The sequence below is a fragment of the Moschus berezovskii genome, chromosome 22 (assembly GCF_049115385.1).
Source record: "Moschus berezovskii isolate FMDL1 chromosome 22, NW_MosBer_1.0, whole genome shotgun sequence".
NCBI classification, from domain to species: domain Eukaryota; kingdom Metazoa; phylum Chordata; class Mammalia; order Artiodactyla; family Moschidae; genus Moschus; species Moschus berezovskii.
Window position 1 is genome coordinate 40,518,493 of NC_142481.1, and position 72,089 is coordinate 40,590,581.

The 72,089-nt window shown below is 42.6% G+C and overlaps 1 pseudogene; it reads right to left on the bottom strand.

Moving 5' to 3' along the window:
- Nucleotides 1-8,832: 8,832 nt before the first annotated feature.
- Nucleotides 8,833-42,701, bottom strand: LOC129547350 (mitochondrial import inner membrane translocase subunit Tim29-like; annotated as a pseudogene).
- Nucleotides 42,702-72,089: the final 29,388 nt, after the last annotated feature.

The window sequence follows — 72,089 nt, forward strand, 5'->3', positions numbered from 1 at the left end:
AGAATATTTTAGAAGGATTTTGACCCAGTTTGGGTCACAGGTCCAACACTGAATAACCCCCTGTGGCTGAAGCAAAGTTTCTTTCTCTTTCGCTCCTGTCTCTCTCTTGTTCTGAGATTCTAGTGTGTTACCCACTGAGGTTTCTGGCCAGGCATGGATCATGTGCTGCCCGTGTGGTAGGGAAAGGGGTAGGTCAGAGACACACCAACTACCTGGAATGCATTCTTCTTAATACAGAGTGATTCTGCTATCAGAAGACGGGAAAAGGAATGCTAAGGGGCAAAAGCAGCAGATTTTCACTAACATATAAAGAGTTCTTACAAATCAATAAGAAAGTATTTTCAAAAATCCATGAGAAGCCATAACGATTCACCATCAATTAAAATTCACTTTTGCTGAGTCCTATTCTTTTATATCTCTGCTGAATGCTTTCTGAGGTTGTAGTTGGCTAATTTGACAAATTAAGCAGTTATAATTTATCACAAGATGCTAATATGTTACAAGAAGTTTTCTCTCCTCTTAGGTAACATGTAGAGTATGGGGGCTTTCTGCAGACAACATTTTAATTCAAAGGACTGTCTCCGTTGTGAGAATTTTAGGCATGAAAACTAAGAAACGGTCCCTCAGGCAGAATGAATGCTCAAATCTTTATTTCACTAGGGTTCAATAAATCTTTTTTCTTTTATCTTTGATAAGCAAGGGAAGGCCTTGTTCTTAAGGTTTTTCTTGAATAACCTATGATTTTGCAGTTACTTTATGTGTGTATTTCTTAAATGAATTCAGGGGCCTAAACTTTACTGATTTTGTTTCAGATTTAGTTTGTCACATTGCAAGAAAGATTTGATTATTACTTTTATATAATTAATACTTTTTATAAATTTTTATCTATTAGATTCCAAGTTGCTGCCCTTTTAAAAATATAGGCTGTGTGTTTTAGACTCAAATGAGAGTATTCATAGAAGATAAAAAGTGCAAGTTTTGAGAAAACAGAAAGCTTCTATTAAATTTAGAACACTGAAACTCAAGAAGCCCATTTATTTTGGTTGCTTTTAAATTTTGCACATTTTTAAAAGAATTTTTTTTAATGTGGACCATTTTAAAGTCTTTATTGAATTTATTACAATATTGCTTCTGTTTTATGTTTTGCTTTTTTTTTTTTTGGCCACGAGACATGTGGAATCTTAGCTCCCCAACCAGGGATTGAACACACAACCCCCCTACACTGGAAGGTAAACTCTTAACAACTGGACTGCCAGGGAAGTCCCTTGCACATGATTTTTATGAGAGAAGGAGATAGAGAGGGAACCTATGGCAGGAAGCTAATTCAAGAGAAGCTCTCAAGGTTACATTCCACTGAGTAAATAAAAGTATATGCTCAATACTTTATAAACTGTGTGCTCAGAGGCATTGCTCACCTTCTCTGTGGCTTGGATGCATCATTTATGAACAAGGATTACAAAAGAACCAACCTCCCAGGGTGCTTAGGTACACTGACTTAAGGTGCTTTGAAAACTCCCTGGCTCCAAATAAGTGCACCTATGCAGTCGGCCTAGGCTATTGTTTCATGTCATTTTTAACCATAGCCCAGCCTACCAACAGTTGTGTAGCTGACACCGTTCAGAAGTCCTTGGGAGGTTTCAAAGTACCTCCCGAATGACAGGCTGCAGCTGAATAGAGTTGATCAGCTTACTTCCTTGAACTAGAATTCTCTGGAAATAGATGTTTCATCTAAGGATAAAAGAAACGAGCATTACCATTAATCAGAAACATAAAGAGTTCTCAGAGTTCCTTGTTACCTCTCTGTAACCCTCATTCTATGATTTACCCACTGATGTTCCTGTTGTCACTATTAATCTGTGAACTCAAAGGAGAGCTATGACTTATTTATTCTGTGGGACTATCACAGAGGGGGTCACTGGATATTCGTTGAAGGAATGAACGAATGAATCAGCTGATGAACAAATAATCAAACCGGCATACAGCTCTCCAACCCTCTTATATAAATGCCACTCTACTGAGCGGTGTACAAGCCAAGACTAGAAGACCCAGAGGCGAACTACCTGGAGAGCAATGGAACAGGTTTCATCTACTTACAATCTATTAAAAGATCATCCTTCACAAATCCTTTAAGGTGTCTTAGAAGAGGAAATTCCATCATTATATGTGCTTCAGCCATGAATTTCACAATTTCTTCTTTGAGAAAACATGAACTATTGTACCAACATAGATAAAATCTTTTGACTATTTTTATTGGTCATTCATGCTTATATGCTATTTGTTCTTTTTTTAAGCAGATAAATTAAGATTTTTATTTGGAGTTTCAATATCAAACTCTCAAAAATTAATAGAATGAATATACAGAAAAGTAGAAGGATATAGTGGACCTGAAAAGCACTATAAACCAACTCAAAGTAATTAAGATTTATACAATTTTCACACAACACTAGGATACAAACTCTATTCAAGTTCCCATAGACTGTAAACTAGCAGACACTGGAACACATCCAGGGCATGAAACAAGATGCAAAAATTTCACGGTCTTAAGGTACTGAAATCATACAGAGTCTATTCTCTTATCACTGTGGAATTATGTTAGAAACCAACATCAAAAGGTATTTGAAAATAACTCATATATTTTCAAGTACAATGTGACATTTACCAACTTCAACTTAGCCATAGAAACCCTCAGTAAAGTTAGACTAAAGAAAACACAGAGGGTGATTGCAGAAAAGAAAGTATTTAAATGAAGTATCAAATGAAGTCAGTATCAAATGAAGAGATTAACATTAAAGATACTTAAAATCCCACCTATTTGGAAATTATATGTGCACGTTTAAATGATGAGTGTATCTAAGAAGCCATAACAAGAAAAATTAGAAAATATTTGTAAGAGAATAAAAATGAGACCAGAATTTACTGGAATTTGTTGCATACAGCTAAAGTTGCTCAGTGCAATTAAATACACATGCATATATACTATGAAAGATGAAACAGAATTGAAAGGTGGTAACCAAAAGGGAAGATAACTTAACAGAGAGAAATTAAAAGGATGAGAGGGAAGCAACAACCATGGCTGAGTTTACTGAATATTTTTCTATGCTGGGAAAAAAATTACCTGATAGATATTCGATACTTGAACAGAATGAATTATCATTTCGATTCAGAAAATGTTTTAAAGCTTTGATTTTCTTTTGATGCAGTAGGTGAGGTCTTTTGATTTTTTTAAGAAAATAGCTAGTTCAGTTCTGTCTGAATGATCCTTTAGTATCTCTCTGCAGATATTTTTGTTTTATTGCACTTCCTTTTATTGACATTTGCAGATACTATGTTTTTTACAAATTGACGGTTTGTGACAACCTTGCATCGAACAAGACTACTGGTACCATTTTTCCGATAGCATTTGCTCACCTGTGATCTCTGAGTCACATTTTGCTAATTCTCACAATATTTCAAACTTTTTTCATTATTATCGTACTTGTTACAGTGATCAGTGATCTTTGATGTTACTATTGCAAAAAGATTACAACTCCCTAAAGGCTCAGAGAATGGTTAGCAATAGTGTTTTTAAATGAGGTATTTACCTTGCTCAGTGGTAAAGAATCTGCCTGCCAATGCAGGAGACACGTGTTCAATCCCTGGGTTGGGAAGTTCCCCTGGAGAAGGAAATGGCAACCCACTCCAGTATTCTTGCCAGAAGAATTCTATGGACAGAGGAGCCTGGCGGGCTACAGTCCATGGGGTTGCAAAGAGCTGGACACGACTGAGTGACTAAACAACAATAACTTTGTTTTTATACATAACACTATCACATACTTAATATATTGCCGTATAATGTAAAGGTAACTTTTACAGGCACTGAGAAACCAAAAAGTTTATTGTCATATTTAATTTATTGCTGTGGCTTGGAACCAAACCTGCAATGTCTTCAAGGTGTGCCTTATTGCTTTTTTGGTAAAACTTTGCTTATTTCAGGTTGAGTATGATAAGCAGTTGGATTCGGTTCAGCTTGCAGTTCACAAAGGCTGTATGTTTCATTCTGGTAGGACGGATGTTGTCACCCTTTGGTTTGGCTGATACCTCCAGCTACTGTGAAACTCAGAATTCTCCCCCAAAACCGTAAATGGATATCCCACTTCAGATCAAACGAGGCAGAAGCCCTATACGGGAAGTCTCAGCTGAAGAAACGGTTTTTTCCCTGAGTTCCTCCAGTGAGTGGTCCAAGAGCCCATCACTTAATTCAGAGCTAAAAGAATATAAGCAACGTGTTGGGTTTTTAGAAGTGGCAAATTTACCTTCAAATTTCAGGATCAATGAGGAAATATCTATAAGCATCAGATAGATGAAGATCAAAATATCATCTTTATTGCTGGCCTCACTTAATTTGCTACCCACTCCAGCATCTGGCCTGGAGAATTCTGACTGTACCCCTGTACAGTCCATGGGGTCTCCAAGAGTTGGAGACGACTGAGCGACTTTCACGTCACGTCACATAACATCACTCGATTAGAAAATGTGGTTGGAATCTGTGGCTCAGAAATTGGGTTTTCACATCTTGCCTCTCTCTCTCTCCTCCGAGACAAGGTCTTAGGACTGCCCCTTTGTAAAGCAACGTCGACCTGCCCTAGGTCAATGGCAGATAGGGTCACCGTCTCCCATCTGAGAAATCTCATGAGTTCAGACAAATAGAAAGGGTTTTCCAACCTGTCTCCAGAAAGGAGATGCCAGGCCCCAGACAACTCGTCCTGTGGATGCAGGAGCAAGAGGAAACGCCCCCTCCAGGCAGACAGACCTGAGAGAGAGCCAGGAGTAGTCAAGCCACGCTCAGGCCAACCAGACAGAGCGAGGGGAGGGGAGAAAGGGACCAGCAGCGTTAGGGAATAGCTGTCCACTTTCCACACATTTTATCCTTGCCCTTTCGCCTCACGGTTCAAAACAGCATTTTGAAACTTCCATCAGAATTGAGTCCCTGAAAAAAGGTGCCTTCATCCTACAAAGGAGCCACTCTTCTTGCTTCTAAGTCAGGAAAGTCATGGTTGACTTTTTCTAGAAATCCCTGTTTCTATCATGCCTACCCCCTCACCAGAGGTCCCTGTCCTGTCACTTACATCACCCTTAACAACGGAAAGTCTGCTACTCCTTCCTGCTAAGAATGGCCCCTTTCCTGCTCGCCTACAAGTCCATGTGGTTGTCACCCATTTCATGGCGTTTTTCTTCTTGTCCAAACGCCTGCCCTCTGTTCAACACACCCATTTCAGAAGCTCTGGTCTCCACAAAAGTCTGGGACCACTTGGATAATTTTCTGAGCACTTACTGTAGTCAAAGCCTGTCTCAGAAGCCTTAGTAAAGGTAGGGAAGTTGACTGTTCCCTGTACATACTTGCTTTCTCTATACATACTGAATATAAAACCCGAAATGCTGAAGCTGTCATTGATTTTGTTGTCACGTTCTGTTGATCAAGATGCCTGTGAGTTCTTGGGCTGCTAAATTCATGCATTTAACTCTTTATTTATTCACTTACTAATCTTTATGGAGTATGCTTGGCCCTCTGGTGAACCCTGGGGTTACAGACAGGAAAAATCCTCAATTCTTATCTTTGGGAATTCAGTCTGAGGGGAGGAATGGACATATAGATATTTTACAATATAGCCCAGGAAGTTGAATTGTAGAGGCACATGGACTCCTGTGTTAGCATTCTGCCCTAGGGTGAGAGATACTTGGGTATCATTGAACCAAAGTCTTGAAGTAAGGTTGCAGTGTGAGGGGGGCCTCCTATGGTCAAGATGAGCCATTTTGGTAGGGTCTGGTCTTCTTCAGTGTGAAGAAAAGCAGTATGTGCCCCGGGAATTGTGAAAGGCAGGTTGGGCCCAGTCTGTGGAAGGCTTTGTAAGACAGAAGGAGCGTAAACTTCATTCTGTAAGCAACAGGAAGCCAGCAGAGATTTTAAGCAGAGGGGTAACTCCATCAGCTTTTTATTAGGGAGATAACTGCATCGGATGGATGGGATTCATTCTTAGAAAAGTTAATCCTTCCAAGGCAACAAGCACTTGGCTGCTGAGAAGCCTGGCTTCTTGCTTAGTGTTTGGAGGGTCTCGAGCGATATTGATGTAATTGAGCTTTTAGCAAAAATGATGAAATCGTAATAGCCAATGTGTCTAAAATGAAAAGAACGTGATTTGCCTTATAATAATGTACCCCCCTTAAAAAATAAATCTTTAATTCAACCTATGAATCTTTAATGCCAAGAACGCAGCATAATACTTTGAAATTGAAACTTGAGATACAGGCATGGCAAAAAATCAGTCCTACAGTGGGTTTGGGGCATACAAATTGAGCAGTATGAACTATTGACACCTCCTGGTGGCAGCAGATGTGTGCTGTTTGCTCGGTCAAAACAAGAGGGAAATGAATCAAAGGCATTAAAAATAAATAACACTGGCAGCCCAGAAGGAAGGGATGGGAGGATAAAATGGCCCGGGTCTGGGGGCCAACCTGGTGGAGACCTCTGCCTGTTGGAAGAGAGAGAGACGGCAGAGAGAGGCCTCGAGTGATCAGGGCCAGCCGCCACTGCTCCTGGTGAGAGGGGCTGAGCAAGGGCGCTTCTGACAAATTTAAAACCAAAAGGTTTTTTGAGATTTTTACTGAGATTGGTGTTCCAGAATGTCCGCTGGCAGTTTTTAAAGGAAATTGTTTTCACTTTTCAGTTCTAACCACCCAGCCTCATAAATGCTTTCTCCATAGTAACCCCTTTCAGGTCTATAAGCACTTTTTAACCTTCTCAAAACCCTTTCACATAAAGGATTGTATTTAATATAAAAGGAAAGAACCTGTCTTCCAGGAAAGAACCACCCAGAGTCATTGCATTTCTCACTTGCATATTATTTTAAAAGGCACAAAGACATTAACTGTGACAGCCTGAATACCAAAACACAAAAGCTGATCAAATGCATCTTAGATGGACACACTTACCTACTCCCAGTTGGAAAATCATGAGAAGGACCAAAAAGAAGCATCATGGTTTCTGATTCATTCCTGATATAGAAATGGTTCAGAACTGAGATGGGAGGATCCAGGGTCCAGGTTTAATTATCACTGGCTGGATGACATAGGACATGTCCTTTTCTTTCTCTCAGCCTCAGTTTCCCTCTAGGTAAAGTGTGAAGATGGGCTACAAAAGATCTTTAGCATCTAGTGGATGTTGAGCAGGTTTGTGACTTTTATGCATTTTAAGCACTTTTGTCTTCATGGTCCCCTTTTGCTGTTGTTTCTCTTGGTTTATTAACTAACCACAGGTCATGTGGGTGAGAGTTCATCTCATTCCTCTAATATTTTACAAGTATGATTATAACCCAGCTATGTACATCAACATATTCCTTTCCATAGAATTCTGTGTTTTCAGGATGCTTGAAGTGTAACATGACCAGAAGCTTTGATTCCATATTGATTTTCAGATCAGAAAATACTTTATCCCTCCAAGTCACTTTAGGGAAAAGCAAGTTGTCTCTGCAAAAAGTTTCCATGTAAAATCAAAAGAGTCAACCCAATGTCAATCTCCTGGTCTGGTACTGCTGATATAAAAGGTTACCATTTGGGGGAAGCTGAGGGAAGGGTATCCAGGATGTCTCAATTATTTTTCCAGTTTCCTCTGAGACTACAATTATTTAAAAAAAATTTTTTTTAAATACGTTACTTCTGGAAATGGATACATTTCAGTTCAAATTCTAAAACGAAAATCTGAAAGTTCTTAGGAGAGCGTGGGAGTCATACCTGTGATACCTCAGTCAGGAAAACCCTGGAGTCCACTTCAGTTCAGTTCAGTCGCTCAGTCGTGACCAACTCTTTGCAACCCCATGAATCACAGCACGCCAGGCCTCCCTGTCCATCACCAACTCCCGGAGTTCACTCAAACTCATGTCCATCAAGTCGGTGATGCCATCCAGCCATCTCATTCTCTGTCGTCCCCTTCTCCTCCCGCCCCCAATCCTTCCCAGCATCAGAGTCTTTTCCAGTGAGTCAACTCATCGCATGAGGTGGCCAAAGGACTGAAGTTTCAGCTTTAGCGTCAGTCCTTCCAATGAACACCCAGGATCGACCTCCTTTAGAATGGACTGGGTGGACCTCCTTGCAGTCCAGGGGACTCTCAAGAGTCTTCTCCAGCACCACAGTTCACAAGCATCAATTCTTCGGCGATCAGCTTTCTTCACAGTCCAACTCTCACATCCATACATGACCACTGGAAAAACCATAGCCTTGACTAGATGGACCTTTGTTGGCAAAGTAATGTCTCTGCTTTTTAATATGCTATCTAGGTTGGTCATAACTTTCCTTCCAAGGAGTAAGCATCTTTTAATTTCATGGCTGCAATCAGCATCCGCAGTGATTCTGGAGTCCCAAAAAATATTTTAAAAAGGTTTATTTCCCTCCAAGGCTCCTTGGATAAGGAAATGGCAACCCACTCCAGTGTTCTTGCCTGGAGAATCCCAGGGACGGCGGAGCCTGGTGGGCTGCCGTCTATGGGATCGCACTGAGTCGGACACGACTGAAGGGACTTAGCAGCAGCAGCAGCAAGGCTCCTTAGTCACTGGGGCAGTGATAAATATGGCATGGAACATGGTTCTCCCCAACTCCCAGACTAAGAAGGCTCTGAATTAGCATCAGCTCATAAGGAACAAGTGCGAAGGGGCCCCCTAATTTTGTGAAAACCCAGGGAGAGAACATGGGACATGATTTATTCCCATCACTGTAGCTGAAGCTCACTCACACCAACTGTGGGATCGCAGGCCGGCCGTCTACCCAGACTCAGAGCCCGGTGCGGACCCAGGCTGGGCTGGGGTTTCACCTCACGAGCTCCGATGGCACCACAGGGTGAGCCAAGCTCAGGGACAGCTGGTCCTTCTTCTTCTGCAAGCCTGCTCCTTCCACCGCGCCTGGTCTAAGGGCGTTGAGCACCACAGGCCCGCACTTCTCTGGAGGAGCCGCTTGAGCGCTGCAGGTAGGGCTCCACGCCGGCCAGAGGTACCGGCAGATGCAGGAGCTTGTCGACACTGAGGTCGCAGTCGCACTTCTAGGCCCCGGCACTCACCAGCGGCCCACGAAGCCCACATGCAGCATGCGGCCCAGGAAGTGGGTCCAGCGGGGCTGCAGGGAGCCGCAGCGGGCCTGGCAGAGGCCGGCCTGGGCGTCGAAGGGAGCCTCGTACACCAGAGAGCAGAGGCTCGGGGCTCACCGAGACCCCGCGGCCACTGCAGCTGCCGCTGGGACACTTCCGGCTCGCGGCTGCGCGTGGCCGCAGCTGGACGGTGCCGGCCTGTGGAGCCTCGCCCCCGGAAGGCCGCCTCGCTCTGCTCCGGGGCGCAGGACGCAGCCGCGCCCGGTCTGCCCGGCCGCCAGCCCGCCTGGGCCCGCGCTGCCGCCGCCTTGGGCCCGCAGGCCTCGTCCTGGAGCAGCGCGCGGGCCTCGGCACCCGACCGCGCCCACACGCCGCGCCTTGTGGTCACGGCGTCACCCTCCTCTCCGCGGCTCTGGAACCAACATCTCTCCAGAAAGGCCGCCTCCCTTCTCTTCCCATTGCCCAGGGAGGTCGGTCGAGCAGAAGGCCGGGAGTCTCTTCTGCGCAAGCGCCAACAGTGCGGTTCTTGACAGCACCCGAACCCCCGGCCTTTTCTTTCTTTATGTATATGTTTTTTAAAGTATAGTTGACTTACCCTGGAGGAGGGCTTGGCAACCCACTCCAGTATTCTTGCCTGGAGAATCCCCCATGAACAGAGGAGCCTGGCGGGCTGCAGTCCATGGGGTCACAGTCAGACACGGCTGAGTGACTAAACACAGCACAGTTGACTTACAATGTTTCGGGTGCACAGCAGGGTGATTCAGTTATACATATACACATATATTATGTTTGAAGTTGTTTTCCATTATAGGTTATTACAAGACATTGACTGTAGTCCCCTGTGCTATATAGTAAACCTCTGTTGTTTGTTGCATATCTATTTTTTTTTAATTAGAAATCTAACACTCTATTCATACTAAGTCAAACAAGTGGAATCAAAATGTCATAAACTTTTTAGTTAGGCAAAAATTCGTAAGTTTTCTGAAGTATTATACATATTATTTATATGGCCTTTTTAAAAATTATATTTAAATAATTAGATTTTAGAACTGCTTAGAAAAGAAATAGAGCCAGGTCTGGATTTTATCTTTCTACCAGTGCAGTAACAGTAGGCATCTTGCTTCTTGCAAGAAGCAGAGGTTCTCCTGGCGCTGGCCGCATGGGAGTTGTGCCCAGAGCATCTCAGGAAGAAGTGGGCCCCAAGTTGGGGCAGCTGGGGAGGCCAGAGATCACAGAGGTGAAGAGGTGAGCTTCACTTTTAAGGAACCTGGAGTCAAACTGGCACTCAGCCACATACTGCTGTTTGCCTTCAGGCAAGTTATTTAACCTTTCTGAGCCTCAAGTTTCTCCCATGAAAATGAGAATAATACATCAGAGCAGCTCCCTAGCATTGTTGTAAGGGTCTTCCAGAGTCAGGCCTTTATGGTCGCTCAGTGTCTGACCTTTAGTAAGTGGCAGCTGTTATACTTATTGTATTGTTATCATTGTCCTCCCTAAGGGTCTGACCCATTTGGTGAATGTGGTTGCTCACTTCAGAACAGTCTGCCCACCAACTTCCTCCCACACAAGGTGAGCAAGGACCCCTCCTCCTGTGGGCCTTGGGACTAATTCATGGTAGCCTGGCTTTGGGTTCCTTTCACAAAGGGCATGTGGGCCCATCGGGCTGCTGAGCCAGCTGGTGGTCGTGCCCACCCCTGGGCCCAAGCTGAGCAGCCTTGCCTAGGTTCATAGTTTGGGAGGGCAGTAATGGTAGCAGCCACTGCCCTGCTCTGTGGCTACTGAGATTATCACATTCTAGGGTGCTAAAAACGACCGTAATCATTGTTTAACACATTTGGTTGAGTTTCATGCCTTTTTTTTTCTTTTTTTTTGCTATGTACACAGATGATTATAGCTTAAAAAAAAAAATACAAGATTTAAGTACCTGAATCTCTCCTTATGCGTTGTTACTAGAGAACAAAAAAGTTCCATGAAATTTGCATGTGTGTGTTTGGGTCTTTTGCTAGCCTCAAGTTTCCATAACTACATCTGTTTAAGATTCTGTGGGTATGGAAATCTCATATTGTTGATCTAGAAGGTCTATTTTTGCTTTACCAAAGGCCAATCACACAGGTCAGTGGCAACCCCCCCTCCTTGCTCAATTGCTATTCTTTGGGCATTAATTTTAATGTTTAAATAGCAAGTGCATTTTCCAAAGGCTGCATAAAGCACTAGATAAGCAGAAGACCACTGGCTTGGGAAGAGCAGAATGCTCAGCGAAGCTTTTCACATAGAGAGAATGCTGAATATCTCCACCATTATTTAGCATCAGAATCAGTTATGGTTGTCTGACTGATGGACAATTTTTTCCCGACCTGCTCTCTTTGCAAGTGACCTATACTGTCTAGACAGTTGCATATTATTTATACATTCATTTCAGATTTTATGGGCTTTTTTTTTCAGCAAAGTTGTGCAGGTTTCATGCAGCCAACTATTGGAAATGCACTTCACGAAAAGCCATATAATTGCACTAGGTGAATGCTGCTTTCTTAGAGTTGTGTCACCATTAAAATAAAAAGTGGGTTTTTGTTTTTTTTTTAAGGAAAGACCATTATACGAGCTCCGAAAGAAAATGAGACCAAACTTCCCAACTTCAGCTCACACACACACACACACACGCACACACACACATAAATGCCCCTCCTACCTTCAGAGTACCAGCAGCAGACCATGGAGAGAATTAAAGACAGCTAATTTCAAAGGTTCTTAATCAATTCAAGTTGATCCCATTTGTTGATTAGGGAGTCAAAATGCATTATTTGCATTCTGTTTCAAATTCAGAATTTTCTTGAGGAGGTTTGAGGCTGGAGAAATCTTTTTCAGAGGGATCCCCTTGGGCAGAAAGGGAGTTAATTTGAAAACTCTGGTGAGTCTGATGGGTTGTGAAAGTTCCACATGAAACATTTATAATGGCTCCTTTCAGGGTGGTGGATTTTGGGTGAGAGAGAGAGAGAGTGTGTGTGTGTGTGTACTCGTGCTCATGAGGATTCTTCAGGAGTCATGAACCAGTGCCTGAAGCTTTGTGTAATTATCTAGGGAGTGAACAAAAGGCCCCATTTCCATCCAGATACTTGGTGTTGTGTAGACCTTACAGCTGGAGAGGGGAGATGAGTATGAAATTTGGGATTAAATGGAGGGACAGTCCCTTCCTGAGGTGTGTCTGAAGCTGGGGGCTAGTTCTGTGAAGATCTCAGAGCCTGAATCTGACCAGTCTCTCTGCTACGGATACCCAGTTTGGAACTCTGTCTTCTCCTGGCTTCACTGTGGGATGCCTTTGCACATGAAACTAAAATTAGAAATCAGTTCCTTCATGCCTGGTGAGCTCTCGGAGACGTGCCCTGACCAGCTTCAGAGGAAGTGAACCCAAGGACCAGTTCCCTGGGGAGGACATGCTCAATGTAGCCAGAAGTGAGGGCATACATCTGGAAGTCCCTATCCTGCCACCCCCACCCCAGATGATTTTCGCTTGAAAAATCTCAGGCCTGCTTAGAAAAGAAGCTTGTCGATATGTGTGCCCTACATATTGGAAGATACTATTTCTTTGGGGCAAGATTATACATTAACCTATTTACATCTCATTTATGTCAAGTGGAGATGGTGAGGGTGAACATTTCATAGGAATTACTTGAAGGAAAAAAATGTAGCTTCACCTGGATACAATTTGTTCTGTGTCTTTGGAGTCTCAACCTCTAAGCCCTCAATACGTACTTGCTTCCCATGCTCCTTGAGAAGTCACAGTTGACACCTTAAAATTGACCCTGGCCACCAAATGGTCCACCATGTTCTGTTTATCAGCCAACACCAATGTTCAGTTGTAAACCTTGTTTACTAGGTGGCTAAAGTTATTTAAGGTGTAAAAAAAAAAGTCAGTGGAGAAAGCAAACAGTTCTCACCACTCTTGTAGAAGGGAAAAAAGTTTTACCTGTCAAAATACCAATTCTAAAGCACACCATTTCTTTCGATAATGCAAAGGGTCCTTTTCAAAGGCTGTTTCTTTCTCAGCCTTGATTTTATTTTCCGTTCCGCTCCTACAGTATGAGATTAATTCCCACTTTCTGCATATTGCCTGGAGTTCAGCACACATGTTCACCGAGGTGTACAGTCCTCAAATAACTTTGGTGCCTCTTTCACCCACTGTTAGGAAGTATATTTAAAAGAAATTGCCTTTTATAGATTTAAATTACAAAAGTACTGATATCATGCAAAAGGCAGTTTAACTCATGCAAGCATACAAATAGGTAAATCTTAGGGAAAAAGATACCAAAGCTAATATGAATGTAAATAGGATTAGCTGCCTGCATTAGCAGCTCCTGTGAAATTTAAAGTACTTTCTGTTAGGTTATTCTTTAAAATACACCTATATTTCATGTGTGCATTTGTAGATATTTGGGAATATATTTTACTTTGTCTTGGGCTAGAATTTCGTAACAACTCTAGACAACAGTCCAGACCTCTGCTTATTGACAGCCAAAGTAGAAGGGGAATTTAACTTTCTTGATGATTAAATATTCATTGACATAGAATTTTAAATCTCTAGGACAATAGGACAAACTTTGACCAAGAAAGCATAGATTCATGTTGCAAAGAAATTAGAAAACCGAGTATATAGTGGTTTTATTTTTCTTTTAAGAAAAGCCTTGTCTGTTCCCAAAGATGGATTCAGATGTAAGTGAGCTGTTTAGAGCAGGGAAGCGAACAGTAGCCAATGGGCTGGACCCAGCTCTCTGCCTGTTTTGTTCATCCTCCAAGGTTAGGATGGTTTTTACATTTTTCAATGGTTATTAAAAAGTCAGAAAAAGAGTACTTCATGACACATAAAAATTATGTTAAATTCAAAACTTAGAATCCACAAATAAGCTGTATTGGAATATGGTCACGCTCACTTGGTTAAATATTGGCTAGTTTCTCACTGTAGTAGCAGATTTGAGGAGCTGGGGTAGTGACCTTATGGCCTCGAGGGTCTAAAAGATTTACCATCTGCCTTTCAGAGGAAAAGTTTGCAAAGTCTAGATTTAGAATAAAAGTATTTTTATGCACGTTATTATTGAGAATCACAATTACATTGTTGGAGTTGGAAATCAGTTGTGAAAAGAATATCATATATCTGTTTTTTGTTTAGATTATTTTCTTAGTTGGAAGCATCAGAAACAGATTATAGGTAGTAAGGCATTTTTAAAATTAAGCCACAAGCTAACAGAGCACCTCAGGGCCACAGATGTGAGACTTTGGGAGGAGGTATGGTCGACTGAGAGGGAAGAATCCGGATTTGGGGGCCAACTTACTGGGCTCACATCTCTAGTCTGTGACATAGAATACTGTATATTACTTCTCTGTGCCACAGTTTCCATAACAGTGAAATGGGGGTTGGACTTTCGTGGCAGTCCATTGGTTAAGACTCCATGATGCTTTCAGTGCAAGCAGTGGGGAATCGATTCCTGGGTTGGGGAACTAAGATCCCACATGCTATGCCACACAGCCAAAAAACAGAAACAGACAAACAAAATTTAAAAATAAAATGGGGACAATAATGACAATTTGTCTCATGGGGTTGTTGTCAGAATTAAATGAGATGATGTATTATCGTGTGTTTAAAAGAGTAGCCAGTCTTTGCAAAGCTCAATTAGTTCTGGTTATTTTATTCTTTAAAAAAATAGGGTATTGGCATTTAAATCTTTGTGAATTCTGAGAGTTGATTTCCTTGTTAGAAGCACCTACTCTTTAGGTCACAATATATTTTTTAAACTTCTAATTTTGTATTGGGGTATAGCCAATTAACAATCTCGTGATAGTTTCAGGTGAACAGTGAAGGGACTCAGCTGTACTTACGTGTATCCATTCTCCCCCAAACTCTCCTCCCATCCAGGTTGCCACGTAACCTTGAGCAGAGTTTCATGTGCTCTACAGTAGGTCCTTACTGGCTAATCCATTTTAAGTATAGTAGTGTATACATGTCTGTCCCAGACATTTTCCCCCCTGACAACCATAAGTTCGTTCTCTAAGTCTGAGGTCACATTATTTTGAAAGGGTCCATTAGGTAATGTCACTTGAAGGTTTTGTGAGCAGAACACTTCCGTGTGATGTGCACTTCAGCTGAGGATAAAATGCTCAAAATGCACCTTCCAAGAGTCCTTGATCAGTTTTCTCAAGCTATTCTGAGGAATGGATAGGGCCAACAGAATCACTGAATTGATTTGCTTCAATCCAATCTGTCCTGTTTTGCCCAATTTTAGATCTAGTTAAGGCTGTTCATTTAGCCTGTTGTTTTCACACGAGGACATCAAGGTCCAGGGACTGGAATAGACTCAGCCAAGCCACACAATAAGGCAAGTGCAGGGCCATGAGAGAACTCAGGACTTTTAAACCTGGAGCCTAACAGCAGAAACACATGCACTCAGTGCCCCTTTGTCTTGGACCATGATGCCCAGCACAGTGCCCAGCCCTTAGTACATATGCAGTAAATACAACCAGAACAAAAACAACAAAAAGGAATGAATAGAAGATCTATTTGAAATCTTCAAAGTCCCCTAACACACACACAAATACGAGAAAGGTTTATTCCAATGGTTAAATGAAGAGAACTGTCCACAGAGAACTGTTTATGATAGATCTGCACTGGTATCTTATACCTGAGCACCTGCTGTGGTCAGTAGAATCTAGTCCTTCACTTTTTCTGCTAGTAAGAGTTTGAATTATTAGTGATTCAGTCCATATGTATTGAGTTTATGCTTTTTCTTTTGCATTTTCGCCTACTCATAATTTATATTATAGTGGTATATTTTATGAATCTCTGTAAACCACCTCCAATCCATATTGGAATAAGGTAAAATGTACATAAATAAATGAATGGATATATGAGTGGATAAAGTACATAAAAGTGAGATGGGGAGTAAGTGGATAAGAAGGGTAAAAAGAGATGGTCAATTAACAACTGTTAATTACTTGGATTGGTATGCAGAAGGTGCTTCATGAGTATCAATTGACAGGATAGCTAGATTAATGTATTTTAGAAAGCTTTTCAACACACACAATTGCACCAAATTGTAACCTGACCATTAACTTGACCTAACTGGGCACATTGTTCCAGAGCCCTTGAGTGAGATAAACATTTTTTCTGTCTGTCCTCCTTAAGAACCTCAGAATAAAAGGGCACCTCCTTCTCAGACTAGATTTGATATGTGAAAATCTAGATTCCCAAAATGGATCAGAGATGGGGTGCATCTCACCTTTCATGGAGTCCCTACATTTTTGCCAAACCAGTAATAAATGTTGGAGATCCAAAACATTTTCCTTACCTTCATGGAGCTTATAGTCTAGAGGAGCAACTGACATTAAACAGATAATCACAAACCATTACAACATAGTTAATACTTCACAAAAGAGTGTGCCACATGATATGGCATATGAAGATTGGTTTAGCTGAATGGTAACTTTATTTAGCAAACCTTTAGTGGAGAAGAGCTGATGGAGGACAGATTTAATAATATATGTTCTCCTGGGGTTTAATGGTGTGTGAAGTCCTTTCCCACTGGAAGGATGCATGATCACAGTCCAACCATCAGCACTTTGGGGACATTTCTGTTCTCAGCAGAAAGTTTGTAAGACCAAGAGCCAGAGTGATTCATCAATTTAGAGCTACCTTGATCCATCCAGGCCTCTTCTAAGACTGTATGCACAAAACCAGGGTCATTTGGAAGAAGCAGGAAAGAGCTCATCTTCTGAAGATGCATCAAAGATTAGACAGTCCTGTTAGTTGACTGCATGTCTGGCTCATCATTTGGCTACTGTCTCAATGTGATTATGAATATTCATCACTCATAAATAATAAATACTTGATATTTTTATAAGCATCATTAATAATTTATGCACTTGATAAGCATGTGGTGGAAGCATTTGATGAATGCCTGGATTGTACAAAACATTGATCTACATGTGGTGGAGGTGGGGGCCATGAAGCTGTGTCACTCACCTCTCCCTTCCAGGAAGAACTTACTATCCAGCTTCAAGGAAAGAAGTTATCTGACAGCCTCTACTGGCCTTCAGAATCTGCCTCAGCTTTTAGCCAAGACCATGCTTTTCCTAGGCAGTCCCCAGGTCTTAGTCGGTTTTGCCCAATACAGAGCTTTCCAAATGGCATCCTTTGTTCTGAAGCTTCCTGTTGAGTTGGTTAAGACTTCACAGGATGAGCATTATATTCTGATGTGAGGTCTTCCTAATCCCGCTTCCTCCCCACTTTTCCTTTCATTGGCATCAGATCTGCATTGTGGTCCAACCTTGCTTCCTCCTTAGTATCAGTCTCCCTCCTAAGATGACTCCCAATGATTCCCAGTCTCCCAGTATTCATGCCCTTGTGGAATCTCCTCTCCTTCGCTAATGTCTGGATGTAATGACTCTCTTTTAATAAAAGAAAGTCAGCAAAAACAATGGAAAGTCACTTCTGTGACTTTGGTCCCACTAGGACTCTCTTGCTGTCTCCCTTTTGCTCTCTGGTGAATCAGGCTGCCATATTGTGAACTGCCCTATAGAAAGGCAAGAAAATTAGACTCCAGCCAATAGGCACTGGAGGGCCTCAGATCAATAGTCTTCAAGGAACTGAATCCTGTCAACAACCATAAAAGTGAGCTTGGAAGCAAATTCTTCTCTGTTTGAGCCTTTAGATAAGAACAGAACTTCAGGCTCATACTGATTGCAGCCTTGTGAGAGACCTTGAGTCAGAAATACCTAGTTAACTCGTAACCGTGTTCTTGACCCTCAGTAACTATGGGGTAATCTGTTACACAGCAGTGAGTAAATAATACACCCACTTTTATCTTTCATAGGCATTGCTCCCAATCAATCTCCTAACTCCATTTTAGCCTCTGTTTTCTGGGCAACCCAGCTGGCATGTAGGTCACGAAATCTGAGGCTTGGGAGAAAAGGCAAGGTGGGAAATGCAGACCTGAAGTTCAGCAGCATAGATGTGGAACATGAAAGGCTGTCATTTCAGAGCATGAGTTTGAGAAGAGATGGAATCAGGATGGGATCTGTGCAGAGCTTCAGGCATTGGAAGATGAGCCAGCCAGGTAGGCAGAGGAAGAGTTAGAGAACTTCCTCAGCTGGAACATCTTCTCTCATTCTTCCCCAACTCCTCCCCACCACTCTCCTCCAGAGGCTGTGAGAGGCCCCCTGCCCCCAGATGCACCTTTCATGGATTGTTGATTTCAACGTCAACCTCCCTAAGAAGCCCCGAGAGATCCTTGAAGGCAGGACTAGTGTTGTCTTCATTGTTGATTTCCTAGGGCCTCACAAGGCTGATGCTTAGTAGGAACCCATGTCAAGTATGAACAAATGTATGATGAGTAGGCATGAAACCAGTAAAATGGGATGTAAGTTTGATCATTAAAATATAACTCAGTGAACAGTTCTGTATTAAAAACGTAAGGAGATAGACCTCAGATTTCTTACTGCAATTTTAAAAAACACCTAAACCAAAAAAAGAAAAAAAACAAAAATCACTATAGCTCAGCTTTGTCAGCATCTGCCCTGTAATACATGCAAATATATGCAATTTTCTCATTTAACTTTCCTAACTCTGTGAGACAGTGACAGCTACTTCCCACGTCACAGAGACGAGACCAAAAATGATGCACTAACTAGCAGGCAGCAAAGATAGAGCTTGAATATGGGGATGTTAAAGTCCCGCCCTGCATGATAGCTAAAAGTTAGATGAAGGCTCCCAGCCTTCAGTCTGCACTTAGACTCTGCTTCTTGTGTCCAGGAGTTAACCTCCAGCCAGTAGAATCTGCCTTCTCTTCTCCCTTCAGTCATTTGGATCTTTGGAAGTTTAGTCCCTTCTGGCTGAGATCTGTGGAGTAACCTTGGGTAGCCAGGTTGGGTAAGATATCTAAGTTCAGCTTTTTGAGGGGAGAGGCTGGCCTGTAAACAACAATAATATTCTATCTACTTATCACCCAGTATATTCTGTTTACCTGTGGTTGGTTTCAGTGTCATAAAATACAGACATCATCTATCCTTTGATCTATGTCACAACCATTTGTCACAAAGTAAAAAGTTTCATCAATAAGCAAGTCATTTTTCTTCATTTTGGATCCTTCCTCCTTATCCTTCCTTCCCCTGCCCTAAATTGACAAGGCCTATGGCTGACCTGCCTCTTGAGAAACCTGTATGCAGGTCAGGAAGCAACAGTTAGAACTGGACATGGAACAACAGACTGGTTCCAAATAGGAAAAGGAGTACGTCAAGGTTGTATATTGTCACCCTGCTTATTTAACTTATATGCAGAGTACATCATGAGGAACGCTGGGCTGGAAGAAGCACAAGCTGGAATCAAGATTGCCAGGAGAAATATCAATAACCTCAGATATGCAGATGACACCACCCTTATGGCAGAAAGTGAAGAGGAACTCAAAAGCCTCCTGATGAAAGTGAAAAAGGAGAGTGAAAAGGTTGGGTTGAAGCTCAACATTCAGAAAACTAAGATCATGGCATCTGGTCCCATCACTTCATGGGAAATAGATGGGGAAACAGTGTCAGACTTTATTTTTTTGGGCTCCAAAATCACTGCAGATTCTGATTGCAGCCATGAAATTAAAAGGCGCTTACTCCTTGGAAGGAAAGTTATGACCAACCTAGATAGCATATTAAAAAGCAGAGACATTACTTTGCCAACAAAGGTCCATCTAGTCAAGGCGATGGTTTTTCCTGTGGTCATGTATGGATGTGAGAGTTGGACTTGTGAAGAAAGCTGATCGCCGAAGAATTGATGCTTGTGAACTGTGGTGCTGGAGAAGACTCTTGAGAGTCCCTTGGACTGCAAGGAGATCCAACCAGTCCATTCTAGAGGAGATCAATCCTGGGTGTTCATTGGAAGGACTGATGCTAAAGCTGAAACTCTAATACTTTGGCCATGCGAAGAGTTGACTCACTGGAAAAGACTCTGATGCTGGGAGGGATTGGGGGCAGGAGGAGAAGGGGATGACAGAGAGTGAGATGGCTGGATGGCATCACCGACTTGATGGACATGAGTTTGAGTGAACTCCAGGAATTGGTGATGGACAGGGAGGTCTGGCGTGCTGTGATTCATGGGGTCGCAAAGAGTCGGACACGACTGAGCAACTGAACTGAACTGAACTGATGGCTGTTATAAGTGGCTCAGTGATAAAGAATCTGCTTGCCACTGCAGGAGACATGAGTTTGATCCCTAGATCGGGAAGTTCCCCTGGAGAAGGAAATGGCAACCACTCCAGTATTTTTACCTGGAAAATCCCATGGAGCCTGGTGGGCTGCAGTCCAAAGGTGTCACAAAAGAGTCGGGCATGACTTAGTACTAACCAAGAACAACACTGGCCGTTACATAGAAACCATCTCAATAAGCTAATTTTCTTGGCAATATCAACAATATGTGATAATGTGGGGATTATACATATTCAGATACAAAAGCCTTTTTTTTAAGATTCAAAAATCAGTTGTATTTATATACAATAGCAATGAGCAACTCAAAATTAATAAAATGATCCTATCAACAATAGAATCAAAAAGAATAAAATACCTAGCAATAAATTTTACTGAAGGAAATATAAGATGTGTACAATGAAAACCACAGAAGCTTTTGAAGTATCAGGATGGGAATGTTTTCCTTGTAATATAAAATCTGCATGCTGGGTAAACATCTGCTGGTCACTGTCTATTCATATTTTGGCAATAACCAGATAGTTGCACAATTATTGGGCACATTTTGGTTAGATGCATGCCATGTTTTTCCAAGAACAATTGAAAAATACCTGGAAATGGTCATGGAAAGTGTCCTTTGTTGATCTGACTCAGTTAAACAGTGATTTTTGAATGACTTTTGATCTACATTTCTGTGCAGGGCCTCCGAATAAGCCATTTTGATGACAAGCTTTATCTGTTTCTAATTTATAATAGAGCAAAATGAACATTTATTTTAGGGGCCAGGAAATACTTCCTTAATCTTGATGTGTCGTATCTCTGCAGGAAGTAGCTTTGAAGAAGCGAAGATCTCAATGCAGCAAAGGAAACCAGAATAAGGCAAGGATGCTACTTTGATAGAAGAGGCTACAAGGCAGTGGGACAAGCATAAATTTAGGAGACTTGTTTCTCTATTCCAATTGTGGGCTGTGGATCAGCAGCATCAATATCACCTGAGATTTTGTTAAAACTGCAGACTCTCAGGCCCCATCTTAGACCTATGGAATCAGCATGTGCAGGTTAACAAGAGGCCTGCGTGATTCTTAGGCACATTAAGGCTGAGAAAATTCTAAAGCACCAGCTTTACCTGTAACTAGACAGACCTGAGTATTATTCTCTATTTTTAAAATGAGGAATTTGGCCCAGAGCAATGCTTTCTAAAGTAGGATCCTCCACAAGCACTGGTATCATAAGAAAACAGGGAAAGGATTCTGTAGTCAAACATGTTTAACTGCATACAGTTAATGAACAAGGCTGTTTGCCTTTTAAAGGCTCTCCTAAGTCCTGCAACAAAGGAACATTTTACAATATCATGTTTAATCTCTAAACCAATTTTTTTACTAAAACTGAATAACAGCCTATGGAATTAGTGTTCCACTGAGCATGCTCTGAGGGAAATTGTTTTTAAAGTCCTTTTCACCTTCACGATTCTATAAAATAATATCCTCCACAAATTTTATTTAGCGTTTATACTGTGAGCTGAACTTAGATATCTTACCCAACCTGGCCACGTTAGATTACTCCACAGATCTCAGCCAGAAGGAACTGAACTTCCAAATGACTGAAGGGAGAAGGGAAGGCAGATTCTACTGCCTGGAGACTAACTCCCAGACTCGAGGAGCAGAGTCTAAGTCCAGACTGAAGGCTGGGAGCCTTCATCTAACTTTTAGTTTCCATACTGAAAGTTGGTCCTTTCAGTAATCTTCAACCAATTCTAAATGTCTCTCTTCTCAGCTTGTTTGAACCTTTAGAAGGCTTGACCTGGAAGCATAAGTCAAAGAAAAATAGTACGGGGGACCAACCATCTTAGGACTGTCCTAGTTTTAGCACTGAAATTCCTTCATCCTAGGAAACCCCTCAAACCAGGGCACTTGGTAATCCTAGAACAGATCGGTCTTAACAAAACTGACAAATGACTTGTTTTCCATCCCCCAGCTCTCTCCTCCTCTCTCTAGCTAGTTCCCCTCCCTACCTGGCTCCCCTCAACATGATCAGCACAGAAGGAATTACCTGGTCGTTTGGTCAAGCTGAAAGACACATTTAAAAAGAGAACTAGGTGTTGAGTTTGCAAATGCAAACCATGTGGGTCTCAGTTGCAATGAATGGAGTTGTCCTGTTCAGCCAACCTTATGCAAAAACCCCCCAGTTTATCCTATAATGTGAGTCTTTGCTTCCCAAACAGATTCATCACAATGTTGAAAAATGAAGACCTACCTTAGAGGAAACATTAATGCTAAACATGTCAGGTGTATTTTTGTATCTTTTATCAGTTCTTGAAGAAACCCAGTATCCCCTATGGTGATGAAATCTAGATCATTCAAGTTTCTGGGTATGGAAATCTGGGGCAGGAAGCACCTAGACAGCCCCTGCCCTTGAATTATTTTTTCCTGAGGCTTTCAAATATATTACATTTGATTGACAAGATACATGCATGCGTACAAACTTCCTAGTTCAGAGGTATTTTCCTTGCTACAGTCCAGCCTCTATGAAGTATTCTTTGTTAAAGACTTGTGGAGCCCTCCTTCTAATCCCTGTAACTCTAAATTCTAGCCTTACCTCACTGTGCATTGCATTTTCGTAGTTTCAGTTTGACAGAATGTTTCAAAAGACACCGTTGCAACCAGAACTGGATGCCTTATTTTTTGCAAAAGCAGAAACAAGTAGCAGCATCCTTTAAATAACAATATTTTCTGATGTTAATGTTGAATTAATCCAAGAAATGAATATGTATTGATGGTATTCTTTGGGGTTTTGAAAATCCTTACAACCACATAATTAAATGAGTGCCTTTAGAAATACTGATAAAAGCCCATTGCCATTCAAATATCTATACAAGACAATGGCCGTAAGCTGTGGGTTTGGGAGATTAGTTTGGCTACGAGCCAGTGTTTATCACAATATTTCCATCTCAGCTGATAAAATTTAATCATTCTTATTTAAATAGAAATCAGAATTAATGCAGGTTTTAAAGAGAAGGAATAATAAACGAATCACACTATCTTTATTTCAGAGCTCCTGGCATATATTGTCTTTGCAGAATGAAAATGCTAACGGTTGTTGTGTTGTGTTTCTACCTTGGACTTTCATTCCAGAGTCCTCCAAAATAATGAGCTATTGCTTCTCGAATATTTATTTCTTCAGCTCTGCTTTAAATAAAGTGGTTCCCACCCTCCTCTCCAGTGGGATAAACAGGGGCTGTGTGATGGGTATGTGACTTGAACTGGAAGCAGCACAGCATGTACTTGAGCTCTTTCTCCCAGAGGAGCAATGGGTTTGGACTGTCTGTTCACATCCCTTGCCTGAGCCTCTGAAGACCAGAAAGTGAGGAGGCATCCAGTGTGGATGGAGTGTGTGGCCAGATTTGGACCAGAACCATTGTGCTGCTAGAGGTCAAGTGCAGAGTCAAGTCATGTAAGCAGTTACAGCCTGAAGAAACATTATTGGTCGTTGAGTTCAAACCACTGGTTTTGTAGAAGAGGAAGTTGAAACCCAGGGAGCAGAATTGACTTGATTCTTCTGGGTCATTCTTCAAGTTAACAGTGAAACCATACTAACTAGGCAAGTCAGGCACCCAGACCCCAGCCTGGTGTCCTTTTGACTTTGTATGGTCCTTTTAACCCAGGGCTAGATCTGTGTGGATGCAGCTCAGTACCATTTTGTATGACTCTCTGTCTACATTTTTGGTTCATGTCTCAATGGGGTGTACCAAACCAAACCTGCCCAAATTTAAATAACTTCATCATCTATAAAATTGATCAACTAAAGGAACCATGTTTTCCCCCAGGATTTTTGTTTCTTGGGTGGAGAGGTATCAGTTCAGTTCAGTTCAGTTCAGTCGCTCAGTCGTGTCCGACTCTTTGCGACCCCATGAATCACAGCACGCCAGGCCTCCCTGTCCATCACCAACTCCCGGAGTTCACTCAAACTCATGTCCATCGAGTTGATGATGCCATCCAGCCATCTCATTCTCTGTCGTCCCCGTCTCCTCCCACCCCCAATCCCTCCCAGCATCAGACTCTTTTCCAGTGAGTCAACTCGTCGCATGAGGTGGCCAAAGTATTGGAGTTTCAGATTTAGCATCAATCCTTCCAATGAAAACCCAGGATTGAACTCCTTTAGAATGGACTGGTTGGATCTCCTTGCTAGATAAGCTTATTTCTCTTCTTCTTCCTTGACATAATATTTAAAAATTTTAAATGTCTTATATTTAAATACAAAAAGAAAAAATAACAATATTTCTGTCACTTCACTGTCTACATAATATGTCTAATACTAAAAAAATAAAATAATATCAATAGTTAAAATTTACTTATCATTTACTATGTTCTTCATGCAAAGATGGGGTCAATAAAGGACACAAATGGTGTGGACGTAACAGAAGCAGAAGATATTAAGAAGAGGTGGCAAGAACACACAGAAGAACTTTGCAAAAAAGATCTTCACAACCAAGATAATCACGATGGTGTGATCACTCTCCTCGAGCCAGACATCTTGGAATGTGAAGTCAAGTGGGCCTTAGAAAGCATCACTACAAACAAAGCTAGTGGAGGTGATGGAATTCCAGCTGAGCTATTTCAAATTCTGAAAGATGATGCTGTGAAAGTGCTGCACTCAATATGCCAGCAAATTTGGAAAACTCAGCAGTGGCCACAGGACTGGAAAAGGTCAGTCTTCATTCCAATCCCAAAGAAAGACAATGCCAAAGAATGCTCAAACTACCGCACAATTGCACTCATCTCACACGCTGGTAAAGTCATGCCCAAAATTCTCCAAGCCAGGCTTCAGCAATATGTGAACCGTGAACTTCCAGATGTTCAAGCTGATTTTAGAAAAGGCAGAGGAACCAGAGATCAAATTGCCAACATCCACTGGATCATGGAGAAAGCAAGAGAGTTCCAGAAAAACATCTATTTCTGCTTCATTGACTATGCCAAAACTTTTGACTGTGTGGATCACAATAAACTGTGGAAAATTTTGAAAGAGATGGGAATACCAGACCACCTGACCTGCCTCTTGAGAAACCTGTATGCAGGTCAGGAAGCAACAGTTAGAACTGGACATGGAACAACAGACTGGTTCCAAATAGGAAAAGGAGTATGTCAAGGCTGTATATTGTCACCCTGCTTATTTAACTTTTATGCAGAGTACATCATGAGGAACATTGGGCTGGAAGAAGCACAAGCTGGAATCAAGATTGCTGGGAGAAATATCAATAACCTCAGATATGCAGATGATACCACCCTTATGGCAGAAAGTGAAGAGGAACTCAAAAGCCTCTTGAGGAAAGTGAAAGAGGAGAGTGAAAAGGTTGGCTTGAAGCTCAACATTCAGAAAACAAAGATCATGGCATCTGGTCCCATCACTTCATGGGAAATAGATGGAAAAACAGTGGAAACAGTGTCAGACTTTATTTTTTTGGGCTCCAAAATCACTGCAGATGGTGATTGCAGCCATGAAATGAAAAGACGCTTACTCCTTGGAAGAAAAGTTATGACCAACCTAGATAGCATATTAAAAAGCAGAGACATTACTTTGCCAACCAAGGTCCGTCTAGTCAAGGCTATGGTTTTTCCAGCAGTCATGTATGGATGTGAGAATTGGACTGTGAAGAAAGCTGATCGCCAAAGAATTGATGCTTTTGAACTGTGGTGCTGGAGAAGACTCTTGAGAGTCCCTTGGACTGCAAGGAGATCCAACCAGTCCATTCTAGAGGAGATCAATCCTGGGTGTTCATTGGAAGGACTGATGTTGAAGCTGAAACTCCAGTACTTTAGCCACCTGATGCGAAGAGTTGACTCACTGGGAAAGACTCTGATGCTGGGAGGGATTAGGGGCAGGAGGAGAAGTGGACGACAGAGAATGAGATGGCTGGATGGCATCACCGACTTGATGGACATGAGTTTGAGTGAACTCCGGGAGTTGGTGATGGACAGGGAGGCCTGGCGTGCTGATTCATGGGGTCGCAAAGAGTCAGACATGACTGAACAACTGAACTGAACTGAACTGAGGCACCTTGAAAGTGAAAGTGTTCATTGATTAGTCGTGTCCGACTCTTTGTGACCCCATGGACTGTAGCCCACCAGGCTCCTCTGTCCATGGGGTTTCCCAGGCAAGAATACTGGAGTGGGTTGCCATTCCCTTCTCCAGGGAATCTGCCCAACCCAGGGATTGAACCTGGGTCTCCTGCATTGCAGGCAGATTCTTTACCATCTGAGCCCTTAGTATCTCATTTAATCCATACAACATCCCCGAGAAGTGGATACCATTTTTATTCCCATTTTACAGAGGGATCAAGTAACTTTCCCAATGTCACCCAACTAGCAAGTGGTAGAGCTTGGAGTCTAATAGTAGTCTGGCTATATAGTCTCTGGCTCTTAACCATGATTCTATGCAGTCTGAGAAATCTGGATTCTTAATTTAGCCAGCCCAAAGACTTACCTGAAGTTTTAGTTTCATTTCCTTTTCATACTTCATAATGAATCCCATTGTTTCCATGATCATATAGTCTCTCTCAGGTTGGAATGAGGCTCTCCTAAAGTCATTTTGTGTAAACAGTTACATTTGTTAGAAAAAGGCATTTTGGAATCAGTTTGACTCTATTGCTTTTGACTTTGTTATGAATTTCAGTTTGGGTTAAGAGTGTATCAGACTTCAAAACATCTGGTTAGGTCATTTAAGAACCTTCCTGAGACTTCACAACCCTTTAAGATTTCCTTTCAAATGCAGATACTTCCTCTGTCACCAGGCTCTTACAGATGCTTTGAGAAACAATGAAACAGTGCTTTATTCATTTGAGATAATGTAAAGAAGACCTCCTTAATCTGGTATCAATGGGAGTAAGATGTTTCACAGGAGTACAATTTCCAGATAATTCGACTTTAGACGTATAAGAGCTGGGAAATTTTTTCTCAATAGTTTTTGATCACTACACATTCCTGTTTCGTTTTCTTTCTGTTTGTTTTTCTTGGGTTTTAACCTTACCTTTCTTGATAACCCAGAGCTATGGTCATAATCATTAATGGTATACTATGGGGCTCCTTATACGGGTATACTAAGTGGGCCTTAGAGAGCATCACTACGAACAAAGCTAGTGGAGGTGACGGAATTCCAGCTGAGCTATTTCAAACCCTGAAAGATGATGCTGTGAAAGTGCTGCACTCAATATGCCAGCAAATTTGGAAAACTCAGCAGTGGCCACAGGACTGGAAAAGGTCAGTCTTCATTCCAATCCCAAAGAAAGACAATGCCAAAGAATGCTCAAACAGTTGCACTCATCTCACACGCTAGTAAAGTCATGCTCAAAATCCTCCAAGCCAGGCTTCAGCAATATGTGAACCATGAACTTCCAGATGTTCAAGCAGGTTTTAGAAAAGGCAGAAGCACCAGAGATCAAATTGCCAACATCCGCTGGATCATGGAGAAAGCAAGAGAGTTCCAGAAAAACATCTATTTCTGCTTCATTGACTATGCCAAAGCCTTTGACTGTGTGGATCACAATAAATTGGAAAATTCTGAAAGAGATGGGAATCCCAGACCACCTGACCTGCCTCTTGAGAAACCTGTATGCAGGTCAGGAAGCAGCAGTTAGAACTGGACATGGAACAACAGACTGGTTCCAAATAGGAAAAGGAGTACATCAATGTTGTATATTGTCACCCTGCTTATGTAACTTATATGCAGAGGACATCATGAGGAATGCTGGGCTGGAAGAAGCACAAACTGGAATCAAGATTGCTGGGAGAAATATCAATAACCTCAGATATGCAGATGATACCACCCTTATGGCAGAAAGTGAAGAGGAACTCAAAAGCCTCTTGAGGAAAGTGAAAGAGGAGAGTGAAAAGGTTGGCTTGAAGCTCAACATTCAGAAAACTAAGATCATGGCATCTGGTCCCATCACTTCATGGGAAATAGATGGGGAAGCAGTGTCAGACTTTATTATTTTGGGCTCCAAAATCACTGCAGATGGTGATTGCAGCCATGAAATGAAAAGACGCTTACTCCTTGGAAGGAAAGTTATGACCAACCTAGATAGCATATTAAAAAGCAGAGACATTACTTTGCCAACCAAAGTCCGTCTAGTCAAGGCTATGATTTTTCCCGTGGTCATGTATGGATGTGAGAGTTGGACTGTGAAGAAAGCTGATCGCCGAAGAATTGATGCTTTTGAACTGTGGTGCTGGAGAAGACTCTTGAGAGTCCCTTGGACTGCAAGGAGATCCAACCAGTCCATTCTGGAGGAGATCAATCCTGGGTGTTCATTGGAAAGACTGATGTGAAAACTGAAACTCCAATGGCCACCTCATGCGGTGAGTTGACTCACTGGAAAAGACTCTGATGCTGGGAGGGATTGGGGGCGGGAGTAGATGGGGACAATAGAGAATGAGATGGCTGGATGGCATCACCAGCTCGATGGACATGAGTTTGAGTGAACTCCAGGAGTTGGTGATGGACAGGGAGGCCTGGTGTGCTGTGATTCATGGGGTCGCAAAGAGTCGGACACGACTAAGCGACTGAACTGAACTGAACTGATGGGGCTCCTCTGGTGGCTCTGTGGTAAAGAATCCGCCTACCAATGCAGGAGATGCGGGTTTGATCCCTGGGTTGAGAAGATCCCCTGTATCTTGGAGTGGAGAAGGATCATATGGAGAAGGATTTCCAGTATTCTTGCCTGGAAAGTCCCATGGCCAAAGGAAGCTGGTGGGCTGTACAGTCCGTGGGGTCACAAAGAGTCATGACAACTTAGCAACGAAAACAACAGTAATAGGTACACTAGTTGGAATCTCTAGGGAAGATGCTCTTTTGGGATCTGAGACTTGCAAACAAGTGTCACTTTATAATAGAAGCATCCTTTAAATTATTTGCTACCTTTCGATCTTAAAATATAAGCAGGATGATGTAACTTAGGAGTCAGGCATTCGTTTGAATGCAGACAATGTGCTTGCATTTTGATAGGCTGTTAGAACTATGAAGACAAGTTGAGAGCATTAGTTAACTGTCATGGTGGTCTGGACTCAGCATAACGTCCCTCAGGTTTATCCACATTGTTGCAAATGGCAAGATTTCCATCCTTTTAAAGACTGAATAATATTCCATTGCTTGTACATTTGTCCATGGTCATTTAGGTTGCTTCTGTGTCTCCTAGTATAATAATGCTTCAATAAACATGAGCATGTAGATACCTCTTCAAGATCCTGATTTCAGTTTATTGGTCCTTTTGTCTGTTACCCTTGGCTTGTGTGTTTTAGTCTCTGTCAAATTGAAATTTCAAACATAAAAAGTCAGTTGAGAAACTTATGAGTGACGGACGTGGTCATCTATTTCCATTATTTTAGATCATGTCTCAACTTAAAAATTAACCAGGTAGAGAAGAAACTTACATTTTGCGTGACATTGGGGGCTGTTCCAACCATTTAAAAGGAATATTGCTCTGAAAGGAATATTGGTATTTAGATGTCTTAAGTGTCCCTTTCAAATTCTGCCTGACTGAGAACAAGAAAGTGGAACCTTAATTGAGGTCCAGCAGCTCTGTCCTTCCCAACCCAAGTCCCAGGGGGAGCAGCACTGACCCCCAGAGAGGCAAAAGGCACTGAGTCTGGGCTTCCCAGGCCATGCCTGCAGACTTTAGCTAGATTGAGTTTCCTCACCATGCCCATCTACTTACTGTGGCCCTATGCTGGTAAATACCATTCAGGGCAGGTTCTTGTTTCTTACCATGCTTACTGGAGGGATACCCGCTCTGGTCCTCTTGTATTACTTGCTGCTGCAAAAGTAACGTTGGTCCTTCTCCACCACCTTTGTCTTACTCCCCCAGAGACAGCTTGGATGCAGGACTTTTGAGAGCCCTCCTTCTCTCTCCCATCCCTCCTTGCCAGCTCTTCCTGTCCCTCCACTTACTCACTCAGGCAGTTAACCCCATCTGTCCAGGTGTGTGCTCAGTTGCTTGGTTGTGTCAGACTCTTTGCGATCCCATGGATTGGGGCCCACCAGGCTTCTCTGTCTGTGGAAACTTCCAGGCGAAAATACTGGATTGGGTTGCTTTTTCCTACTCCAGGAGATCTTCCTGACGCAAGGATCAAACCCACATCTCTTTCTTGTCCTGCATTGGCAGGTGGGTTCTTTACCACTGAGCCACCTGGGAAGCCCCTCTGACCAGGTAGTCCTTCTGTTATTTCCACCTCTCAGTGCTCTTCCTTTTCCCCACCTTCCTCCCATCTGCCGATTTGTACCCGCCTCCTACCAGCTCCAGTCCCAACCTGCCCTCTAATGCTGTGTGATCTCTGGCAGCTTGCTTCACCTGTCTGGGCCCCATGTATGCATCTATGCAGTGAGAGAGATGGATTGGATCAGCAGTCCCAAACACACGTGCAGGGTTCCAAAACAAAAATAAGACTGATACAGTTTGTTTGCATATTGTCAATAAATCATACTTGAAAAAAATTCTATGCTTTCCCATCAGTACCTACTTGCTTTGATTTTTTGCTGAAACCCACTGCCCTCTCTCTCGAGCTTTCACCTTCCAACCAAGGAGAGAGATGAGGGGATGAGAAGGAGGTCACAGTTCTCTTGGCTCTAAGAACAAAACCACACAAATGTGATGACGTAGATCTAGTGATGGCAGCCTCTGTGCTGGGAGGCAGTAAGGAGCAGTGGGGCCTGTGGTAACTGGAAATGGAGGGGGACATCCTGTTGTGCAGCTGAGATGGCTATAACTTCGCTCTCCCTTCCCCCAAGAGGATTTGGATATTCATGTTTTTCATATAAAATACCTCAATGTTTTATTTCGTTTTTAAACATTGGTATCTAATTTCAGCTCTAAAATTAAAAAATCATATTGGTGAGCTCTGTGGAAGCCTAACATATTTGGCTTAGGGAGACCAGTTTGCTTCCCAAGCATCACAGGCCTCTTAAATAAGAGTCCCAATGTGTTTCCAGTTAATAATTCAGCACCTCTGAATCGCGTCTTTACTCCATGGATTTTCAGCACTTGTACGCTCAACTTGCACGAACCCAGCTCTCACTTCATTCATTGCTTTGCAGTTCCTCCACCGCTTTCATTTCTGTGTTTTATCTCATTATCTGGATCGTTTATTCCTGAGGGCTGAGCCAAACACTGGACTAGACTCCAGGGAAGGTTGCTAGAGTGAAAGGCCCTGGTCTGTCCCTAGTAAGGGAGAAGATGGGATGGAGCATAGCTGACCTGGGCAGAGGGTCCAGGAGGAAGTACAGCCCAGGATGGGCCTGAAGGTGAAAGCAGCCCCTCCTCAGGCCTTTTCATGATTCCAGGCATTATCTCTAGCCCCAGTTCTGTAGTTCTTTGCCCAGACCACTGCAGAAGCCCCCAGCTGATCCCCTAGAGCTAGACTGGTTCCCTGTAGGCCTTTGAATTCACAACAGCTGCTGCCAAGTCACTTCAGTCGTGTCCTACTCTGTGTGACCCCATGGACGGAAGCCCACCAGGCTCCCCCGTCCCTGGGATTCTCCAGGCAAGAACACCGGAGTGGGTTGCCATTTCCTTCTCCAATGTGTGAAAGTGAAAAGTGAAAGTGAAGTCGCTCAGTCGTGTCCGACCCTTAGCGACCCCACGGACTGCAGCCTACCAGGCTCCTCCATCCATGGGATTTTCTAGGCAAGAGTACTGGAGTGGCTTGCCATTGCCTTCTCTGTCACAACAGCTAGAGTGAGCTATTATATTCCTCTGGACTTTAAGGGCTTCTCATTGCTCTTTGGATGAAGCCCTCAGGCTTTAATGGGGCCTAAAAAGACCTGCCTGTTTGGTGCCCAGGAGCTTCCCTGGTGGCTCAGTGGTCAAAGATCCACCTGCCAAGCAGGAGACCTGGGTTTAATCCCTCGGTTGGGAAGATCCCCTGGAGAAGGAAATGACAACCCATTCCAGTATTCTTTCCTGGGAAATCTCATGGACAGAGGAACCTGGCAGGCTAAAGTCCGTGAGGTCAGAAAGAGTTGGACACAACTTAGTGACTAATCAACAACTCCCCAACCTCATCTCCCACAGCCCTGTTGTCTTCTCCATTCTCACCTTGCCTTTCCATTTCTCAAACACTGTCTCTTTCCTCCCATCCCTAGGCTTTTGCACGTCCTCTGCCCTCTGTGTAGACCTTGCCTGTTCCTGGTTAAATGTTTCTCAGCATTCAGATCTCATACAAGGGTCGCTTTCATGAGGAAAGCTTCCCTGAGCCCCCAGGCTAGGCCAGGCTTCCCCGTGGTCTGTGGGAACAGAGGTCTGAATTGCCTTCTTCAGCATTAAATTCCTAGAAGATTGCACAATGCCTGGCACTGGGATGGGAGAAAGTAAATGTTCACTGAGAGACAGAATAAGGAACTTCTGAAAAGGTGTGATTTCAGGAGTACCTGCTACATCCCTCTGTCCTAAAAATATGAGGGTCAGATGAGGATCTGACTCCTCTATCACAAGCTAAGGTCTTTTCTTTACAGTAAGAAATATGGGTCAAAGAAAAGCATCCTTCTATGTCCCTTTCTGGGAGAAGAGTTTAAGAATAGGCAGGGGAAACTCAGGAAACCAGGAATGTCCCCTGTGCCCGATAATTTTTGACCCAATTTCTGCACCGACTACTCTGCAGAGATGTGTGCATCCAAGAAAAGGCATTTTCGTTTATGAGGGTGTGGCACTTAAGAAGTACTCTGTATCTGGTGCCTTATTACTGGAAGCATGATCTGTGGTCCAGCCACATGGGCATCACCTGAGAGCTTGTTAGAATGTGAACTTGACGTGGACAGGCACCTTTTCTAGTTCACTGTTATATTCCAATGGCCTGGAGTAGTGCCAGGTACACAGAAGGTATTCAATGAATGTGTGTATGAATGAGCAATGGAAGGACTGAAAGCTGGAGTGAAGGGATGTTTGAATGTAGGCATGTTGCAGACACAGGGGGGTGAACGAATGCTGGATGAATGGACACGTGAGCATGCCATCTTAGGTGTGTCAATGACGGGTTCCTTTCCTGTGGGCACAGGGCCCTGAAAGGGGGGTTGAAGATACCCTGAAGGCTCCCCCAGGAGAGGGCGTGGTCCATCGACCACTGGCCCAAGAGGTGGAGCTTCAGCTTTGATGGAAGAAAGGGCCTCGGGAAAGCAGCTGGACTTCTTCAGAGACATAGGGCAAGCCCATGTTTGGGGATTAAAATAAAACAACCAGCCAAACTGTTTGGTCTGTGAAACAGTGATCCTATTATTCCCAACCTCGACAAAGCTTGCTTAACTTGAACTTCAACTGTTGTCATTATTCATCAAGACAGTACAGCCTTAATCCCTTGGTCTTAGCCAAGCCCTGGGGCTTGCCTGTGCTCCCTGCAATGAATCCCATGAGCAAATATAAGCCACAGAAAGAGGAAAAAGGAGAGCAGATGACCACCAAGAGATTGCTGATACATCAATCAAGGCCTGCACGTCCAGGCCAAACTTCAGAAGAGAAACTACATTTTCTTATTAATATCAAATTTCCAGGAAAAATAGGTCTGAAATATTAAATGCCGAATGTGGAACATAGTATTTTGTTTGGTAAATTTTCTATGTCATGATGAAAGCAATAAAACTTCATATTTACATAGCACTAATTCTGTGCTAGGCTCTGTTCCAAGAAACTTACTTATAGTAACTCATTTTATCTTTGTAACCATCTAGTGAGGAACTATTATTACACTCCCATTTTACAGATGAGAAACTAAGGCACTGAGAGATTAACTTCACCCAAGGTCACACAGTCATTGAGTCAGGAGCAGAGCTGTGATTCAGTCTGGGTCAGTCAGGGCCCCCGCCCCCCCACCAAGTGCATGATCTCAAACTCCCTTTGACACAGCCTTGGCTGAAGTTTGAAGACTGTTAAATGAAGGGATGCACACATCCATTCATGCATTTATTTATTCTGCAGATCTGTAAGCATCTGTTATCAACTGGGCCCTCCCCATAGGGATCCCAAAGACAAAAATAGTAATTCCCTACCCAAATACAGTGTTTTAGAAAGCACTTCCTTGAGGATCTGATGATCTTCTTCACAGATGTGGACACCTGAAGCCCAGAGAGCTTACGTGCCTTTCTCAAGGTCCCACGATTAGAAACAGAGTGAGTTAGACCCTGAACTTGGATGTTCTGAAACAAGACCCGGTGTCGTTTCCACCCTAACACGCTTGTTGAAAATACTAGAGGAGATCAGACACACAGACAGGTGATAGGAATAAAACAAGATAGAAATGGTTTGTGCTTCTACAGAACACATTAAATACCAGGGGTAACCAGCCTAAATGCTACTATTCATTCTAATGGAAGAGTTCACCTCTTTTTTCAGCATTCCTGGAGAGGAGTTGGAGGGTGTTGTTTTATTCAGCCTTAAAAAGGAACGAGACTGTACCATTTGCAGAGACGTGGATGGACTTAGATACTGTCATACAAGGTGAAGTAAGTCAGAAAGAGAAAGACAAATATCACATGTGTATGCTAAGTCGCTTCAGTCATGTCTGACTCTTTGTGACCCCATGGACTGTAGCCCACCAGGTTCCTCTGTCCATGGGGATTCTCCAGGCAAGATTACTGGGGTGGATTGCCATGCCCTCCTCCCAGGATCTTCCCAACCCAGGGACTGAACCCGTGTCTCCATGGCTCATGCACTGTGGGGGGATTCACTGAGCCACCAGGGAAGCCCTAATATCCTATATTAATGCATATATGTGGACTCTAGAAAAATGGTATAGATGAACCTATTTGGAAAGCAGAAACAGAGACACAGAGGTCAAGAACAAACGTATGGATACCAGCAAGGGAGACAGAAGAAGGAGTGGGATGAATTGGGAGATTGGGATTGGTAAATAGAAATGCACTGCTGTGTGTAAACTAGATGACTCATGAGAGCCTGCTTGCTGTACAGCACAGGGAACTCTCCTCAGTGCTCTGTGGTGACCTAGATGGGAAGGAAATCCAAAAAAGAGGGGATATATGTATAGTGTGACTGATTCACTTTGCTGTATGGCAGAAACTACCATAACACTGTAAAGCAACTACACTCAAAAATAAAAAGGGATGCATGTGAAACATCTTATAAAATACACAGTTAAACAATTTCCATTCCAAAGAAAGTATTGTCCTGAACCTCCTACTATTTGCTGAAAAACCCTACTTGCCAGTTTATGAAAATAATTTTGGGTCCACCCTTCTCCCCCTCGCGGCTTGACTTGCCCACTTAAAAGGTCGCCCTCTTGAAATGAACTCTCATTAAAATGCTCAGCTAGTGACATCGATAAGTTTATCCCTTGGCGAAGGCAAGCATGCTGGGGCTATAATGACATGGTCTTTCGGTGATCTTAAGGCATTGATTAACCCTCACCTGCCAGAAATCATTAGCAGCCAGACTGCTATTTTCTGATAGTTTTGAAAGGAGGATAAGTTTTAGTAAATAATCATTGGCTACTGTCCCAGGGGGAAAACCAGGCTGGAACGGCCCTGAAACACCACATTGGTTTATTTTTTAGTGGGTGTATTTAGGGAGGAATGGAAATTGCATTCCTAGCAGCTAATTATAGGATAAGTGTGCCTACTTAACCAGGCAGCAAGCATGTCAGCTCTGCACAGAGCTCTCACATAATATACATTTTCTGTTCTCTGGATAATTAACAGGATCAAAATATTACTGTCAGATTCAAGGGGAAAATTAACACATTATCTTAATTGTCTTTTCTACTCAGGTACAAGGCATTACCATTTCAAAAAGGACTTGTTTAATACATTGGAATTTTAAACTGCAATTCCTGAAGATACCGTTAATCCCGTTCCAAACTTTGATCTACTGTTGTGATATCTTTGGATCCTGATTTCTCTGTTTTACTTTTGAACTTTTCAAAAAGGTAAGAGAGGGTGCAGTGACACACTGGACCCGGCTTGTACTGCAGGTTAGACATGCTATTAAAAGTCAGCTTTATAAACTTACAATTAAAGAAATGACATCAAGACAAAGGAGGAAAACACTTAAACCGTGTGTATCAATTCCTGATGATTTCACTACATGTTACTATCATCTATGTTCTTGTCGTTATCTCGATGGTGTCTCTTATGGTAGAGGCTGTACATAATGGGGAGCTGGTGTTTAATCCTTTCCCAGCTCTGCATTCAGTGACATTACTCTGGTAGCTTGCTCTCAACCGTGGTGCAAGTATTTATGCCTTGGAAATTGGCAGATAACTACAAATCAAGGGCTTTGGCAAGGGCTTCCCCGGTGGCTCAGTGGTAAAGAATCCACCAGCAGTACAGGCGCCACAGGAGACACAGGTTCGATCCCTGTGTCAGGAAGTTTCCCTGGAGGAGGGCATGGCAACGCACTCCAGTATTCTTGCCTGCCCTTGGACAGAGGAGCCTGGTGGCTACAGTCCATAGGGTCTCAAAGAGTCAGACACGACTGAGGCAACTGAGCATGTACACATGCAGGGTTGGCAAACTATAGCTTATAGCAATTCCCATTTGTTTCTATATTACCTATGGCTGATTTGCGGTACAGCCACAGAATTGAGGCCTTCCTACTGATGCTGGGAAAGGTTAGGGGCGGGAGGAGAAGGGGACGGCAGAGAATGAGATGGCTGGATGGCATTACCGACTCTGTGGACATGAGTTTGAGTGAACTCCGGGAGTTGGTGATGGACAGGGAGGCCTGGCGTGCTGTGATTCATGGGGTCGCGGAGAGTCGGACACGACTGAGCGACTGAACTGAACTGAACTGAGACTGTATGTTCTGTAAGCCTAGAATATGTACTATCTGGCTCTTTACAAAAATGTTGCTCTGGTCTATATTAAGAAAGTGATGGAGAAAATATTGATAATGAAGCTGCAATTTGTGTTATCATGTCTGTAGTCATTACATTTATGAATAGCTTGTATAACTAAAGAAGCCAGGAATCTTGCCTTCAAATGGCTCCATCTAGGAGTTCAAATGATGCCATTGACCTCTCAGCTTGATTCTCTTCTCTATTAACTATTTTCAGGTAGGGTTTACCATGATGTGATACAACAGCTTCTCAGAATCTCTAATATCCTAGCTATAGTTAAGTGACCTCAGCTAAGAGGATTGCAGCAGCAAAAGCCCTCCCAGGGGTACATGGTCAGGTTATAGTAATCTACCATGGGCCACACGGTCACCTATGAGCCAATCACAGAAATGGAGTGCCCTGATTGGTTAGGCCTAAAACATGGGCCGATCCTAAGAATTAGGGTTGAGGGTCACTGTCAGTCCCTCCCGGGTGCCCTAATTGCTAGAGAGTGTGTATGCTTCCCAAAAGAAAATCAGGTAGTTGATGAGAGAGCAAAGATGCTCTAATCCTTGGATGCTAGAGATGAAGCAGCAGATGTTCGCTGTAAACATCGTCTAAGCCCTTGCCGCTCAAAGAGTGTGGTCCACGGGCCAGCATTATCTGGGAGCTTATGAGAAATGAAGAATCACAGATCCTTTCCCAGACTTCTCAAAACAGGATCTGCATTTTGACATGATCTCCAGGTGATCTGTATGCATATTATGGTCTGAGAAGAGCAGCCCTAGGACGGAATTCTCACTCGGCAGGAAACCTAGGCCCAGAAGTTTCGGTGACTTTTCCGATGTCACTCGGATTAAGTGCTGATTCTGCTTCAGCCAGCCCACTGTTCTCGCCCGTACTCCAGCACACCTGCCAACACATGATTCGCTAAACAGAACTGCTAGGGGTCCTCTCCCTGACCTCTTAGTCTGAGGCTGTCTTGAATTCTATACCCTATCAAGAAAGAGGCTTTAAGACAAGACCAGAAAAAAATCCCCAGTGTTTCAAAAAAAAAAAGCCTGTCTTCAGCTCTCCATTGGCAAGAAATACAAAGTTAAACTCCCAGACAGTTACTTAGCCACACGTTGATAGGGTCCCATTAGTCCCAGGGCACCAGGTGGTCTTGTTTTATGTATGTTGGGCTAACAAGGAATCATGTGTATTTTCGTCATCATTACCATTATCATAGAAACAACAACAGCAATGGTGATAAGAAATGCATACTTTTAAAAGCCAACTTTGGCATCCTTGGAGCTGGAATGGAAATGCACAAGTGTTAGGTCTCTCCCATATTTCCTTACATGTTGACATCAGGAATGACACACATGGCTAACAGATTTTCCACATGTTTTTCTCCTTGGCTGACATCTCCCCACTCAATCAGAGCGAAGTCTGTGATCAGAGGGAGTGTTGATTGACTGCTTAGAGGGCATGAGCCTTCATGAAAACACCGGCATGACAGTTTATATAAATATCCTGACACTTTTTTTCTTATTCTCCCCTGTCCCTTAAATTCCCATTTTTATTTTTTTTCTTTGAGCTTAAAATTAATATTTTCTTTGTGGACATGTAATATCCCGGCATGCCTCAGAGCTCACTCAAGGAGCTTGTTAGCATTTCCTATTTAATTGGATCTCTTTCTCCCTCACCCATGTGGAATTCTCCCTCCATGGGTTTCCAATCGATCTAATGTCAAAAGAAAAAAAGGAAAAGAAAAGAAAAAAAAAAAAAGACCATATCCCTAAATTACAGAGTATAATATATTGTTTTCTTTAGTAGGATAACCACAAAGATTCAGACTTAGGCCAATGTTCTTTGGGGGGTCTAAGACTCCAAAGTTCCAATTATTTGGGTAATTTGGGCATACAGACCCTCTCTCATTTGTCCAAATTAGTTGGCTAATTGCAGCTGTTTGGTTCTAACCTGGAGGGACTTTGGCTGCTTCCAAAGTACAGGGAAACAAATGATGTCGTTTCCTTTGGAACAACATTAAAGTTGGAAAGATTTTAATACGTGCAATTTTCCCACTGATAACATTTAACTTTCTGGACACCCTGGGGTGGAAGGAAGATTATACTCGATTGACAGAGGTGAAATTTTTTCAGTTTGTGATCTCAGAAATCTATCATAATTATGTAGTACATGTTCCCCTAAACTGCTTCAACCAGTGGAGGTGCCTGGTGAAATACTCTCTTCTGGTCATCCAGATAATTCCAGCTGGCAACCAGCTGACCCCAAGCTCTGTCAACATCCACCCAAGATCTTATGGGATTCTGAATTCTTCCCAGGTTTGTCCTGGAAATGGAATTGTCTGTGACACTGTTTCTGTCCCAGGGCTATACTTTTACCCAGGGATAGAGCTTCTCAGTCCTTTATCTCTGTGTTTACACTGAGTGTGTGTCTCCCAGTGGTGCCGTGGTCCCTGACATTCCGGGGACTTAATTACCAAAAGGTAGATCCTTCAGTCCTTCCTGAATGTGTGTTTCCTAGGCTTACTCACTCCTTCTGAGACACCAAGAGGGCTGTCTCTTGGCAGTTCCTGGTACCCAGGGAATCACATGACACAAGAGCAGCCCTTGCTAGTGAAATTCTAAACTGCTCCCCCCACCCCTACCCCAGGCCCAGGATACTTGACAGATACCTCTTACTTAGTTTACCTCGCTTAGACACTACAGGAACAAGTCAATTCAATAACTCTGCTTTCAAATCCCAATTCTGACTCTTGCTGTTTGACCTTGCTGCTGCTGCTGCTGAGTCACTTCAGTCGTGTCCAGCTCTGTGTGACCCCATAGACAGAAGCCCTTGGGAGAGTGTATTCATTTCTCTAGGCCTCAGTTTTCCCCGTCTGTGCAATGGAAGGCATTAACTAAAGTCTAGGTTAAATCTAAACCCAAAAGATGAATCCATTTTAAGAGATTATCATACATTAGAATTTAGAAGATGGATTTTCCCATCTCTGAAAAGATGTCAGTTTTTATGCATCTGTAAGAGCTTGCCAAATTATGACCCATCTTAAAAAACCAGCAGTGTAGTCATTGCCCATAACATAAATAGCTGCTATGTGTTCCCTCTGCAGTGAATGTTTTTGACTCTGCTCCCGTGAATGTCTAAACACTTCTAAAGAGAAAATTTCGACTCTCGTTTTCCCCTTTGTGGGCCAATCTTTTGAACTGCAAATAGATGAGCAGAGACTATTTATGCATTCCACTTCTCCTGTACATGTTTGTTTGACTGGTAAGATGGAAGGTAAGGGACTATTTAAAGATATCTTTGAGAATAATATAAGTACACAAGGGGGCCAGGAATAATAGGTTAACATCACAGAAAATGTAGGTTGGATATAAACTTCCCGGCAGTTTGCATGATTCAATTATGAAGTAGTATCCCATAGGAAGGGCTTTGATCATCTGTACTGGAGATGTTTGCAATTTCGCTGGATTTTTGAAAAATCTTTCAGAGTCATTTTTGCAAAAACAAGAAGCAAGGCACTGAATTTGGACTCTTTGTCTGCATTAATTTTTCCTCTTTTCTCCCCTCTCCGCTTGCTAATTTTTCTGAATAATCATTACAATGAAGTGTCACAAAGGATCCATTTAGAAGTTCAGAATAGCAGTGGCATATGTATACTTCGTAGAGGACTGTATATAAGCCTAATCTGATATTGTTTTCTATGTGAAGTGAAAATATTTTAACTTATTACTCAGGACTCGTAAGTGTATATAATTTGCTTATCATTATTTGAGCTTTCTTGAAGACCAGAATACGCCATTTTTCTTCTTCCTTTATTTTTGATTAACTGTTTTAAAGTAAAATAAGACACACAGAGGAAAAAGAAAACACCAAAAATGAGCAATTTAAGAAAAATATCCTTGCAGTTGCTACCCAGGTCAAGAAAGAGGACTTTGCAGACACCCCGGAAGACCTTTTATGTGCCCCATTGCAATCACAACATCTTTCCTCCCCACAGCCCTGACTTTTGTGTCACTTCCTTGTATTTCTTTGTAGTTTTATTAGTTAATGGACCTCCCTTGACACTCATTTTAAAAGACAAAAGACATTTTATATTTGAAAAATTTCTCTCAGTCTATAGGTTTTCTCTCCATCTTTTTCTAGTCTTTAACTATTTGTGTTGAAAGAACTCAGGACATTTGACCTGAGAGTTTCACCCACTCTGGATTTTGCTGATTGCAATTCAGGGTGCTGTTTAGCATGCTGCTCTATCTGTCTTTCCTGTAAGAGGACCCAGAGGCTGGTCTGGATTCAGATTTGATCTGTTTTGAAAGAATGTAGTTGGTAATGTGTTCTTTCACGTGAGTGTGAAAAAAAAAATGCTTTTTTTTTTTTTTGATGTTAGAAGACATCAACATGCAATGCTTAGATTCTTTCATTCATTAAGTTTGTAAAATGATAATACTTTGCCATTTTTCCCATGTAAGAGAGTTATGAATGTAAAGAGATGCTTACTCTCATCTGTATTTGATTGCCTGGTGGTGGTGTTCAGTCACTAAGTCATGTCCAACTCTCTGTGACTGTGGATGGCAGCATGCCAGGCTTCCCTGTCCTTCACCATCTCCTGGGGTTTGTTCAAACTCATGTCCATTGAGTCAGTGATGCCATTCAACCATCTCATCATTTGTCATCCCTTCTCCTCCTGCCCTAAATATTTCCCAGCATCAGGGTTTGATTACCCAGTAGCACAGTTTATATATGAAAGATTGGTTAAAAGCTTAATTTTTCCCCTTATATTTATGAATTTTCAAGATAATGAATTTGCTCCCTACATTCCAAAGATGACCAACTAGTGTCTTTAAAAACATCATTGTGAATTGCCATCAAAAAAGAGAGGAACAAATTGAGCACGAGAAGGAAATACAGAAGGGAGGGAGGGAGGAAGGGAAAAGGGAAAGAAAGAAAGAAGGGAAGAAGGAAAGGGAAGGGGAGGGGAAATAAAATGAAAGCGGGAAGGAAAGAAAAAAAGAAATACTTAGGTATAAATCTAACAAAACATGTGAAGGATCCATATGCAGAAAACTGTAAAACACTAATGAAAGAAATCAGACAAGATCTAAATAAATGCAGAGATAGTTCATGTTAGTGAACTTTAGTTTGAAATAATGTATTTGTTTCAGTTTATTAATTGTAACAAATGTATTATACGAATGTAAGCTGTTAGTTAGGAGAAAGTGGGTATGAGGAATATGGAAACTCTCCAGAATACCTCTACAATTTTTCTGTGAACAAAAACTATTCTAAAATAATTATTTGTACAATGTCATTATGATCTTAAGAGTTTAAATTTATTTGATGAGATTCAGTCAATTGCATTTGTTTCTTTTTGAAGCTTAAGTTGTTCTGTTGTTGGCTCTTCAAAGGTAGCTCTTGAGTGCTTTTCATATGACCCAAGTCCTTGAAAGTTTTTGGGGTAGCTCGTATGACAAGGTATTCCTGGCTCACCTTTTACACTCCAGCCCCAGCCACAGAGTCCGACATTTCTCCAAGAAGCTCTGGTTTCTTCTGTTCATGTATTTCAAGACCACAATCTTCATGCTTGGGATAGTCATCTTTAGAACTCATCAATAGAGCTCATGAGTTTATACTAGTGATTACACTTCAAATTCAAGACCCCAGTTATTCTTTTTTTTTAAATTTTTTTAATAACTTACCCTCTTCTAGCATATATCTGTATCTCGTTTTCCTCCACACTGAGAACCTTGGTTCTCTGGGACACATGGAATGATGAAAACCATCCCATGTCGGTTACTTTACCCCAAATTACACAACAGCTTCAGCACAGTACTAACACTGTACCACCAATATAATTATCGAGCAGTCTAAAGTTTTTTCCATATGGTCTTCTCATTAATCCTATTTTATAGTTGAACTATAGATAGCCACAATGCCCGGGCATAATAGCCCTTCTAAATTATACTCTTTTCCTAGGAACTCCCGTTTAGTGTTAGTTCCACAAGTAACTATATGTTAAAGCTTATAAACAGTCCTTGTGTTGTGCCTCTTAAGTTGGTTGTCTAAAGCTTGCGTTCCAAAAGTTTCCGTGGGAAGGGTACTTTGAAACACTGTTCTTTGGGTTAATAACATTTGTCTGTGTCCTTTGCACTTTAAAGGTACTATTATTAAATATAAAATTTTGACTCATATTTTCAGTCCTTGAATTTCTTAAATATTTCACTCTATTTTCTTCTGTCATAAAGTTGTTGACATAAAATTTTGAACTCATGTCTAATTTTCTTTGCCTTCTAAATCACTTGTTCTTTTTCCTAATTGTCTAACAGATTTTCCCCTTCCTTCCTTCCTTTTTTTTTTTTTTCTACAATTAATTATTTTATTAGAGTATGTCTTAATATTGGCAGCTTTGGGTCAAGAGTCTCAGATATATATACAGTTCAATGTATGGTTTAACATCTTTATTTTCTGAAGTTTTCCTGAATTATAATGTTTAGTATTTGTTCTCTTCCCTTGTTTTCGTTTTCATTTTTGAAGATATTCCTCTTACTCCTGTGTTGGATGTCTTTGCCTGTGTTAAATATTTTTTACTTTATTTAAAACTCTTGTAGTTCTTCCTTAATTTCTTTTATATTTTTAATGTTTTGTTTATCTTAAGGCAAAATCTGTCCTGTTTATTCATACTTGTGTTCCTTTTAGTTTAATTTTTATTTCTGAAAATTATTTAAAATTTCTTCTCTTCTTATATCTGTGGTCTCATCTCCAAGTTTTTCAAAGTCTAATCAATACTGTTCTTTTGTGTCCTGCTTATTTTCTTATTGTCTCTTAGCTCTTTTAAAAATAGAAATGTATAGTTTTGATCAGTTTTGTGAGCATATTTTTCTGGCATGATTTCATTGTCTGCAAGATTATTGTTCTGCCTCCTTTATTCTTTTTAAAATAATTTTGTATGGGATTTATCATCGGTACATGTCTGTTGCTCACTTTTATATCGGATTGTTTTTCTGAACTTTTGGAATGAAGTATAGTTTAATAGCTTTTATAACTTAAGAGAATTGCCTTTCCTGATGCTTTTGTATAGTATTAAGAAGTATGGTGACTTTTCTTGACTGTTTCCCTTCTTGACATTTATCTGGAGTTTCTCCTCCCATTGTGTGTGTTGACTCCTACTTAATTACCAATCTGTTACTATTTCTACTAGTTGTTCCTTGATGTGGAGTCCTCTCCTGAAAGGGAGTCCTGGCATACTGGTTTCGGAAGCTGAAAGAAACTAGATTGTTACAGAGTCTTCATTTCTCACTGTGAACTCTTCCTGCTCACCCACAATTAGATTGGGCAGATCTTGATGGGATTCCCTAGTGGCACAGATGGTAAAGAGTCTGCCTGCAATACAGAAGACCTGGGTTCGATCCGTGGGTTGGGAAGATCCCCTGAAAGAGAAAATGGCAACCCACTTCAGAATTCTTGCCTGGAAAATCCCATGGATGGAGGAGCCTGGCAGGCTACATACCTGTTGGACACAACTGAGTGACTTCACTTTCATTTGCAAGGTGTCTTGATATTCATAAATAGTCCCTCTCAACCACACCTAACTTTCCACTAATATAGAAAGAACTAAGGCTGATTGCCAGGGGAACCAACCATGTAATTGGAGGGTTGGAACTTTTAGTCCAACCCACCTGACCACCAGGTAGGTGAGGGGGTCAATGATTTTATTAATTGTGCCAGTAGAATAAAGCCTCCATAACAGCCCAAAGGGATGGTGTTCAGAGAGCTTTGGGTTGGTGAATGTACGGAGATCTTGGAAGAGTGTCATGCTTAGAGGGAGCATGGAAGCTCTGCCTCCCTTCCCACACACCTTGTACTGTGCATCTTTTCCATCCGGTTGTCCCAAGTTATATCCTTTTATAATGAACTGGAAATATAGCAAGCAAGATGTTTCACTGAGTTCTGTGAGCCACTCCAGCAAATGAATCAACCATAAAGACGATGTCGTGTATGTATACATGAAGGGAATGGTAAAGACGATGTCATATATACACAAGGGGATATTACTCAACCATAAAAAGAGTGAAATTGGGTCATTTGTAGTGATATGGATGGACCTAGCTTCTGTCACACAGAGTGAAGTCAGTCAGAAAGAGAAAAACAAGTGTTGCAAATTCACACACACACATATAGAATGTAGAAAAATAGTACAAATGAACTTATTGCAGGACAGGAATAGAGACACAGACAAAGAGAACAGACACGTGAATACATCAGGGGAAGGGGAGGGTGGGACGAAGTGAGGGAGTAGCATCAACGTGTACACACTACCATGTGTAAAATAGATGACTAGTGGGAAGCCGCTGTACAGCGCAGGGAGCAAGCTCAGCGCTCTGAGATGACCTAGATGGATAGGATAGGGTGGGGTGGGAGGGAGGCTCAAGAGGGAGGGGATTTAAGTATACATATAGCCGGTTCATTGGAAGGACTGATGCTAAAGCTGAAACTGCAATACTTTGGCCACCTCATGCGATGAGTTGACTCACTGGAAAAGACTGTGAGGCTGGGAAAGGTTGGAGGCGGGAGGAGAAGGGGACGACAGAGAATGAGATGGCTGGATGGCATCACCGACTCTGTGGACATGAGTTTGAGTGAACTCCGGGAGTTGGTGATGGACAGGGAGGCCTGGCGTGCTGTGATTCATGGGGTCGTGGAGAGTCAGACACGACTGAGCAACTGAACTGATCTGATAGCCGGTTCACATTGTTGTACAGCAGAAACTAACACAATACTGTAGAGCAATTATACTCAAAAGAATAAACAAGAAGGGGTCATTGGAACCGCCAATCTATAGCTGGTTGGTCCAAAGCACAGGCGACAGTCTGGACTTATGATTGACTTCTGAAGTTGGGGGTGGTGGAAGTATCAGTCTTGTACAGCTGAGCCCTACATATCTACCTGTGGGATCTAACAGGTATCTCCAGGTAGACAGTGGCAGAACTGAGTTGAACTGAGGACACCCAGCAGGTGTTGCAGAATTGCTTGCTGGTAGAATTTTAGTGTTTTATCCCCACCTATTAGTTTTGGGGGCTTCTTGGGAATACTAGAGGGCTTCCCTGTTGGCTCAGAGGTAAAGCGTCTGCCTCCAATGCGGGAGACCCGGGTTCGATCCCTGGGTGGGGAAGATCCCCTGGAGAAGGAAACGGTAACCCACTCCAGTATTCTTGCCTGGAGAATCCCATGGATGGAGAAGCCTGGTAGGCTACAGTTCACGGGGGAATACTAGATGCATAGTGCACTTACAAATATTGTTTTTAGGTCTTTGATTTTTTTCATCTAGTTGCTCTATTTTTGTATTGGGAATTGGGGAGATTCAAAAACTATGCCACAGCTGCTCTGTCTTTTTCAGAATTTCTCCATTCTTTCTGACCCATTACTACACTGATTTCATCTTTTGATACCAAAGGAGTAAGTTTTAATACATACAGAATATGAAACAGAGGACATTTCTAGTTATATTTTATTTAGAAATATTCATATATAAGAATTCTTAACTTACATTGTTCATTCACTAAGTCGTGTCCAACTCTTTGCGACCCCATGGACTGCAGCATGCCAGACTCCTCTGTCTTTCAATTTCCCCCAAAGTTTGCTCAAATTCATGTCCATTAAGTTGGTGATGTTATCTGACCATTTCATCCTCTGCCACCCACTTCTCCTTTGGCCCGAACTTGCATAATCTGGCATTTTTTGGAAATTTTTTCAGAAAAAAATAAGTCAATAAAAGGAAAATAGACTGACAAGATTTTTACTAACCATACATTTGAAAAGCAGTTCATCTTAAATAATTTTAAGAGACTTTAAGAAAATTGGAAAAGCTGGTAAAATAAGAATGCTGGCAGGACTTCCCTAGCAGTCCAGTGGTTAACACTTCACCTTCCAATGCAGGGGATGTGGGTTGGATCCCTCATCAGGGAATTAAGCTCCTACAGCCTTGTGGTCAGAAAAACAAAACAGAACAGAAGCAGTATTGTAACAAAGTCAATAAAGACCTTAAAAATTGTCCACATTAAAAAAAAATGACTTCCTTAACTCACAAATGTGGTAATTGAATATTCTCTGCAGATCTAATTCCAGATACTTCTTCACTGAGAACCGTGGTGGTCACAGATAGTCAACCCAGGTTGCAGTGATCCGAATCCTTGTTTCTTCATTTTTTTCTCTCCATATGCTCCCTTAGCCAGATTATTACCACTAGCACCATCATAGGTGTGTGTGCTCAGTCATGTCCAACTCTTTGTGACCCCATGGGCTGTAGCCCTTCAGGCTCCTCTGTCCTTGGAATTTTTCAGGCAAGAATACTGGAAGGGGTTGCTGCTGCCTCCTCGAGGGGATCTTCACAGCCCAGGGATCGAACCCTCATCTCCTGCATTGGCAGGTGGATTCTTTACCACTGAACCGCCAGGGAGGCCCAGCGTCATCTTAACTGTAATGAATATTCGTTTAGCCTGCACCTGTTTCCAAAGTGCTTCTCATTCATCCCGTGCTCCTTCAGGCTTCAGCCTTATAACTGTAAAGATGTGTATCAGTTAGGGATATGCTCAGTTGCAAGTGACAGGAAGCCCAACTAAGATTGACGTCAACACATAGGAATTTATTTTCCCATAAACCAAAATCCAAAGATAGGCGATCCCGGGTTGAAAAAGCTGCTTTGCCTGACCATCGTGGACCCCGTTCTTTCTGCTTCTCCACTTTCCCATTCTTAATGTGTAGTTTTGTGCTCATGGTTACAAAATGGTTGCTGCCTTTCTAAATATTATATGAACCATTGTCAAGATTGGGCCTTTGATGCTAAATGATGATAAAGTGCAATACACATAACAACACACATAATTCAAGTACACATAAATATGAAAAGCTCATATTCACTTGTCTTTAAATAGTTGAATCCTAAGTAGAATGTTCTCATTTGTCAAAATACTCTCTTGGTGTTCTTCGATAGTTTCGTAGAAATATTCCGGGAATTTGCACACTGAGCTCTGGGAACCTCTTGTTCTACCATTTATCTTCTTGCTTTTGTCCTGGGAATCGGCCAGGGGCTGCACATAGTCCTGGGGCTGTTACAGTGGAACCTGAATTTCACTTTTCTGTACTCCCCATGCATAAAAACCACCTAGGCTGGTGACATGCCTGAGTCCTATTGCTATGCAGAATTTTGCTCCTCTTCGCTTGGTGACAAGTTGGGTGCTTAATCTTTGCTTCATGGACAAAGTTGGAGTTTCATTCTGTGCTTCATTTATTCAATAGGCATGGATATTTGTTGGCATAACATTTTGCCAGTGGTAGGTGTTTTATACATAAGGCCTGGTGCCAATCATCAACACCATTAGAAATATTAAAAGTACCAACATACTATAGATGGGAGTTTATATGTAGAGAACCACCAATTCTCTTGTTCAGTTGCTACGTCATGTCTGACTGTTTGTGACCAACCCCATGGACTTCAGCGCACCTGGCTTTCCTGTCCTTCACTGTCTCAACTCATGTCCATTGAGTCAGTGATGCCATCTCTAAATAAGACCAAATTCTGCCCCGTAGAGCTGGTTAGTGGCACAAAAAGGTGATCAGTGTGGGTCATCTATTCTGATCTTTCGAATCACCTCTCTTTGGAGCCATCAGCTGATCATATCACTATCACCACCACATTGGCATCCCAGGGCAACCCCTCCCTAAGGCCTGGACTATGTATGAGTAGCTCTCTCTGACCCTGATTCTTCATCTGTAAATGGAAATCACATTCTTTAGCTCAAAAGGTTCTAAGCCTTAATGAGAAAACCTTTATAAACTCAGCCATTCTCCTATATCCACAGGTTCTGCGTCTTCAGGGTCCTCATTCATGGATTCAACAAGCTCTGGATCAAAACTATTTTTAAAAAAATTCCAGAACGTTCAAGAAAGCAAAATTTGAATTTGTTACCCACCAGCATTTATTTACATAGCATTTATATTGTATTAGGTATCATAAGTCATCTAGAGATAGCAAAGTAGATGGGAGGATGTGCATAGGTTGTATGCAAATACTATGCCATCTTATGGGCTTCCCAGGTGGCTCAGTGGTAAAGAATCTGCCTGCCAATGTAGGAGACACCAGAGATGTGGGTTCAATTCCTGAGTCAGGAAGATCCCCTAGAGAAGGGAATGGCTACCCACTCCAGTATTCTTGCTGAGAAAATCCCATGGACAGAGGAGCCTGGTGGGCCACAGTCCATGGTGTCACAGAGTCAGACATGACTGAGCACACATGCCATTTTATATAAGGAACTTGAGCATCCATGAATTTTGGTATTCAAGTAGGGTCCTGGAGACAACAGGAGTGACACCTCTATAAATAATGCAGAAACTGTTTAAGGCTCCAAGCATGATGTCTAGCTCAAAGAAGTACTTACTCAAAGTTAAGTTTTATTTTGCTCTCCTGTATTAGACATGAGTATCTGACCCAGGTACTTTAAAAAGACTGGTCCAAGGGCATTCAGTCGTAATTAGCAGGGCAGGAATTTGAACTGAAGGCCTACCGGGCTCTTATCTTTAGTGTGAACAGGGATGCTAAGGAAGAAGGACAAACTTCTGAAAGGACAGGGGACTATACCCTACCCACTTCATCACTAGCATCTCAGGGCTCAGGTATGAGAGTACAGGTTATTTGCAAAATATTTTGTGGCAGTGCTTGTGAGATACTAAAACACCTGCTCATTTTAGACACTTGGGGTGGGGGGAGAATGTTTAAATTAATTTTATGACTGCTCTGGTAGAGACAACATAATCTGATAATTGGCAGATCCAGAATCCCAGGGAAGGGGGAGCCTGGTGGGCTTCCGTCTATGGGGTCACATAGAGTCGGACACGACTGAAGTGACTTAGCAGCAGCAGCAGCAACCCCTATCTTGGAGAAGGCAATGGCTACCCACTCCAGTACTCTTGCCTGGAAACTCCCATGGACAGAAGAGCCTGGTGGGCTGCCATCTATGGGGTCGCACAGAGTCAGGCACGACCGAAGCGACTTAGCAGCAGCATCAGCAACAGCAACCCCATCTTGCTCCGATTTTTTTCTCTATTTATCCTACTTGTTCTTTTTCTAATGATGTACTCCAGCAGTTTTTTAAAAAATGACCCTCCTTCCTGAGCGTTTTCTTCGTAAATGGTAAATCTATGAGTATAGATGAAGATATGAATATTATGGATATGAATGGAAAGTAGAAAATCAAATGCAGCAAATCAAATGAGGTTCTGTTGACCAAAAACTTGGAATGTTTTACTTCCCTGGTACTCTTTCAGTTGGGTGTTACATGAGCTCAGAGGTCTTCCTTTTCTCTAGTCCCTTTAGTTCTTTCCCTTTGACTAATGATGTTGATGCACAATGAGGGAGAGACTCAGAGACAGAGAGACAGATAGCAGGAAAGAGAGACGGTGAGACAGAGAGAGAGAAAACCGCTGTGCGTCCATGGCTTGTGCATATAGAACACTTAAAGCGTATATTTTTCCACGTGACTTTCGTGACTTCAGGGTTGGGAGTAGGGAGAGGCTGGGTAGGGTGAGAAGGAAATGTTCACCCAGTCCCATCCTTGCCTGTCTCGTCCTGAGTGATTGCTCTGATTCTAAAAGTGGTTCCCTGATGCCTGGAAATTTGCCTTATCCGTTCCCTGCCCATGCTTCACTTAGAAAATCTCTGAGGAACTCTGCTGGTCATGAATGACAGTCACCCTCGGTGTCTCATTGTCCCAGGCCCTACAGGAACTTGGCAGTCACAATAAAGGATGACTCAGGTGCCTGGTGACCACACCAAGCAAGTCTCTTACCAGTTTCCTTGTTTCTGGCTCAGTTCTGGGCATCTCTGTTGGAAGCAGGAACCGGAACAGTGCTGGTTCTCAGGCCCGGGCGCAGCTTTCGCGTCTCTCTTTGGCTCTTGATAACCTTTGCTCTGGTTCTGTCTGTTTATCTTCCTCCGGAGGAGTTCTTTGATTCCCCACGTGCCTGATAACAATACCAATGACAGTGATGAACTGTGCTGCCATGTCCTGGGCACCCAACCATGTGCCACGTACTCCCCTGGTCCTTTTCCGTACCCTGTGTGCAAGCTCAAGGCAACCTTTTAAAACCAGATTGTATTATCTTCATATTGCTGATGAGACAACTGGTGCTGATGAGACAACCGTGACTTTCCTAAGATTACTTATCCATTCTGTGACCATTTGGGGTTTCACTCTGGTCTCACGTACTCTGTAGCAAGGTCCTTTCCAGTGTATATCCCTCCTCCAGATGTTGGACATGCAGAGCAGGGAACAGACACAACTTTTAGGCCTCTGAGTACACTCGGTAACCTTGAATCCATGGTGACTAAGCTACTTCCTTTCATATTCTCCTTCAATACCACTGGTTACACGAAGCAGGAACCCTGTCTGCTGATGGTGAGGCTCTGACACCTGTCTGACATTTGTTAATCTCCCCTTTTAATAAAGAGACGGCGGCCTCCAGCACTGAGCTTTGGGCAAGCAATTATGTCCAACTAGAATTTAATAGTACTGTTGTTTTTATACTTGTATTTGTTTTGTACGGCAACTTTCTTTTAATTCCAAGTGATATTAATTTCCCATTTGTAGTAGTGATGAAATGTTTTCTTTCAAGATACATCAATCTAGGTTTTAACAAGTGAACCCATTTGAAGAAAAATGTGAAACAAATAATGGTATGGATCACAGGAGGATAGAGAAATTATGGAAAATTGATACTCAGATGATTGGAATATTAGAAGCAGCACTCTCCTCAACATTTCACTTGTTTGTGACCCACAGGAGGCCAAGCCCCCGTGAGGCACAGACAGACATGACGACACATTGGTGCTTATACTTCTGATGCACGGGCACTATTTAGTGATATTGTAGTTCTTTGACAGAAGTGGGTCGTATAGCGTATTTGATGAACATGTTCCCAAGTCTCCATCTTTTGTGGAACGGAGAGGAGGTGGGCGCACCAGTAGAACTATCCAAGAAGGTGGAGGATGAGAAAGACTGGAAGCGGGGCACGGACACACTGTGGTAGGGTCTCCAGGCATGTGGGGTCCCTTTGGGAAGCAGGAATTAGGAAGGCTTCCTTGTGGCTCAGCTGGTAAAGGATCCGCCTGCTGTGCGGGAGACCTGGGTTCGATCCCTGGGTTTGGAAGATCCCCTGGAGAAGGGAAAGGCTACCCACTCCAGTATTCTGGCCTGGAGAATTCCATGGACAGTCCATGGAGTCTCAAGGAGTTGGACACAAATGAGCGACTTTCACTTTCACTTGAGGAAGAGCCATTTGAGTTAGGCTCTGAGGAATAAGTAGCCATTGATTATATGGATATGGTGTGGGGAGATGGGAGCAGAGACATAGAGCGGAGAAGTATAATCTGAGTTTGGGAAACAGCTAGTTTCCAGTTTGCTTCAAGCAGTGGGAAATGGGACTGGAAGCAGAGATTGGAGCAAAATCACTTAGAACCTAAAAGACAGGCCAACAAGATGGGGCTGGTTTTACAGTGGAGTTGGAATCCACTGAAGGCACTGCAGTAGGGAATGGAAATGAATAGGATCAGTTACTCAGAGCACTCGGGTGCCCCAGGAACCTGTGTTTCCCCAACTTTGTCTTTTCTTTGTGTAGTAGGTGAGCTACTTCTGAGACCACTGGGGAGTCCTGTCCCAAATGCCCTTCATGCTGCTTAATATTCAATCAACATAAATTCATCCCTCCGGAACCAACCAGTAGGTTAAAAACTGTAGAAGGGACAACATTTTCAGTTCTTGAATGCTGCATTGGGTAGAGAGTAGAGCTTCCAGGAGGGCAGTTACCCAGGATTGGAGAGTTTGGAGATCTGGGCTTCACAGTCATCTTTCCATCCACAAAAACGTGAGAGTTTCTCCCTTTCTCTGTTTCTAACCTGACTTCTTGTGTGCAGATTGTGCACGGTCCTCCACCAGAAATCACATTCATGGGGAAAGCAAAACAGCAGGGTCTGTATAGCCAAGTGGTGCAGAAAAGGTGTTTTTTTGAGGCCATCCACCTGTTTCTCCCTTACTGCTGCTGCTGCTGCTAAGTTGCTTCAGTTGTGTCTGACTCTGTGCGACCCCATAGATGGCAGCCCACCAGGCTCCTCCATCCATGGGATTTTCCAGGAGAGAGTACTGGAGTGGGTTCTGCTAGAGGAGAAACTTTGAGGCCCAAATTTTTTGGTAACTAGGGGGCTGATTTTCCTTTCCTGTGTTTTGTAAGTTTTCATTGTGACCTCATCATTAGTGGAGCTTTATGGGAGGGAGTTTGTTGGAGTTGGTTTAGGAGTATATATTCTTCTATTAATATGTGAACCATGAACTCCCAGATGTTCAAGCAGGTTTTAGAAAAGGCAGAGGCACCAGAGATCAAATTGCCAACATCCGCTGGATCATGGACAAAGCAAGAGAGTTCCAGAAAAACATCTATTTCTGCTTCATTGACTATGCCAGAGCCTTTGATTGTGTGGATCACAATAAACTGTGGAAAATTCTGAAAGAGATGGGAATACCAGACCACCTGACCGGCCTCCTGAGAAACCTGTATGCAGGTCAGGAAGCAACAGTCAGAACTGTACATGTAACAACAGACTGCTTCCAAATAGGAAAAGGAGTACGTCAAGGTTGTATATTGTCACCCTGCTTATTTAACTTCTATGCAGAGTACATCATGAGGAACGCTGGGCTGGAAGAAGCACAAACTGGAATCAAGATTGCCGGGAGAAATATCAATAACCTCAGATATGCAGATGACACCACCCTTATGGCAGAAAGTGAAGAGGAACTCAAAAGCCTCTTGAGGAAAGTGAAAGAGGAGAGTGAAAAGGTTGGCTTGAAGCTCAACATTCAGAAAACGAAGATCATGGCATCTGGTCCCATCACTTCGTGGGAAGTAGATGGGGAAACAGTGGAAGCAGTGTCAGACTTTATTTATTTGGGCTCCAAAATCACTGCAGATGGTGATTGCAGCCATAAAATTAAAAGACGCTTACTCCTTGGAAGGAAAGTTATGACCAACCTAGATAGTATATTAAAAAGCAGAGACATTACTTTGCCAACCAAGGTCCGTCTAGTCAAGGCAATGGTTTTTCCCGTGGTCATGTATGGATGTGAGAGTTGGACTGTGAAGAAAGCTGATTGCCGAAGACTTGATGCTTTTGAACTGTGGTGCTGGAGAAGACTCTTGAGAGTCCCTTGGATTGCAAGGAGATCCAACCAGTCCATTCTAAAGGAGATCAATCCTGGGTGTTCTTTGGAAGGACTGATGCTAAAGCTGAAACTCCAATACTTTGGCCACCTGATGCGAAGAGTGGACTCACTGGAAAAGACTCTGATGCTGGGAGGGATTAGGGGTGGGAGGAGACGGGGACGACAGAGAATGAGATGGCTGGATGGCATCGCTGACTCGATGGACATGAGTTTGAGTGAACTCCGGGAGTTGGTGATGGACAGGGAGGCCTGGCGTGCTGTGATTCATGGGGTCGCAAAGAGTCAGACACGACTGAGCGACTGAACTGAACCGAACTGATTCTTCTATTGTGCTTGTTTATATCTGCCAGCGGACCCTGGAGAGATTTCCAAGCCAAAGCTACTGAACTTGTAGATTCCAGGGATCCCCAAACCAGAGGTAAAAAATGTCTTGTCATTGTGAATTCTACTGGGAGATGAGGCTTCCCAGGTGGCTCAGTAAGAAAGAATCAGCCTGTAATACAGGAGACGCGGGTTCGATCCATGGGAAGATCCCCTGAAGAAGGAAATGGCAACCCACTCCAGTATTCTTGCCTGTGGAATCCCATGGACAGAGGAGCCTGGTGGGCTACAATTGATGAGGCCACAAAGAGTCAAACACAACTTAGTGGCTCATGGGAGATATTGAATGTCTTTTCCCACCCAGGGCCAAGTTTAGACGATCAAACTGCTTTATCTCTTTTGGCTGAAAAGATGACCTAGTCCATCCTATAACTGAGGATGCAGCTTTTTGAGTGTCCTGGCTTGATGTCTACATAAAGCCTCGATTCCCATCCCTATATGGCGTAAAAGACCAAGCTCCTATTTTGCCTAGAATGGTGACCATGAACCCTAACCTGGGGGCAGCTACAGTATCCTTTCACATATAACCCTCAAGACTTCTAGTCCATTTTCGTTTTAAGCCTTTGGGAATTCCCCTGATATTTTTTTCTTTTTGCATGTTCAGTTTTGCTGCACTTAAAAGGATGTTCATTATATGTCATCCAGTAGTTCTAGAGGCTTTGTAATCAGAGACTCTTCAGGTTATCTAGTCCAGAATATTCCTAGAGATAGAGATCGGCCAAGGAAATTGAAAGCCCCCTCTTCATAGCTATACCTACCCTGCATGGGCCATCGCTGAGCTTTCGCAGAAAATAAACATCTTAAGGAGATTTTGCAAGAGTGAGGAAGAGAGATGAGCAAATCTGAAAATCTCTTTTTTAAGTGAAGACATAAGTGAGCGATGTTGCAGGCAACTGCTCTCTCTGAAAGAACAATGGCATCCGTGGCAGGACATCTCATGATGTGATGTGATGTGATGGTTTCTTTTTCTTAAATCATGGAAGGATGATGCAATAGAGAGGAGGATATTTCATTTTAATCTTTTACATCTGTTCACCAGGTATAAAAGGATAAAATAAGATAAAGCAATGCTCTCTTGAGAAGTCCATATTTTCAAAGGCTTTTGGCATTAATGTGCTTATTAATTGTCATAGATAGTCACTGTCGTCAGAAGAATATTGTATAATATATAGTGGACTTTATAGGACTAAGAGAGAGAGAATTTCAAGTTTCTCTCTTAACCTGAGCCACTTAAAATGAAAAACAAAGACCATTAAATCCTGTTCACTTGAAGGGGATCCTAAATATAGTTTATTGGGGCTCTTAATTCACCCTGAAAACTGCTGTAATTATTAAAAGTGTCCAAGCTGTTAACTAGAAAACAACATATGCCACATTTGCATAATGATTTGCATATAATTTCCATGTAATTCATTTAATGTCAAAATGTACAATTATGCTTCCAGCCCCTCTGCCTTTTGCCCTCATGCCCCTTCCTGGCCCCACTGTGTTAAATCAGAATCTCTTCCTTGTTGGAAGCTATTTATGAATGGGTTAAGAAGAGATGGCTGGATGGAGGTCGTCTGTTGTTTTAATCCAAAAAGATCTTGGCCAAACGTGTTTCTTCTTCCAGACTGGATTGGTTGTACTCTCTATTGTGAGTACATTGTGGGGACCAGTTACTCAGTTCTGCTTGAGACATGGGCTCATTTTACAGATGAAGAAACTGAGGCTCAGAGAGGTTCTCCCTGATGTGCTATGGTGTTCGCTTGCTTTCTCTGTCCCAGCAATCCAAAGTTCTCCACCTGCCATACAAGAGGCTTTTTCATGTATCTTTTACAAGAGACAAATATAATTCATTTAAAAAAATCATTTGCCATAGCTCATGTGATTATTTGCTCTTGGGTTTGCCATCAAGGACAGGAAAGAATTCTTCCATCAGATTCCAGAAACATATTTATCCAATGTGGGTGAACTCTCTTTCTGTCTAAACTAACTGCAGCCCCACAAGTATGTCAAGCTTTTTCTGGCTCCTACCTGTGTTTTCAGTTTTGGCCCCTCTCCCTGCATCTCTGTTTGCACCCAACATCCGCTCTCCCATTTACACATCACCAAGATGTTTACACATCACTTTCCATGCCCTGTGACTAAGTTTGATGCCCTTAAAATGAACTCGTAAATCACTCTGTTTAACTTGAGCTCCCTGAAAGCAACCCTTGAGACAGACTTGAGTGTAGGGACTTCCCTGGTGGTCCAGTGACTAATACACTCCACATTCCCAGTGCAGGCAGCCTGAGTTCAATCCCTCGTCAGGGAACTAGATTCCAAATGCTGCAACTAAGAGTTTGCACGCCGCAACAAAGACCCATGATCCTGTGTGCCACAACTGAGACCCAGTGCAGCCAAATAAATAAGTAAATATTTTAAAAGGAGACTTGAGTATAGGTACTGCCTTTGGGAAGTGAGCCCTGGGTACAGGGATGAGAGAGCTGGGAGAATGAAGCCAGGAAGGAAAAAGTTAGGGGGCATCCCTGAGGATGCTGCTATCAGCAATGGGAGCTCAGTTCCTCTGGGTCCTCCTGGGAAGTGTCTGGAATGATTCCAGTATAACTGCCTGGAGGAGGGGAACTGGGGTATTTACCCATTGACTTAGTCAGCGTTGGCTGAGGGTTGCCCCAAGAGTTGCTAGTTTCCCTGCCCTTCCCAGCTGTGCAAGTGCACAGGCTGGCCAAGCTCTCCAGGGCTTCTGCCGTGTCTGGGTCATCCAGAAAACAAAGCTGTGTGTTGCTCAGGCTGGTAGCAACATGTCAGGGTCAGTCTTGGCTGAGATCGGAAGTAAGGCAAGCAAGTGTGTCCCCAGATGTGTCTAGTACTGCACTTACCACTCTGTTTTGCATTTGTATCCTCCACTAGAGCATAAGCATCCTGAGGACACGGGTTGTGTGGCCACTGGGTCCCCAGCTAGACACTGTGTTTGATAACAATCTGTCACACAGATACATCAGGTACCAAATTCAGTTCAGCTTCAGCAAAGCTAGTTATCACTAAGCTTAGCAAAGTCAGAAGAGCTGGCTTCTTTAATTAGTCTTTTTTCCTCCCCAATTCTGTCCATCCTAAAAAGTTGGAAGAAAGTAAATGAATCAAGGGGAATATTTCACATATACATTATGAAATTGCCAGAAGCAAAAAGAAAACCAGGTCCATCACGATTCTTCACTTGAAGATACCAGCAAATTCTGAGGCAAAATCATAGCTGATATTTGGTTTCATTCAAAGGAATAGCATCAAATAAACTAAAGTTAAATGGAAAAACAGCGAACACCATGGTTTGAGACACGTGGGGCCTTTTCTCCTGGGAGTAGCGCCATCTTTTCTTTTCATCGCTTTGCTTTGTCATTTCTGCTCACCTCTTTGCTGCGCTCTCTCGGTTGGTTTCAACTCTTCTCCTTTATTTCTCATCCCTCATGTTCTTCCTCAGGTCTAGGACCCCAGCTGCCACATGGTGCCGAGCATGGTGATAGACACACAGTGGGCAGTGAGGCCCCTTTCATTTTTGACTGCACATTTTATCAAGACAGAAGGCTGGCTGCCCATGTGCTGTGCTTAGTCGCTCAGTCGTGTCTGACTCTTTGCAACCACATGGACTGCAGCCCACTAGGCTCCTCTGCCCACGGGGATTCTCCAGGCAAGAATATTGGAGTGGGATCTTCCCAACCCAGGGATTGAACCCAGGTCTCCCGCATTGCAGGTGTGTTCTTCACCAACTGAGCCACCAGGGAAGCCCAAGAATACTGGAGTGGGTAGCCTATCCCTTCTCCAGTGGATCTTCCCAGCCCAGGGATCAAATCAGGGTCTCCTGCACCGCAGGCGGATTCTTTACCAGCTGAGCTACCTGGGTGCCTGTGGTTCCTCCTCAAAGAAACATGATGATCTGACAGCCAGGGAGCTGAGAGGAGGCTGTGCAAGAAGCCGCCTTATCTAGTAGGAATCTGTCAGACAGTGTCGGGTCAACAGAGACGGACAACTCACAGTTACCACTGGGGAGAGGGAAGGGGGAGGGACATGATAGGAGTAGGGGACTAAGAGGTAAGAACTATTAGGTATAAAACAAATAAGCTATAAGGGTATATTGTACAAATAAATAAAATAGTTATGTTAGATACATTAAAGCATTTTTAAATAAAATACCTAGAAAAACTGGGAAAAAAAGAAAATGTCAAGGAGTCGATGGGCCCTCAGAAGTGGTATAGCATCCCCCATGGCCGCCCCCATATCTCCAGGGACCTCTGGGCCATGAAAACCTTGCCCTCCAGTGATCCCTAGGAACTGCCTACACACCAAGGGGCTAGGCAGCTGCCAGACTGGACAGGAGAGGATCTGAGAGAGGAGGGGACATCTGGTCAGGAGGCAGAGCGGCAACCTCTCTTCCTGCCTCCTTCCTCCTTCTGTAGCTTTCAGATGCTACACGGGAATCCCTGTTGGCCCAAACACCTGTGCCTGGTGCATCCCTTTCTGGAAGCTCCACCTACTTATTCTTGTGATTGACACTGAACTGTGTATGTATGAGAGAGACAGAGACACACAGACAAAAGAGATGAGACAGATAGAAATATTATATTATAAATATAATTGTTTATAATAATGATGGGGCTTCCCTGGTGGCTCAGACGATCAAGAATTTGCCTGGAGTGCAGGAGACCCAGGTTCAACCCCTGGGTTGGGACGATCCCCTGGAGAAGAAAATGGCAACCCACTCCAGGACTCTTGCCTGGAGAGTCCCATGGACAGAGCCTGCCCATGGGGGTCACAAAGAGTCGGACACCACAGTCAACTAACACTATAATAAAGATGATTGTTGAATTTATCAAGATATTTACCAAGTTCAGGCACCATGCTGAGCTCTTCCCAGGCATCCTGTTATGAGTTCTGTGAATATTCCCACTGCACAGTTGGAGGACTGAGTCTCAGAACGGTTAAGTGACTTACCCAGGGTCACACTGAGTAAGTGGAGTATGCTGGGCTCACATGCAGGCTCCTCAAACTGCGGAAATCGAGTTGGTCCTCATCACGGTAGGAGATTAGAGACCCGCAGGATGTGTTCCGGGCAGTGCGTGCGCGCGCGCGTGCGTGTGTGTGTGTGTGTATGTGTGGAGTGTATGTCTCTGTGTGAGTGTGTCCTCTTGTGTCCACATGTATAGAGACAGTGGTGGCTGAGAATACAGAACAGATCCAGATGGCACGGATTTGCAGTCCAGCCATTCTATCTCGTGGGTGTTATCTCAGGCAGGTCACTTATGTCTTTCTGCACCTCAACTGCATCCTCTGTACATTAGGCACAATAGTACCTCACTTACTGCCTTGTGAATGCTTTGAAAGGTGATGTGTGTGAGTTCTTATGTAAATACTGGATATTTGTGTTACTAGTAGTAGTCATTACATATCAGTGTTCAAGTGCATGAAGTGTTAGTCACTTAGTCGTATCTGACTCTTCGTGACCCCATGGATTGTAGCCCTCCAGGCTACTCTGTTCATGGGATTCTCCAGGCAAGAATACTGGAGTGGATAGCCATTCCCTTCTCCAGGGGGTCTTCCCAACCCAGGGATCGAATTTGAATCTCCTGCATTGGCAGGCAGATTCTTTACCATTGAGCCACCTAGGAAGCCAGTGGTGAGTAACATCAAATGTTTGCTGATAAGAATAATAATGTTTCCTGGGTGCCCACTTTGACATAGTGCTCAGAATACATTCCCTGATCTAGACCTCCCAGCTCTACCATGAGGTCAGAATCATTAGTTCCCTTTAACTGGAGCAGTCGAGTCTCAGGAATATGAAACAATAGTCCAGAGACAAATATCTAAGAGAGGTCAGAATCGAGATGCAAACCTTGATCCCTGTGCTCTCCTATCTTACATACTTTTTGTGGGCTTGTTTGTTCATCTGAACAAATACCTTTCATTCAGACTTAGATTTTTTTTTTCCACATTAGGAACTGTGCCCATCTGCTTGCCTGAGAAAAGTTTGCACAGAGCTGCTTTTAAATGGCGACCCCTTGCAGCTTTTTAATTGCCACTATCTCTTTGAACATTTGGAATTTGTAATGAAATCACTTTCCACCCCGATTCATCCCAAATTCAATATTCTGTTTCCTTTCAGCGTTTTTTGTGTGTGTGTTTCCCGAGCAATGAAAAGATTGGTAACTTTATAAAACATCTAAAAGCGCGGTGGAAGTTTCCTGGGGCTTCAAGTGTTGTGTTATGTTATCTTTGGAATAACTTTGAAGTCCCACCGGTGTAATAGAAGCCGTGATTATGTCATGGAGCTGATTAGCATGCCTGTGGGAAACATTAATTCATGCTGACATCATAGCTGGGTTTGCAATCAATCAGTGTGTTTTGCTTCTCTTCGCTCCCTGCCTACCCCACAAGCCACCCCCCAGTGCTGTTCATGTAAAGGTGATGGGCTGACTTTCTGAGGATAATGGGGGCATGTAAGGATGCCCCCAGATGTGACCGAACTGAACCACAGAAGCCACCACCACCTCCTGACGGCCCGGGGAGGAAATGGTGAAACAAAGCTTTTGGCAGAAGCAGGGAGAAGGCTGCCGGCCTTTTGATTTGCCTTGAAAGGTTTTGATTTAGTTGGCATTCAGACTCTTGATATATAAAACTTTTTAACTCAGTAGTCAGCATGGCTGCCTGAATCCATTTGGTTCCGGTCAGTTATGATTAAGCTGATTGCTGGTGGCTCTGGTGTGGCGGGCGGTGGGGGGGCAGGGCTGGCCTTCACTGGATAAGACCAGCACATTCCAAACTCTCTCTTCCTCCAACACGAGAGTACATTGCATTGACAAAGGAAGCTGTAAAGAAGAGACGTGTAGATTCCTATTATCTCCAATTGTTAATATTTAACGTGCATTAAAGAGCTATCTTTCTGTTCGCCACGTGCAATTAATTTAATCACCAATGCGCTGTTAAGTATCTATCAGAAATGTGAATTTTTTTCACGATGTATTAATCTGGTAATGATGTCTTTCCTTTTTACCTTTAGATTTAGTATTATTGTTTTATGTTACGTGGCGTATCCTCTGGGGAACTGGGGAGAAACTATAGGAAGTGTTGGAAAGAGCCTAATGATGGCTGATGTGGGGTGGGGAAAGGATGTTTCTATTTTGAACACAACTTGGGGCTCCCTTCCTCCCTCTGGGGCATGTGTGGCCTGCTCGGCTCCCTCTCTCCTCTGACCTCTCCACCTGCAACCTATGTAGCTTGGAAAGCTGGATGATCATATCCCTGAGTCAGGTTTTGGCCTGGAAGATGAAAACCCTGCTGTCTATGGTGAATCAAGGAAGGAGGAAATTGGGGAAGGGAGGTGTTATTTTAGATGTATATGTAAATAGCTGGGGCTCTTCATAGCTGGGGTCCATTTTGCCACAGTTATAAGTGCCCCCCTGCCACAAGCTCCCTGTGCTCTCCTTATGAAAAACTCTTCACATTCCAACTGCCCACTCAGAATCTATTTTCTCCCATTAGATTCAGGCTGTCTGAAGGCAAGAATCTGTCTGCCTTGTTCACCAAAGTGAGAACCTACCACATGTTAGATACTTTTCTAGACCTCAGAATTATAGAGATGAGTAAGGTATGGTTCCTACCCTACAGATGTCTTATCTTATTAACAAAACATTCATTTTTTTGTTGTTCAGCTGCTAAGTCATGTCCAACTCTGTGACCCCATGGACTGCATCATGCCAGGCTTCTCTGTACTTCACTGTCTCTTGGAGTTTGCTCACATTCATGTCCAATCTTTCTCAGCATCAGGGTCTTTTCCACTGAGTTGGCTCTTCACATCAGGTAGCCAAAGTACTGGAGCTTCAGCTTCAGCATCAGTCCTTCCAATGACTATTCAGTCCTTTGGGATGGACTGGTTGGATCTCCTTGCTGTCCAAGGGACTCTCAAGAGTCTTCTCCATCACCACAGTTCAAAAGCATCAATTCTTCAATGTTCAGCCTTCTTTATGGTCCACCTCTCACATCCATACATGACTGCAGGAAAAACCATAACTTTGACTAGACGGACCTTTGCTGACAAAGTAATGTCTCTGCTTTTTAATATGCTATCTAGGTTGGTCATAACTTTTCTTCCAAGGAGCAAGTGTCTTTTAATTTTATGACTGAAGTCACCATCTGCAGTGATTTTGGAGCCCCCCAAAATTAAAGTCTGTCTCTATTTCCATTGTTTCCCCATCTATTTGCCATGAAGTGATGGGACCAGATGCCATGATCTTAGTTTTCTGAATGTTGAGTTTTAAGCCAACTTTTTCACTCTCTTCTTTCACTTTCATCAAGAGGCTCTTTAGTTCTTCATGTTGGCACTAATTCAAAAGGTAACTTGGGATTTCTCTGAGCAAATGAGGGGTGGTGAGCACTTCAGTTGGAAAAGTACATAGAAAATCAAGGAAATGTCAGGGGGCATGTTTTTGGTCACCTGCAAGAAATCCAGAATGGTTCCATTACAGGGGTTACCTGGGGGAGAGGAAAGATAAGGAATGGATGCAGAGTTCTGAAACTTGAAAGGGCAAAATGACTTACCCACGGTCACATATGAAGCCAAGTCTACTCTAAATCCAGTGCTCTATTGGCTGAATTATAGTTCACACATGCTGTCCATGGTGAGAAAACAGCCCTGGTATCAGGAGTCCCCCCAAGTGGTCTTGTTTGGCTGCAGTGGACTTTCAGTTAATGTATAACTTTTTAAAATTTATTTATTTTTATTGAAGGATAATTGCTTTACAGAATTTTGTTGTTTTCTGTCAAACCTCAACATGAATCAGCCATAGGTATACATATATCCCCTCCCTTTGAAACTCCCTCTTAAGCCCCAAATTCTAAGTGTCCAACCTATGAGACAGACAGACAGAGAATTTAAACAAAATTCGTAGGTTATCATGTTGGGGAATGGGACTTTTGTCAAAAAAGAAATGCATGATATAGTTAGAAACTGATATAGAAATCCCCCTTCCCAGTTGAACTGCTGGTCCACAATGATCTATTGGCCTTATTTTATTTTTTTCCTTCAATTTGTGCCAGGTGTCCCTTTATTTTATTTTTTATATCCTATTCTATATGCCATTAAAAATTTTTTTTTCCCTTCTGCATCCTAGCCTCACTTCAAATCTCTGACTTCCCCTACATGCATCCTTGCTGGTGAGTTTCACTGAGGCTCTTCTAATCTGTGCCTCTGCGCATTGATAGGTGCGTCTTCCAGAACTCATTCTGTATAGTTCTGTGTGCTAACATTAGGTGGTGTTGGACCCCAGATTTCATTTTGCAAGTCCCTAGGTACCACTGTTTAATCAAACGCATTAATTTGATTTCTGTATCTAAAAGTATGAATAATCACATTAAGTGGAATATGAAGAGACCTAGCCTTCCGTCCGTTCATGTCAATTTCTGCTTCCAAAGAAGTTTGTGCCAAAGTTAGGAAAAAATTCATATTTTCAGAGATTTTTGTACTTAAGAATGGCAGATAAAGGACTGTGGACCATTTTATCCTCCATTCTGCCTCTGATGGACCCCTCTGCATTTCCAGTTCTGCCAGTTCAATCAATGCCTGGCATATACCCTGAGAAAACCATCATTCAAAAAGACACATGTACCAGATGTTCATTAACAGTAGCTGGGACCTGGAAGCAACCTAAATGTCCATCAACAAATGAATGAATAAAAAACATGTGGTAAATATATACAATGGAATATTACTCAGCCATTAAAAATAATGAAATGGAGTCATTTGTGGTGATGTGGATGGTCCTAGAGTTTGTCATACAGAGTGAAGTCAGAAAGAGAAAAACATTGTATATTAATGCATATATGTGGAATCTAGAAAGCTAGTACAGATGAAACTGTTTGCAGGGCGGGAATAGAGAGGCAGATGTAGAGAAGGGATGTGTGGACACTGGGCGGGAAGGGAGGAGTGTGGTGGATTGGGAGAGTAGCGCAGACATATATATGCTACCGTGCGTGTAATGGACAGCTAGTGGGAGGCAGCTGCATAACATAGGGAGCTCAACTCAGTGCTCTGTGACGACGAAGCGGGGTAGAATGAGGGGTGGGCTGGGAGGGAGGTTCAAGAGAAAAGGCTGTATGTATATATATAGCTGGTTCACTTCACTGTACAGCAGACACTAACACAATATTGTAAAGTGACTATCAGTTCAGTTCAGTTCAGTTCAGTCACTCAGTCGTGACTGACTCTTTGTGATCCCATGAATCACAGCACGCCAGGCCTCCCTGTCCATCACCAACTCCCAGAGTTCACTCAAACTCATGTCCATCGAGTCGGTGATGCCATCCAGCCATCTCATTCTCTGTCATCCCCTTCTCCTCCCGCCCCCAATCCTTCCCAGCATCAGAGTCTTTTCCAGTGAGTCCACTCTTCGCATCAGGTGGCCAAAGTATTGGAGTTTCAGCTTTAGCATCAGTCCTTCCAATGAACACCCAGGATTGCTCTCCTTTAGAATAGACTGGTTGGATCTCCTTGCAGTCCAAGGGACTCTCAAGAGTCTTCTCCAGCACCACAGTTCAAAAGCATCAAGTCTTCGGCGATCAGCTTTCTTCATAGTCCAACTGTCACATCCATACATGACCACGGGAAAAACCATAGCCTTGACTAGACGGACCTTTGTTGGCAAAGTAATGTCTCTGCTTTTTAGTATACTATCTAGGTTGGTCATAACTTTCCTTCCAAGGAGTAAGCGTCTTTTAATTTCATGGCTGCAATCAGCATCCACAGTGATTTTGGAGCCCAAAAAAATAAAGTCTGACACTGTTTCCACTGTTTCCCCATCTATTTCCCATGAAGTGATGGGACCAGATGCCATGCTCTTTGTTTTCTGAATGTTGAGCTTCAAGCCAACCTTTTCACTCTCCTCTTTCACTTTCATCAGGAGGCTTTTTAGTTCCTCTTCACCACCATAAGGGTGGTGTCATCTGCATATCTGAGGTTATTGATATTACTCCCAGCAATCTTGATTCCAGCTTGTGCTTCTTCCAGCCCAGCGTTCCTCATGATGTACTCTGCATATAAATTAAATAAGCAGGGTGACAATATACAGCCTTGACATACTCCTTTTCCTATTTGGAACCAGTCTGTTGTTCCATGGCCAGTTCTAACTGTAGCTTCCTGACCTGCATACAGGTTTCTCAAGAGGCAGGTCAGGTGGTCTGGTATTCCCATCTCTTTCAGAATTTTCCACAGTTTATTGTGATCCACACAGTCAAAGGGTTTGGCATAGTCAATGAAGCAGAAATAGATGTTTTTCTGGAACTCTCTTGCTTTGTCCATGATCCAGCGGATGTTGGCAATTTGATCTCTGGTGCCTCTGCCTTTTCTAAAACCTGCTTGAACATCTGGGAGTTCACGGTTCACAAATTGCTGAAGCCTGGCTTGGAGAATTTTGAGCATGACTTTACTATCATGTGAGATGAGTGCAGTTGTGTGGTAGTTTGAGCATTCTTTGGCATTGCTTTTCTTTGGGATTGGAATGAAGACTGACCTTTTCAGTCCTGTGGCCACTGCTGAGTTTTCCAAATTTGCTGGCATATTGAGTGCAGCACTTTCACAGCATCATCTTTCAGGATTATATATATATATATATTTATATTATATATTAGTATAAAGTGACTATACTACAATTTATAAAAAAAAAGCAGGCCTTATCCATGTCTTCCTGTGAACCTTTGGGAGAATGTCTCTGGGGTACTCAACCAGAAGAGGGTGTCCTAAGATCTTAGGGTCTGTGCATTTTTACTCCCACTAACTACTGCCAGATTCCTCTGCAAAATACCTGTAGCAGGAAACCCCCCACCAACAGGGCATGAGGGTGAGTTCCTATTTCCTAACACCCTCATCATCACTTAATATTATGACCTGATTGTCTAATTTTTTTTTTAACTGGAGGATAACTGCTTTCCCATGTTGTGTTGGGTTCTGCCCTACAGCAACTCAAATCAGTCACAGTCATACATGTATCTCCTCCCTCTGGAGCCTCCCCGTCCTCTCCCACCCCCCTCCTCTTGGTTGTCACAGAACACCAGGCTGGGTTCCCTGCGTTATATGGCAACTTCCCACTAGCTATCTGTTTTATACATGATGGTGTATATATGTCCAATTATCTAATTTTTTTCCAATTTGATAGGGGAAAAGTGCCATCGCAAGCTTGTTCTAATTTGCCTTTCTCTATCAGCGAGCGTGAGCTTTATATATATGTTAACTGTTCTTGTTTCCCCTTTTGGGAAACATCTATTCATATCTTTTTAGTTTCCTGTCTCTTTTCCTTCACTATATCATTTGTTTGTTTGGATTTTGGCTACACAATCATAATCCACGCCAAGGTCACAAATACATTTATCTTATTTACTTACTATGTTTCTTAAGTTTTACTCCTCATATCCCCATCTTTAATTCATCCAGTTCATCTCTTGCTTATGTTCTTGTATATACTATGAAGTTACAATTCAACTATTTCTCTATTCTTTGAGTCAGTTTCTCTTTTTACCAAATAATCTGTACTTCCTCTGTCCATTGGTGATGCTGCCTCTCTTAGATACAAATGAAATATAAAGTCCTGCAAGGATATTGATTGAAATTACAGTTGAACGTTGAATGACATATAGATTAGGGGTACCAACCGTCCCCATAGTCAAAAATTCACATATAACATTACAATTGGCCCTCCAATACAGATATCACGGTTCTGCCTCCACGGATTCAGCCAAACATGGATCATATGGTGCTGTAGTATGTATTTAGTGAAAAAAAAATCTGTGCGTAAGTGAACCTACACAGTTCAAACACATATTTTTCAAGGGTCAACTGTATCTATTTGGGGAGACTCAACATGTTTTATAGCTCATTTAGTCCTCACAAGAAACACAGTGAGTTAGGTCTTATGTCCCCGATTTACAAAAAAGGAAAGAGAAGCTCCAGGAAGCTAAATAAGCCAGTTATTAAGTAATAGAGCAAGGATTCAAACCTGACTTTCTGAGGGTTTTTATTATTATTATTGCACCCTTCTGTCCTTGAGAATGTATATCCTTGCTTATTTATTTATGACCAACTAACCCTTCATAACCTGCTTTCCTTTAGCTGTAAAAATAACCCAACCCGAGGCTATCAAGCCTATAAATGTTTTTTCTTTCTACCTTAATCCCAGGGGAATCTCTTGGCCAGCTGCCACAGGAGCCTAGAGCAAATCCCTCTGAGATTCTGTCTGACCTCAAGTAGGAAGTGGAGAAGTGACCTGTTTTACAAGTAAAACAAAAATCAATAGACTGTGTAGGTAATTTCCATTTTCCATTTTTATATCTCTGATGAATGAAAGAATATCTGATGATTGAATGTAAAGAAGTTTGAAGTTTGTAAAGAATCTCTTGACCAAATTAGGTCAAAAATCATAAAAGGTTTATGACATATAGGTAAGTATGAAGTAATAAGAACAATAGTAAATCACATAGTCATCGTTCTTTGTAGTTTTCAGAACATACTAATGCTGTTCATTTGTTTTGGTTCTTTCAATGATCTTTTAAAGCAAGTGAACTGAGCTTGAATGTTACAGACAAAGAAATTGAGGCATGGAGCTTTACCCAAGCTCAGGTGATTGCATGAATTCCCCCAGTTCGTCACCTCTAACTGTATTCATTCTGCTAACAGGATGTTAGCAGACATGCCTGAAGCAGAGGCTTGAAAGTGCCTGCATGCTTCTGATTGATGTCTCACTCTTCAAACATTACCATAAGGACAGTCCAGGCTGGCCAACTGTTCCAAAGAGGAAGGTAAGAGACATCTGGAGCAAAGTTCCCCAGATAAGATGCCTCGGCCAAGCTCAACCTGGAGCAGAGCCTCCTTTGACCTGCAGATTCATGTGTGCTCGTGCTTAGGCAGTCATATCTAACTCTTTGCAATCCCATGGACTGCAGCCCACCAGGCTCCTCTGTCCATGGGATTGCCATTTACTCCTCCATAGGATCTTCCTAATCCAGGGATCAAACCCCCATCTCCTGCTTTGGTAGGTGGATTCTTTACCAGTGAGACACTCGAAAGCAAATTCTTGAGCTTTCATTAAATACAGTTGTTGACTTAAGCCATAGAGTTTGGATGATAGTTTGTTACATAGCAATAGCTAGCTGATACAACAAGATAAACCAGCTAGTAATTGTAAAGCTGGACTTGGAATCTAGATCTTCAAACATATAGTTCTACACACTTTCGACTCTACTAAGTTGCTTTTCATGCAGACAGACATTTGTTTAGTTTTTTAATTTTTTTTAATTACTTCAAGATGGAGCCTTTTCTGCTTCGTGTCTCAGGGGCCATGTCCTCTCTGACTCCTCAGAGCCCAGTCCCATATCTTGCACACTGTAGGTAGTATGTTCATTAAATAAAGAAGCCATAAAAATATGAAGGTCATACCTCTATCCTCTTCATCTTATTTTTACAAATAAAATTTTTAATAAAAACATAGTTAAACTGGAAGGTATATTGATCAGTGAGAATCAGCTTCTAAAAACTGGTCCCAGCAACTGCACAAAGAGAACACAGTCATCATTTTCTTTTTCAGACATCTGTCCATATGCAGCATATTTCCTCTCTGAAGAAAGATCAAACCCCATAAAATGCATCATTTATATGCCACTCCCCATTATGAAACAGCATGGAGACCATTAATGAGAAGCAAAGGCTAAAAGAAGAGCCGACGAGTCGGGTTCAGGCAGACTGTGGCGAAAAGGCACCATCCTTCGGGAATTACACACAGGAAAAAAGAAGAAACATCGTGCCTGATTCCCTGCCCACCGCCCCCCTCCATCCTCACCTCCATCCCCACTTCCCCCGTTGCTTCAACAGCTTGAGGTAGAGAATTTGTAAAACCCACACGGAGAGCTTTTTCCTCTGATTTTTTAATCTCAGAAGTCCGACAGTGGCGATGAAGGTAGCTGTGACATTTGCAATTTTCCATGCACCAGCCCATTCCATTTTCTTTCCTGGTGCTGCTTCCATGGTACAGTAAACCTCCAGCTCTGACAATAATTATAGCCGGAATAAAATGAAGGGAGTAATGGGAACAAAGCGTCGCTGTAATTGCCTTTTCATTATTTGCTAAGAGTTAGTTATTCAGTCACAGGGAAAAATTACACAGTAATTGGTTGACAATGGGGAAGCAATCGCTGAATCCCACAACTATGATATTTTCGCTTGTTGGGCTTTAGACCTTTTATTCATATTTTGATTAAACAGCTGGAGCATTAAACTGACATGGAATGTATCCTTGGTCAAATTCCGATGTGATTGTTTCTACCCCATTCAAAATGTTGAATTTAAACTAGCACCTACAGTAGAGCTGTAAATAGTCTATTGACTTTCAAATACATCCCTCCTCTTTACTCCAGTTCATAAAGAAGGCACAGTGAATGTAATAGCACAATTTTTTAACAAATCAGTTTTCAGTTGGGTGTTTTCAAATGTAAAAAAAGTATATGGAATCACATGGTGCCTTCTTCCGGCCTTCCGATTTTTCTTGAATTTAACTTTCTAAACTCAAGATCTTTACATGCGTGCTTAGTCACTCAGTCATGTCTGACTCTTTGCAACCCCATGGACTGTAGCCCACCAGGCTCCTCTATCCATGGCATTTTCTAGGCAAATATACCGGAGTGGGTTGCCATTTCCTACTCCAGGGGAATCTTCCCTGACCCATGGATTGAACTGGTGTCTCCTGCATTGGCAGGTGGATTTTTTACTACTGCGCCACCTGGGAAGCCCCAAGATCTTTATGGAGTCCTGAAAAACATTCACTCTTACTTGCTCCTACAGGTAGAAAAACTGAGGTCTGGAAAGGGGCCTGAGCTGTTCAGGTTCATCCAGCTCTCTACTCATTTTAAGCCTGGAAACTCAAATGATGACTCTTGGTACTTCATTTAAACTGTCTTCTGGCTCCACATTTGCATGCAGGAGGAGAACTAGAACAGCACAACAGGTAAGATCTACGCCTGCGTAAGCTTACATCTCCATATGCGTTTGTGTGTGCACGTGCAGGCGCGCACATACACACACACACACACACACACACACACACACACTACATGGTGTCGGCCTCATATTGACAATCTTTGTGGGTAAGCTTCACGGGAACCACCTTTCCTTGGCATCCTAAGCACCTAGACTAGGGCCATGTGTGCCGTGATGTCTTGGGAAATGTTCGATGGTGATAATAAACTGAGATCTAATTCTTATGGTCCAAGCTTAGGAATTTTTTTACTCCAGGCGATACAAATGTTATGTTGGTTAAACACAAGAGTGTTGAGTTGGCGTCCATGTTGCAATTGCAGAAGGAACTGAGAAAGGTGCCTTGTAAAGAATACATCCCTGTTTGTATGTATGTGTATGCATGTATCTATATCAGAGCTGGTGATGAAAGATGAAAAAGCTGCCACAAAGTCTTCTTTGAAAGATGGAGATTTTCTGTGTAGGGGGTGGAATGCCTGGGATCATATGCATGTGGCCTTGAATCCACTTCAGTAATTTTAAGAGAACCTTAAAACCATGACTCTGAGAAAGTGGTTATGGGGGGAAAGGTGAAGAATAGGATATTTGGGGACAGAATGTGTCTAAAGCTGTAACTCACACGGAAAGCCAGGACACAAGCTTGGTGCTTCACACATCTTACATAATGCTCACAGCAGCTCTAAGTGGCAACGTTTCTCATCTTCATTTCATAGAGACTAAGTCTTAGACAGATTAATGGATTTTCTCAAGATCACCAAGCCAGTGGGAGAGCCAGTGAATAAAACCCAGAAACTGGGCTTTGACCTTGAAGTCATTGGTGACCTTTAGCTACATGCAAGTAATCGCACCTTATCTAATTTTTCAAGTGAATCCACAATCAACCTTATTTGATGTCTACTGTCTAAGTGCCATGGGCTTCCCTACTGGCTCAGCTGGTAAAGAATTCGCCTGCAATGCAGGAGACCCAGGGACTGAACCCGGGAAGATCCCTTGGAGAAGGAAATGGTAACTCCAGTACTCTTGCCTGGAGAATTCCATGGACAGAGGAGCCAAAGAGGCTACAGTCCAGGGGATTGCAAAGAGTTGGATTGTGTGACTAACTTTCACTTTCTTTTTACTTTCTCTAAGTACACAATGGGGACTCAAAGGCCAATGAAAAGTTTCTCTCCTTGAGATGTTTAACCTCTCCCAGTGGAAACCATGAACCAAGTCCAGCATGAAGGCCACTCCTATGTCTATGGTGACCCAGTTTGAGTTGCCCCAGAAACAGACCCTGAGACAAAGATTCAAGT